Raw genomic sequence first — 69,708 nt, 5'->3', positions numbered from 1 at the left:
GCTCTACTGTCGCGCGCAGCTCGCCCCTGCGCAGGTGAATCGCCCTTGGTGCTGGTCGCGTGTTCCTCGCCCGGCTTGGCCGCGACCTCGCCGTTGTTCCTCAGCTCGGCGTCTGCTGCTCGTTCCTGCTGCGTGTGTCAAGCTCCCTTTAACCGGTCGTCGTCGAGCTCCTCTATTGCGCGCGTGAGGTTCTCTGCTCGCCACGGCGTGTCGAGTTTTCTCGTCGAGTCTCGCCGCGTGTCCTGTTCCTGCTCGCCAGCGTGCTCTCTCGGCTCGCTCGGCTTTAAAATCCTTATCTCGTCGTCGACCTCGCCACGATTTAGTTCGTCCGTCGTGCTGGTCACTATTCCATATTGTGCCTATTAGCTCGGATCCTGTCCCAGCTCGTCGTTGTGTCATTCACAGTCGAGTCGTCAAACCCGTCATCTCCTGCTCAACCCCACTCACCAGCTCGCTCAAGACTACAATCGAAGGTCGTCGTCAATCCGTGCGTGATCAAGCAATCTCAAGAATCGGGTGAAGACGAAGTTCTCATCGCGATATTCCCTAAGCGCTCGACAAATTGCCTGGATCGGAAAATCGCTACCGATCTCACGGATTCGTGTCAGCTGTGGAAACGGTAAGCTGATAAATTATTCAGAATAGTTCGATCGATGAATAAATTAATATGCAAGTGCGAGGCGCATTAAGGTGCTCGATAAATTGCATAAGTCACGAAACTCTCGTCGACTTCACAGTTATTGCGATTATCGAGCCAGGTTCAGTTATAGCGAGTTATTTCGCTATTTCGGTTAATTAGCTGAATTAATGTAACGAGTAGAATATTAGTAGGCCTGTGTGATAAAGAAATGTTTGAGTAATTGTTGACATGAAAAACATGTGAGGAGTAAAATAAAATTAAAATAGTTCTTTGTGAGCGATGTAGAATAATTCATAAAACAAGGGATAAGTTTAGAATTCAATTAATTAACTGATAAGTTGTGGTTAGGCTAATTGTATTAAAGGTGTATAATTTGTTGTTTTGTGATGTTCGCGTTAGGTTCGGTTAATTTAGAGAAGCGTAATTATTGCGCGTAGTCATATATTAATAACTAGTGTTTCCGTACAAAATTGTACAACGCCTCGCCGCTAAGTGTTTAAATTCGTCATCGCGTAGCACTATTTAGGGTTTTTGATATTCCTTTCTATATGCATTCATATGCATAATGCATTTCATTCAGGTGCGATAATTAATCACGTGATGCGGAAGATGACTCAAGTCGACCCCAAGCGCGGACTAATTCGCAAGATGATGCTGGTGGATTAACCTGAAGATGGATAATCGGAACAAGTATCAGAACAAAGGATGATCGCCAAGTGGACAACGTCTAACAACACTAACCTAGTGTTATTGCAGGCAAGCCCCGGTGCATGCAACCCCTTCCTTGTGTTTTTAAATAATTTTTGCAAACTTTAAGTCTAGTGAAATGTGCATTAGGTTTATAGGAGTTGCTTGGAAACCCTTTGATGCATTGCCTTCCTTGAAATCCATACCTTTATAGATACTTCTGGTGAAGTATCAAAATATGATTTACAAAAATGCTTAGCCCTGCTCAGATCTTGTGGATAGAGGTTGTCTTTTGCGTTAAGGCCTTGCTCAGGGGTTATCCTGAGGAAAGATGGCTTCTACCTGCAGGAATATTTTCATTGAGAGCGTGGTGGGATCTTACTGCAAAGTTCCCTGTGATGCTCTTTTCATCCTAAGGAACACAAACAATCCTAAGGGTGGAAATACTTAAATCGGGACTTGGGCTAGGAACAGGTGATGCTCCACCCAAGTTAGTTAAGGATTGGATGCGTATGTAGGCCTGTATGATCAAGTACTATCTTAACTAGCCACATGCCCTGGATATGGGACAGGGTAAGCTTGAACCCGGCTATTCCATACATGAAAAGACAATCGCGCACTGGGAGTGGAGAGATGGCGAGAGTGGCACGTACCCTCCTGGCAAAGGATCGCCTAAAAGGGGTGGTGTGCTCTCGGGTGGCGTGGACCTGTTCATGTAGTGGAGGATCCGTGGGAACGGTTGACATATGCAAGGGTTAAGTGCTACATATGTCGTGTGGTTAGAGATCCTCAGCTGAGTAAATCGATTCGGATCGCCGTTATATCCCCGGAGAGTGGAGACTTGATCGCTGCCCTGCAACCTAAGTCAGGATGTGAACCTCATGAATAAAAATGATGTTGTATTGATGAGATGGTGAAATTAGACCAGATGCAAACAGAGTCTATTAATATTTAATCTGGTGTTAAAAATTGAAAGTAAGGACTCACTTTAGTAAGATATTTCTGCAAAAGTATCTAAGTTGATTCTTGCTAAAGCCTCTCCTTGATTCCCAAATCCAGCATATCCTTGAGAGTCTTTTCTTTAGTCGGGTAAGACTTGCTGAGTAATTCCATACTCAGGGTTTTATTCCCTGTTGTTTTTCAGGTTTTAACTTTGTGCTGTTGTTGATGGTGTTAAGTGTCGGTGGGCTCGGCCTTCTTATAAGTCTAAGTAACCCTTCTATACTTCTTACTGAGGATGGTCACTTAAGCTAGCATATATTTCAAACTTATAAATAATTTATAATATTTCAAAGTTTAATTCTTTGAATCACTTTTGTAACCACTCCGATAAAATAATGTAAAATTTTTGTAACTTGTAAAATTTGGTAATAAGATTTCCGCTGCAAAAATATTGGTGTGTGTGATTGGTGTTACTTAATCCCGCGGTTCTGGTTGTAAGTGGTTTATCTGATGTCCTTGGGGCAATCGAACGGATCCTGTTAAGTTATTTAGTGCACATGCATAGCTGTCTGAGGTCTTTGAGACAAGGACAGGTGCATGTGGGCCCAATAACTTGGGAGGTTCTGCCACAGCTGGTATCGGAGCAGGATTAAGTATATACGATCACATACTTATTTTTAAAACAAAGTTTTGGTTTTAGAAAACCTAATTTCAACTAAACACATTGTTTGGTTTTGAAAAACAGTTTTAAAAAAAATAATGCTAGCGACATCCTCTATTAAGCCCTAAACTAAGGACTATTAGGTGGCTTAGTTCAAAACCACTAACCCACAACCGGGTGGGTATTGCATACATGTGTAATGTTATTTTTGAAAGCCATTCAGTTTTAAATGGATCGACGCTTAAGGTAAGGTGAGATGTGAGAGCATGACCGAACAATCGTCGGTCTAGGGAAGTGCTTAATTGTGGCGCTTGACTATATACATGTTCTACATATGTATATACGAAAGCTGCGATGTGGAGTATTTACTTTTCTGGGAATTCAGTACCCCATGGATGTGTATGGGTATACAAACATGGGAATGCTGAGAAGTGTATTGTACTTGTAACGACGCACCTACGCTTAGGTAAGAAGGTAAGTTACCATAATGGGTTGCCCTATGGTTAAAGTGTGGCAACGGCGCCTATGCGTGGCTCGGCGCTTAATGATGAGCTGGCCTCCATATAGCAATATATGGAGTATAAACTGTGATAAACTGTCATGTGTGAATTGCATCATGGGAAATTGGGTTGTGATGAAATTTTCTGCAGGTACACTAACCCCGAAAACGTATGTGTAGTTGACGACTAGCAAAATATCGTGAGAGTCGTAAGAATGCCACCGATATAGAACGTTATTGCCACATTATGTTGGCAAAATCAGTGAGGACGAATAGGACGAGCATGCATCCTGATTGTTGCATCATGTTTGTCACCTATACACCCAAAATGCTTCTCTCATCTTTATTCCAGTAACCATTGATTGTACATAATGTAGTGTAATGCTGAATTATAAACTTCGAAAGAATAGTTGTCCTCCGTTCTTTAGGTAACCTATTTAGGTGTTATATATGTGTTTGCTCCGGTGCTTGATGTACCGATAGAAGGTTGGTAGTTTGTTTGTTTAAACCGAAAATTAGGCCATGTTCTTATTTAGTGAACCATGACCCAAATTTGTATTTTCCGTTATCACTCCATGACCAAACACATAAAAGTAAATGCCTAGATAATTTCTTTGTTGGACCTAAAGTGTACTCGGACTTGAAACAAGAATCTCGAGTCATGTTTCCTTCTAAAAATCATTCTCTTGTTCGATTTGTGCAAGATAATGTCTCTATTCCAGTTTGCCTGTTCTTAAGGGTCGTCATGTTGCTTTATCAACCTAACCTAGGAAAGGCATGTCCGACCATTTTTCTTTAGTTTGATGCCTTTGATTTCCTCATTTCTATCGAAGGCATACCAACTTAATCTCATGATTATTTTTACTCCGCATCTAGTCAGATACTAATCCTTGACCTTGTAATCTCTATGATGGGCATATAAATATGTTTGGGGCTGAATTAACAGTCTCCCATCATACTCCTTCCATCAAGTTTAGGTTATGGCCATGCCTTGTTTATTTCATTGGGCCATGATCTATTTGACTCTCTACTTGTAACCGTTTTGACAGGTAGAGTCTCTTTGTATATTGTCACCCTTGCTCAACCTATTAGTGTGGCACGAGATTTCTTATTGGTTACGTCTAGTAATGGTGTTATGACTAAAACCGATGGTGCCGTGACGAAACCGAGGGCCTCCTGTGAATGTACACACATTGTCGTGCTGCTCGGCACGCGCTGGTATCACGGTTAGTAGTTGTAATCCATTATGAGACTATATCAATGTGTTATCTTGGCACAATCTAGTTTTACCACGTGAGATTCATTATTGGTGCTAGTTCAGTGGTGGTGTCATGGGTAATGACTTATGGTGCCGCAGCGAAACTGAGAGCCCCTTGTGAATGTACACGCAAGGTTATGTTGCTTGGTGTATGCTGGTATCGAGGTCTCTAGTCATGATCCATTATGGAATTACACTGATGTGTTATCTTCCGTCGACCTTCCCTTGAAATAATTTCTTTGTTGTTTGTCAAGTGATCAAGCAACATCTATCATCTCTGTTCGATCAAAAGGGCATACCACTTTCCATGTGTGGTCTCTTTTCTTTGGATCTTGGTAGTGACTACTTATACAAGTTCCCTTTACATCCTTTGTGTAAAGGTGAAGCCTTGGAGCTTTTTAGTGTCGAGAGACAACTGATTAGCTCTCAAAATGAAGATTGATTTTTCCCTGCTGTTGAGATGCAGGAGTTTGTTCATTCGCTCTCTTATTTAATCCAAGTATTCCCTAACCAAGTGGATAATTCATCTCACATGAAGAAACGGGTGAACAACCTGACCAAATGGACTTCTATTCAAATACATGATCTCTTGTTAACCGGAGTGAACTCTCGACCATTGGACTGCCGATGGTACTGAGAGGACTTGCTCGATGTCAAAAGTAGTTCAACAAGTTGGCTTTACTAACTTGTAACTGCCCAAAGAACAAAGGCTGAGTTTAGAAATCGTTTTGTCGAGCTGTCTAAACTCACTTTTGTACAACCCCTCTTAAGGAAGTATTTTCAAGAATCGAGATTAAGTCGGCCAATAACCACCTAATTATCGCTCTAGTCATGCCTCGATCATCTCACGTGTGCTTTTCAGCATGAGTGATCCGGTCGAGTCATGCTTAGTGCTCGATAAAGGGGATTGATTGTGAAGTCAACATTTGTTGATCATCTTCACTAATGTGTTCCTCTAATTTTCATTATCTTCCTGGAACTTGAATTCCTTAAATGGCCACTTGTTGGTAAACCTCTTTCTGTGTGTTTTACCTAAGAGGTTGCATCTGATTCTGTTTGGGTAAAGTCGCGTATCTGTCGCTCGCTCAACAGACTCAGATAATACAGTGTCATCAGAAAAAGCAAACTGCGCACATGGAACCTTATGTGTTCCTCTGGCAGGCATCGTCTCTAGTGGTGGACAGTTCTAAGTTAGCCTAAGACGATACATGTTATGTCCACTAGAGAAACAACATCCTGAGGCACTCGCCTTTATTTGGAACTGTCTCATGATTATCGCTGATATGGATATGAGTTACATGCTTCTCTACTCTTAGAAGTCTTTCGCTCCGAATCTCGGGACGAGATTCTTTTAAGGGGGGAGGGTTGTAACACCCTTGGTGTTTATATTCTGCTCGACAATGAGTATGGATTTAAGCACGTAAGATCAGTGGATAAAACAGATATTAATTTTTAATTATCTTCGTCTATCGCGATTTTTATATCGCATCTGTTTTGTCTGTCGCAAGTTCGACATCGTTTTTATTTTATCCGGGCTCTTCCTAAATTCTCGTGATGTTCGGAACATCGTCGTTCCGAAAATCGATGCGTCCGGTGATTATTTAAAATTCATCGCTCGCGCGAATACGAATTCGGAAGCCCGACCCACTCGGACGATTTTATCCCGAGCAAATTAGTTTGAACTCGACGACTAAAATGTTTGGGGTAAAATAATCCAAATCGCGCATCGTCCGAGTGAAATCGTGCGCGAGTTTATGATCCAATTTATCCTTCAGCACGCTGTTTTGGCGACGAAGTCAAGTGTACATTAGCAGATGAGATTTATCTGGTTTCAATTAAATCAAACACAGAGAGTATGGATGTAAGTAAGAATTATCGGTGAGGATAATGGTCTCTATGTCCTAATTACCTTCGTCTATCATTAATTTGGATCAACACAAATTTGATTTAATCTGGATTTAAATTTAAGTCTGAATCGATAATTCAAAAATTTTGGTGACGCATACTCAAGTTGAATCAAGCTCTCATTTAGTGACTTAGATAAGAATCATTAGAGGTAATAAACGTTACATTATGGACAATATATATACGTGTATATATAGTTGGTAAAAAACGAAAATGAGGATAAATCCTCCTTTTCCTTATCCTTTAACCCACCGTTCATGAAGCAGGATTATTCTTCACGTCACATTACTCCTCAACGTGTCTTTTCTCTGGCCTAATCCATCCACGCTCGATCTCCAGCAAAAAAAATCTCTTCACGTCGGCATCCAGCCCAGCCATCGTACGCGCCAGACCCTTCCATCGCCAAGCTCGATGCCCAGCGAGCGTCTGATTTTTTCCACCGCCGCGCGCTGGTGTCCATTTCCTGAAGATTTTTTTTCCACCGGATGCCTCTTCTTATCCCCTCTCTTCTGATAATTCACGGTGTCGTCAGATTTTTTTTTTGCCGCTAACCGTACTGGCTTCATCGGCTTCCTAGAAAAATCACGCCGCTCGGAAAAATCTCACCGCTGAACACTGCTATTTTATCCCCAGCCGAACTCCTCTCCGAGCTCATCCGACCTCTGCTCCTTCCGCTTCCTCCATGTGCTGCACGCAGGTTCCCTGTTCAGCGCCCATCTTTTCCAGCACCGGCTGCTCCTCTCTGCCCCAGCCCGCCTCCAACTTCCAGCCGGCCGGAGCTCCTTCTCCCTTAGCCAGCGCCCAGCCCACCCGCTCTCCTTCCTCCTCCAGCTCCGGCGCCGTGAAACTCCCTGGTGTCGCGCTCCCGTTTCTCGACCACAGCTCGGAGCCCCTCCATGGCCGCCGTCGAAGCTGTCTGCCGTGCCCTTGTCAGGCTCCCGCGCAAGCGTTGTTCTTCCCTGGCACGCGCCGGCTCACTGCTCGGCCCTGCGCTTTCCCTTTCTCTGTGCTCGTGCTCGCCGTGCCGTGAGTCACTGGCCAGCAGTCCAGCTCGCCTCCACTTCCTACGTTCCCTGCTCCAGCTCTACTGTCGCGCGCAGCTCGCCCCTGCGCAGGTGAATCGCCCTTGGTGCTGGTCGCGTGTTCCTCGCCCGGCTTGGCCGCGACCTCGCTGTTGTTCCTCAGCTCGGCGTCTGCTGCTCGTTCCTGCTGCGTGTGTCAAGCTCCCTTTAACCGGTCGTCGTCGAGCTCCTCTATTGCGCGCGTGAGGTTCTCTGCTCGCCACGGCGTGTCGAGTTTTCTCGTCGAGTCTCGCCGCGCGTCCTCTGCTCGCCAGCGTGCTCTCTCGGCTCGCTCGGCTTTAAAATCCTTATCTCGTCGTCGACCTCGCCACGATTTAGTTCGTCCGTCGTGCTGGTCACTATTCCATATTGTGCCTATTAGCTCGGATCCTGTCCCAGCTCGTCGTTGTGTCATTCACAGTCGAGTCGTCAAACCCGTCATCTCCTGCTCAACCCCACTCACCAGCTCGCTCAAGACTACAATCGAAGGTCGTCGTCAATCCGTGCGTGATCAAGCAATCTCAAGAATCGGGTGAAGACGAAGTTCTCATCGCGATATTCCCTAAGCGCTCGACAAATTGCCTGGATCGGAAAATCGCTACCGATCTCACGGATTCGTGTCAGCTGTGGAAACGGTAAGCTGATAAATTATTCAGAATAGTTCGATCGATGAATAAATTAATATGCAAGTGCGAGGCGCATTAAGGTGCTCGATAAATTGCATAAGTCACGAAACTCTCGTCGACTTCACAGTTATTGCGATTATCGAGCCAGGTTCAGTTATAGCGAGTTATTTCGCTATTTCGGTTAATTAGCTGAATTAATGTACCGAGTAGAATATTAGTAGGCCTGTGTGATAAAGAAATGTTTGAGTAATTGTTGACATGAAAAACATGTGAGGAGTAAAATAAAATTAAAATAGTTCTTTGTGAGCGATGTAGAATAATTCATAAAACAAGGGATAAGTTTAGAATTCAATTAATTAACTGATAAGTTGTGGTTAGGCTAATTGTATTAAAGGTGTATAATTTGTTGTTTTGTGATGTTCGCGTTAGGTTCGGTTAATTTAGAGAAGCGTAATTATTGCGCGTAGTCATATATTAATAACTAGTGTTTCCGTACAAAATTGTACAACGCCTCGCCGCTAAGTGTTTAAATTCGTCATCTCGTAGCACTATTTAGGGTTTTTGATATTCCTTTCTATATGCATTCATATGCATAATGCATTTCATTCAGGCGCGATAATTAATCACGTGATGCGGAAGATGACTCAAGTCGACCCCAAGCGCGGACTAATTCGCAAGATGATGCTGGTGGATTAACCTGAAGATGGATAATCAGAACAAGTATCAGAACAAAGGATGATCGCCAAGCGGACAACGTCTAACAACACTAACCTAGTGTTATTCCAGGCAAGCCCGGTGCATGCAACCCCTTCCTTGTGTTTTTAAATAATTTTTGCACACTTTAAGTCTAGTGAAATGTGCATTAGGTTTATAGGAGTTGCTTGGAAACCCTTTGATGCATTGCCTTCCTTGAAATCCATACCTTTATAGATACTTCTGGTGAAGTATCAAAATATGATTTACAAAAATGCTTAGCCCTGCTCAGATCTTGTGGATAGAGGTTGTCTTTTGCGTTAAGGCCTTGCTCAGGGGTTACCCTGAGGAAAGATGGCTTCTACCTGCAGGAATATTTTCATTGAGAGCGTGGTGGGATCTTACTACAAAGTTCCCTGTGATGCTCTTTTCATCCTAAGGAACACAAACAATCCTAAGGGTAGAAATACTTAAATCGGGACTTGGGCTAGGAACAGGTGATGCTCCGCCCAAGTTAGTTAAGGATTGGATGCGTATGTAGGCCTGTATGATCAAGGACTATCTTAACTAGCCACATGCCCTGGATATGGGACAGGGTAAGCTTGAACCCGGCTATTCCATACATGAAAAGACAATCGCGCACTGGGAGTGGAGAGATGGCGAGAGTGGCACGTACCCTCCTGGAAAAGGATCGCCTAAAAGGGGTGGTGTGCTCTCGGGTGGCGTGGACCTGTTCATGTAGTGGAGGATCCGTGGGAACGGTTGACATATGCAAGGGTTAAGTGCTACATATGTCGTGTGGTTAGAGATCCTCAGCTGAGTAAATCGATTCGGATCGCCGTTATATCCTCGGAGAGTGGAGACTTGATCGCTGCCCTGCAACCTAAGTCAGGATGTGAACCTCATGAATAAAAATGATGTTGTATTGATGAGATGGTGAAATTAGACCAGATGCAAACAGAGTCTATTAATATTTAATCTGGCGTTAAAAATTGAAAGTAAGGACTCACTTTAGTAAGATATTTCTGCAAAAGTATCTAAGTTGATTCTTGCTAAAGCCTCTCCTTGATTCCCAAATTCAGCATATCCTTGAGAGTCTTTTCTTTAGTCGGGTAAGACTTGCTGTGTAATTCCATAGTCAGGGTTTTATTCCCTGTTGTTTTTCAGGTTTTAACTTTGTGCTGTTGTTGATGGTGTTAAGTGTCGGTGGGCTCGGCCTTCTTATAAGTCTAAGTAACCCTTCTATACTTCTTACTGAGGATGGTCACTTAAGCTAGCATATATTTCAAACTTATAAATAATTTATAATATTTCAAAGTTTAATTCTTTGAATCACTTTTGTAACCACTCCGATAAAATAATGTAAAATTTTTATAACTTGTAAAATTTGGTAATAAGATTTCCGCTGCAAAAATATTGGTGTGTGTGATTGGTGTTACTTAATCTCGCGGTTCTGGTTGTAAGTGGTTTATCCGATGTCCTTGGGGCAATCGGACGGATCCTGTTAAGTTATTTAGTGCACATGCATAGCTGTCTGAGGTCTTTGAGACAAGGACAGGTGCATGTGGGCCCAATAACTTGGGAGGTTCTGCCACACGATAAACCCCAAGAGCATGCCTCGGGGCACCCCGAAGACACACTTCTCGGGATTGAGCTTGACGCCTTTCGCCTTGAGACATCGGAATGTCACTCCAAGGTCGGAAAGGAGGTCGGAAGCTTTCCTCGTCTTGACTATGATGTCATCGACGTAGGCCTCGACCGTGCGGCCAATGTGTTCGCCGAACACATGGTTCATGCATCGCTGGTACGTCGCGCCCGCATTCCTCAAGCCGAACGGCATGGTGACATAGCAGTACATGCCGAAGGGTGTGATGAAAGAAGTCACGAGCTGGTCGGACTCTTTCATCCTGATTTGATGATACCCTGAGTAGGCATCGAGGAAAGACAGGGTTTCGCACCCAGCAATGGAATCCACGATTTGATCGATGCGAGGCAGAGGGTAGGGAACCTTCGGACATGCTTTGTTGAGACCTATGTAGTCTACACACATCTGCCATTTCCCCCCTTTCTTTCTCACAAGCACAGGGTTGGCAAGCCATTCGGGATGGAATACCTCTTTGATGAACCCTGTCGCCATTAGCTTGTGGATCTCCTCGCCTATCGCTCTGCGCTTCTCCTCGTCGAATCGGCGCAGAGGCTGCTTGACGGGTCGGGCTCCGGCTCGAATATCCAGCGAGTGCTCGGCGACATCCCTCGGTATGCCGAGCATGTCCGAGGGACTCCACGCGAAGACGTCGGCGTTCGCACGGAGAAAGTCGACGAGCACTGCTTCCTATTTGGGATCGAGCCCGGAGCCGATCCGGATCTGCTTGGAGGCGTCGCCACTGGGGTCGAGGGGGACGGCCCTAACCGTCTCCACTGGCTCGAAGTTGCCGGCATGACGTTTCACGTCTGGCACCTCCTTAGAGAGGCTTTCCAGGTCGGCGATGAGGGCCTCGGACTCGGCGAGGGCCTCGGCGTACTCCACGCACTCCACGTCGCATTCGAACGCGTGTTTGTACGTGGGGCCGACGGTGATGACCCCGTTGGGGCCCGGCATCTTGAGCTTCAGGTAGGTGTAGTTGGGGACGGCCATGAACTTCGCGTAGCATGGTCTTCCCAGTACCGCGTGGTAGGTTCCTCGGAACCCGACCACCTCGAACGTCAGGGTCTCCCTTCGGAAGTTGGAGGGTGTTCCGAAGCAGACGGGAAGGTCGAGTTGTCCGAGGGGCTGGACGCGCTTCCCGGGAATGATCCCATGGAAGGGTGCAGCGCCTGCTCGGACGGAGGACAGATCGACACGCAGGAGCCCGAGGGTCTTGGCGTAGATGATGTTGAGGCTGCTGCCTCCGTCCATGAGGACCTTGGTGAGCCTGACGTCGCCGATGACGGGGTCGACGACGAGCGGGTATTTCCTCGGGCTCGGCACGTGGTCGGGGTGGTCGGCTTGGTCGAAGGTGATAGGCTTGTCGGACCAGTCTAGGTAGACTGGCGCCGCCACCTTCACCGCGCAGACCTCCCGGCGCTCTTGCTTGCGGTGCCGAGCCGAGGCATTCGCTGCTTGCCCACCGTAGATCATGAAGCAGTCGCGGACCTCGGGGAACTCTCCTGCTTGGTGATCTTCCTTCTTGTCGTCGTCGCGGGCCCTGCCACCCTCCGCGGGTGGCCCGGCCATGTGGAAGTGGCGCCGAAGCATGACGCACTCCTCAAGGTTGTGCTTGACGGGCCCCTGGTGATATGGGCACGGCTCCTTGAGCATCTTGTCGAAGAGGTTGGCACCTCCGGGGGGTTTCCGAGGGTTCTTGTACTCGGCGGCGGCGACAAGGTCCGCGTCGGCGGCATCGCGTTTCGCTTGCGACTTCTTCTTGCCCTTCTTCTTGGCGCCGCGCTGAGTCGACGCCTCGGGAGCATCTTCCGGTGGGTGGCCCTGGGGCTGCTTGTCCTTCCGGAAGATAGCCTCGACCGCTTCCTGGCCGGAGGCGAACTTGGTGGCGATGTCCATCAGCTCGCTCGCCCTGGTGGGGGTCTTGCGACCCAACTTGCTCACCAGGTCGCGGCAGGTGGTGCCGGTGAGGAACGCGCCGATGACATCCGAGTCGGTGATGTTGGGCAGCTCGGTGCGCTGCTTCGAGAACCGCCGGATGTAGTCCCGGAGAGACTCTCCCGGCTGCTGTCGGCAGCTTCGGAGGTCCCAGGAATTCCCGGGGCGTACGTATGTGCCCTGGAAATTGCCGGTGAAAGCTTGGACCAGGTCGTCCCAGTTGGAGATCTGCCCCGGAGGCAGGTGCTCCAACCAGGCGCGAGCGGTGTCGGAGAGGAACAGGGGGAGGTTGCGGATGATGAGGTTGTCATCGTCCGTTCCACCCAGTTGGCAGGCCAGACGGTAGTCCGCGAGCCACAGTTCCGGTCTCGTCTCCCCCGAGTACTTTGTGATAGTAGTCGGGGGTCGGAACCGGGTCGGGAACGGTGCCCGTCGGATGGCCCGGCTGAAGGCCTGCGGACCGGGTGGTTCGGGCGAGGGACTCCGATCCTCCCCGCTGTCGTAGCGTCCCCCACGCCTGGGGTGGTAGCCTCGGCGCACCCTCTCGTCGAGGTCGGCCCGACGGTCACGGCGATGGTGCTCGTTGCCGAGGCGGCCCGGGGCCGCAGGCGCGGTGTTGCGCGTGCGCCCGGTGCAGACCGAGGCTTCCCGCATGAATCGGGATGTCGCGGCATGAGGTTCCGAGGGGTACCCCTGCCTTCGGGAGGCAGAGCTCTCGGCCCGTCGGACCGCGGCGTCTTCCAGGAGATTCTTGAGCTCTCCCTGGATTCGCCGGCCCTCGGTGGTTGATGGCTCCGGCATCGCGCGGAGAAGCATCGCTGCTGCAGCCAGGTTCTAGCCGACCCCACTAGATGCGGGTGGTGGCCTGACCCTGACGTCGTCAGCGACGCGGTGCTGGAAACCCTGGGGCAGATGACGTATTTCTCCGGCTGGGGGTTGGCCCGCCCATGCCTGCCCGACGTCCCGGCGGATCGGCTCAAGCGCCCCTGCTCCCTCGTCGAGCCTGGCCTGCACCCCGCGGATTTGCTCGAGCTGTGGGTCATGCCCCCCCGCCTGAACGGGGACCACAGCTAGCTCCCGTGGGATGTCAACGCGGGGCACCGGCCTAGGGAGATCACCGTCCTCCGGCATGCCGAGATGATTGCCTTCGGAGGGCCCCCTAGATCGACGTGGAAACATTCGCGGCTTGGGCCACAGTCCTCGTCGCCAAGGCTGCGGCTACCGTCGGAACAGTCGAAGAGGCAGTAGTCACATGCGGTCATAAAGTCCCGCATGGCACTGGGGTTGCCAAGTCCAGAGAAATCCCAACAGATGCTGGGCTCGTCGTCTTCCTTGGACCTAGAGGGCCCGTAGGTCGAGACGTCCGTCAGCCGGTCCCAAGGCGACCGCATGCGAAACCCCAGAGGGTCTGGACTCGCCTCTACGAGAGCGCCCGCCAAAGCGAGGTCGCTAGGCGGGTTGAGGCTGAATCCAAATGACGTGGGATGGGAATCGGTCGGTACCTCTTGGTCGACAAGCGGCGATAAAGTCACGTCGGGGACTGACTGCACCGTTGTCTCAAGTACGAGGGTGACGTCCAGCAAGCTTTTCGCGAGCGTTCCGGCGTCGTCCGCTTGCTCGGGATTGGCGTGTCGCGGGGAGTCGGCACTCGTCTTCGTCTCAAGCGCGAAGTCGATACCCGGTGCGCCCCCCGTTGGGGTGCCCGCGCTGTCGACTCGCTCGACAGCCGACGAGGCGCTGCCTCCTGCTTGGCCTTGGTTGCCCTGCCTTCCCCTCCGTCGGTGGGGAAGAGGGCGGGATGAGCTCGAAGGTTGTTCTTCCACCACGCGGGGAAGACGTCGTCGATTCCGCCGCCGGCGGGCGGGCTGTTGGCCGGCGTTGTCGTCGTCGCGCGGCGGTGGAAGGAGTATCATGTCGTAGCTGCCGTCGAGGGACATGAACTCAAGACTCCCGAAACGGAGCACCGTCCCGGGTCGGAGAGGTTGCTGGAGACTACCCATCTGGAGCTTGACGGGAAGCTGTTCGTCAACACGCAGCAGGCCCCTACCTGGCGCGCCAACTGTCAGCGTTTCGAGACCGGGGGATCCCTGGGCCGACGAGTGAATGTCGCCGCGTGCCCCAGCCCAGATGGGTCGAGCGCGAGGGCGAGCGCGAAGGGGGGAGAGCGAGGCGGCCGGAGACCGGCGTGAGAGAGGTGGGAATCCCGCGGCCTTCCTGTTCGTCCCGCGCCCAGGTCGGGTGCGCTTGCAGTAGGGGGTTACAAGCGTCCACGCGGGAGAGGGAGCGAGCGGCCCCAAGCGAGCGCCTGTCTCGTCCTCGTCCCCGCGCGGCCAACCCTCTCTAAGAGGGCCCTGGTCCTTCCTTTTATAGGCGCAAGGAGAGGATCCAGGTGTACAATGGGGGGTGTAGCAGAGTGCTACGTGTCTAGCGGAGGAGAGCTAGCGCCCTAAGTACATGCCGTTGTGGCAGCCGGAGAGATTTTGGCACCCAGCTGGTGTGATGTCGTGGTCGTCGGAGGAGCGATGGAGCCTGGCGGAGGGAGAGCTGTCGGAGCGGTTGAGTCCTTGCTGACGTCCTCTTGCTTCCGTAAGGGGGCTGAGAGCCGCCGCCGTCACAGGGTACGCGGGGCTCCATCATTGCCTATCCGGCGGAGCTAACTAGATGGGACGCCGGTCTCGTTCCCTGTGGCCCGAGTCAGCTCGGGGTAGGGTGATGATGGCGCCTCCTGTTGACGTGGCTGGTCTACGCCCTAGGTTGGGCGATGTGGAAGCTCCTCCGAGGCCGAGGTCGAGTCTGTCTTCCGTGGTCGAGGTCGAGTCCGAGCCCCTGGGTCGGGCGAGGCGGAGTTCGTCGTCTTGTAGGGCTGAGCCCAAGTCCGAGCCCTGGGTCGGGCGGAGCGGAGTTCATCGTCTTCCGGGGCTGAGCCCGAGTCCGAGCCCTGGGTCGGGCGGAGCGGAGTTCGCCGTCTTCCGGGACTTAGCCCGTGTCCGAGCCCTGGGTCGGGCGGAGCGGAGTTCGCCGTCTTCCGGGACTTAGCCCGTGTCCGAGCCCTGGGTCGGGCGGAGCGGAGTTCGCCGTCTTCCGGGACTTAGCCCGAGTCCGAGCCCTGGGTCGGGCGGAGCGGAGCTTCCTATGATGCCTTCAGCAGGGCCTGACTGCCTGTTAGTCTCACTCTGTCAAGTGGCACCGCAGTCGGAGTGGCACAGGCGGCGCTGTCCTCCTGCTAGATCGGTCAGTGGAGCGGCGAAGTGACGGCAGTCACTTCGGCTCTGCCGGCTGGGGGGCGCGCGTCAGGATAAAGGTGTCAGGCCACCTTTGCATTAAATGCTCGATTTGGTCGGTTGGTGCGGCGATTTGGTCAGGGTTGCTTCTTAGCGAAGGCAGGGCCTCGGGCGAGCCGAAAATATGTTCGCCGTTGAGGGGGGCCTCGGGCGAGACGGAAATCCTCCGGGGTCGGCTGCCCTCGTCCGAGGCTAGGCTCGGGTGAGGCGTGATCGAGTCGCTCGAATGGACTGATCCCTGACTTAATCGCTCCCATCAGGCCTTTGCAGCTTTATGCTGATGGGGGTTACCAGCTGAGAATTAGGAGCCTTGAGGGTACCCCTAATTATGGTCCCCGACAATATCCAAAGCTGATTTTCCTATGATGGTGAAGTTGGGCTATCCTAGTGAAGCAAAGAAGGAATTGATTCGTTTTGGTGGAGAGGAAACTATCCCGAAGCCGGGAAAAAATGAAGTGGTGGTTTTCAAAAGTCTTTTTAAAGCTAGTTTAAGATTTCCTCTGAACAATGATTGCTGGTGTATTGAAGAAATATGGGATCTACCTTCATCAGCTGACGCCTAACGCTATCGTTAGGCTGAGTGTTTATATCTGGGCCCTCCGAAGCCAGGGGTGGAACCATTCTCCGAAGGTTTCTGCCGAGTACACGAACTGCACTACCAAACCAAGGCTAGGGCGGATGGTTTGCATGAGAATTTTGGCTGCTACAACTTTGCTTACCGCAAAACTACAAAGTTCCCAGTGATTAGCTACCGAAGCAAATGGCCAGCAGGGTGGAAATCTGAATGGTTTTATGTCAGAGTTGACGAAGATGAAGATAAATTGGTCCAGAGTCCATTAGAACTGACCTTCGGAGAAACAAGACCCCCGTGCAACATGATACGGGGGAGCCCGAGCCAGATTGCTTTGGCTGAATTTCGAGTAATTGCAGATCATATTGGTACTAGAGACTTGGTGCAGGAATTTTGGCCTTCAGAGTATTTCCTACTTTGAAGTAATGGGAAATGTCGAAACTGGAGGGGGAGAAGAAGAAGGGGGAGCTTATTCGGTTGCCTTACCACTACAAGTTCAAAAAACATTTCAAAGTACCCTGCCAAGAATGGCTGGATACAATTGAAGTAATGTGCAACGAGATTCTTGGAAATCTGTACTACATATTAAGAGAGCAAGAGTAGTCTGCCTCCCTCGTTCTGCCGTTCTGCCGTTCTGCCATCCATAGATCTGGACCGTCCATATCGCATCGTGTGTCTGCGCCATCCTTCTCCACCGCACGACCACCCAATCCCTAACCTCCCCCGCACGTTCCTCTCTCTACCACGTTGCCCGCCTCAGCCCCTGCCGCGATAGATGCCTCGCGGCCTCCACCGCCGACGCGACCTCTCTCCGCCTCCCCTCCTCCCTTTGCCTCCATCTCCTCCCCCAACGTCATCGCCACGCCGCGCCACTCGCTCCCGCGGGATCCAGATCCGGTGGACGTAGCTCTGGGGCCTCGACGCAGGCAGCCTGGGATCGAGATGCTCCACCAATGGGGGATCGAGAGGACGACCGCTCCCCACCGGCGCAGCCCAAGCCCAAGCACTGGAGATCCGTCCGCTCCTCTCCTGACCGCGGGATGGGCATTATGAGCTTCGTACCTGAGGAAGCAGGGCGGGCATTGAGGTCGGTGGCTTCCTAGGGTTTGCCCCCAAGCATCGTGCCATGGTGAGTGTCTGTCTTCTCAACCCATGATGATTTTCTGCTAAAATGTAACTGGTGGTAGTGTATAGCTTAAACCAGTTTCCTTGACCTTATGTCTCATCCCATTCGTGTTTGTGCTTGCATGTAGTGAATTCATGCAGGGAGCAGGTCGGTGAATAGCAATTCCTTGGCTTTTCTTCTAACCGGTAATTTTTTCGCATATCTATTACCAATATTGTTGAGCTGGTAAAGATTATTCTTTGTGTTTCTTCTTGGGCAGTTCTTGTTTTATTCAAGGTACTGAACTCACACTAGATGTCTCCCACCGCAAAGAATTGTTCAAAAAATTCGTACGATTATGTTTTGGTACACAAATTATCCGATACAATATTAGTGCACAACAATTACATGAAAACAAACAATATCTCACAATTCAAGTGGAGATATTCTAGGCCCATATGTCGCCATGCACGGGTATTGTATGAAAAATTCTAGGCTCGACCTATTTGGACAAGGCACACTGCCTATTTCAGACCTCAACTTTTCTTGATGGGTTGGCTTATTTCCTTACACAGAATCTCCATGCTAAGGTTAAAGAACAAGAGTAGGACATTGGACAACTGAGAATACTTCTTTCTGACTATTCTGTCAAGGTGACCGTGCACACCAAAAATCTTTTTCCTATTGTTCTTTCTTCAATCTTTATTACTCCCTTCGTTCCTAAATCTCCATCGTATAAGCCATCGACACAGTGACCAAGGAGCAGTTAAACAACATCAATTTGCTTTCAATTACCTCAGTCTTCTTAATGTCCCGACATTCGTTCATTTGCCCCATTAACCACGCATTAATGCTACTAAAAACACCATTAACTGGTTACTGGCTCACAACCGTGCGCTCGCATGAAGACGTGTGAAGAAGCAGCAGCACAAAGTTAGGGAGGAACTAACTTGGTTTTGTTTCTACATTGGTACCTGGACTTGTGAATCCAGCAGAAGCAGTTGGAGAGTTTGGTAAATCTACTGGCAGAGACAAACAGGTAATGTTGCTATGCACCTTCCTCTCAGTCTAATAATAGTGAAATTCATGCTGATTAAGTTGCTGCTGCAGTGATATATAATGGTCACCTATTATGAAGAAATAGTGAATGGGAGAAGGGTTGAGTTTTGGAGCCGGTGCATGCAAATCATATACCAGGTTTATACTATAATGTTTTCCTTATGAAGAATTAAATATTTGTGTGTTTTTATATTGTCTGGGTAGTTCTGCCAATTCAGTGTTAATGTTGTTTGAAATGTGCCACAACAACATTTGACGATTGGTTGCAGCATCATGTTTGATTAAATATCTGACTCCTGTCATGTGGCAACTATCCATTATGACCACCTGATGGATACGGACCAAGCAGTTTGCGTCGCTAACTTGTTTTTGTTATCCTTAACATAAGTGACATGGAGCTTGTATATTTTCAATAGGCACAAGTTAAACCTTATTCAGTTTTGAACCGAAGGCAGATTTCGCTTTGTAGACCTACTTATAGGTATACTGAGACCCATTGCCTATACCAAGATCCTAGCACTCAGATGCCAATTATTGCAATGCACCTGGCTACAACTTGCAATCTCGAAGTGCCTCACCCTCCAATTGGAATCATGATGAGCAGCAGATGGGTGAACACACCTGAACTGCATCAGCCACTCTCATGGTCATGCAATCATGTTGTTGCAGGTAAGACGATATCTCCTAGGACTAGGAGGGACGGTTGGTTGAAGTGCTCTTCCCTCTTGCACTTTCCAGTTACAACGAAAGGTCCATGGCCACTGTGAGACATGGCATGGTGGAGGGTGCATTGGTGCTTCTTCCACTGGCGCCTGGTGTGAACCAGTTCCCTTTTGTTCATTGCTTCTTGGGTCCTATGATGTGAGCATCTCACGCTGGTAGCTGACCTTTGATCCCCATGTTCACACATACCCTTGGACAGCCTAAGTTGATGCCACACTTGCACTCACAGTTTTTGCTCTGTTCTCAGTGCTAGGGGTTGTTCCTATCTTGAGCCACACAGTTTTGCACACATATATTTTTTATCGTTTCTGGTTAACTGGATTTAATGCGGGTTGTTGCTCTCTACCAAGAGTTCCTGGCCATGCATATCTCACGTCTACATTTGATAACTGAGAAATTCTTTTTTGCAAATGAAAGAAGTTGTATATGAGCTGCACTAGCAAAGTAACATACAAGTTGGTACATTGTGTTATCTTTCTTTATTTATTATGTGTTCATGGGCTCATTGATATTTTTTGGTACTTCAGGGATAACAGACTACACAAATTAGTCTTTAATGTTTGCTTGATGGCACAAAAGTAGCCATATTGATTGGCAGGTTGTTAGACTAAAGTTATCTCCTGGTTTTCTTCAATTCACTTTGTGTTTTTTGGTTTATAATTTGCATTGCATGATGTAGAGAAAGGTTCACCGGTATATTAAGGATCATATAATCTGATGTAATCACTGCAACAAGGTGGTCTCACTCTTTCTCTCATTTAATTTGTTTCTTCAGGTTCATCATACCTTTTATAAAATAGTCAATATTTTTTATGCAGAATATTCATGTTAGCCCATCAGAATCTGAAGCTCATGTGGCGGTGAGGGATCAAGGCGCAAACCGTAAGACTTTATGTTCTTATGTTCAAATTATGCCAACTTAGGGATATCATGGTTGACCTTTGATTTGTTGCTGCTAGGTATGATAACATATTCGCGTCAAACAGAGTGTTATTGGTGCACAGTGCCACCTGTCTGAAGCTATCTGCAGATTGACGTGTTTGTGCAAAAATATTGCACCTTTCTTTGTTACACTACATCTCTACTATCCTATAAGGCTCCAAGGAGGGCGTCCACCCTGACTCACCGTGCCCCCGCTCCCATCATCCCCGCCGAGATGCCAGCTAAGTCGCCCCGCGCTGCTCCATTCTCGCCTTCACGCCCTGCCTACGCACCCTGTCCCCAATCCCTCCGTGCACCCCCGCTTCGCTCGCTATGGCAAGACTACCGCGGCCGCCCTCCATTTAAAGGGTCTGATTTGTGGACATCGCAACAATGGAGGTGCTCCATCCTCCCAGGCATCTCCGTCGGTGACGGGTACTGTCCATCCTGCCGCGCCCCACCCGCATCTTACATGCCCCTGCCTCTGTCACCAATGACGCGCCAAACATCCTCCCCACGGCGGCGGCGCCATCGACTGCGCCCTCCTTCCATCCTCGCTCCCACGTCTCGCCCGCGATCCACAGGAGCTGCGCCCGCCATCCGCACTCCGCATATCGTGCCGCCCTTCCATCACTTCCTCCTTGCCTTCCGTGCCTCGCGGACGCTCTTTTCGGCCGTCGTGCAGCTCTCGCTCTCGGCCGCCTCTGGCGTGAAGTTCCTCTGTCTCTTCTCCTCCTCCCGGCGCATCGGGCTTGCCTTCCAGCTTCGCCTCAATCCACTCATCGGTGACTCTGACTGGCTCGTCATCGACGAGGCAGAAACTGAAGCAGAGGCGCCTATGTCGGTGCCGACCTACCACAAGTAGCTCCTTGCCGCCACCTTCTACCTCGACATGCTCAACGATGCCTCCCGCAACCGCCCGTACCACCTCGCCATCGACGCCACGGTCATGGACCCCACCTTCCGCGTCATCGACATTGGGTGAGCCGTGAGCCTTCGTTCTGCTTCAGTTTCAGCGCCCCAAAGGTTGGATTGGATTTGGCTCCAGCTCCTAAGGATGATAATGCTCAGGTACGATTAATCCAGATCTAGGACGAGGTTCTAGAGGATTTTTTGTTCACCTTTGGGTTGCTTAAATGTTCATCAATTTCACTGTGTTTTTCTGTTCTAAATTCATGAACTGAAACATGCATGTTTAGAGAGGCATGCATTCCATCAGTTTCACTGTGTTTTTCTGTTCTAGAATTTCATGAACTTGAAACCTGTTTAGAGAGGCCCTCAATCAGTTTGACTGAGATTTATTTCTACTCTAGAAATTTCGTCGCACATTTAGCGATTCTTTGAGTACTGTATACTATTTATTATTGTGTTATCGTATTCAGTAACACTTGACTGACTATTATGTTGTCTATTAACACTTGACTGACTATTAATCCTTACCACTTTACCAGCCCAGCAAGGATGAGTAATTGAGGATCCTGCTAGAAGGATAGGATGAAAACACACATGATGCAGGCCGTCGTGACTAAGTGTGAAGGTCGCGCGCAAAGCCTTTGCTGTTGTTTTGTTTCCGATGTTGGCCGTGAGCAGACAAGAGCGTAGACGAGGATTCAAGTCTTTTTCTGATCACAAACTACCATATATGCTTTCTACTGTACTTTGTATTCTGTGTTGTTGATGGGTTATCAACTACTGGATCTACTTGTGGTCTCAGACCTTTTATTGTTGATGGTGGGTGAAAGAAATTTCCAGCCCAAACATGAAGAATCCACCGGTGGTTTTGCTGAGTGGCCTCATCTTCTTTCTCCTCTTTTATTTTATTTTATTTTATTTTATTTCCATGACATAGATTCAAGCTGGATCTTGCCCTGGCAATTGAACATCAATCAAACATGCAGCAGGATTAACTACGTGATTTCCTGGAGGTGCTACATCTTCAGCCTAATCACAGCATTCTGCCTGCAATTCAGAAAAGCCCCCAATATAAAAGCTCCAGCTAGAACTTCTAAGGATGATATTATGTGTTTTGTCATTTTGTTCACCTTATTTCTGAACTCCTTAGGATGCAAGTAAAACTTAGCCTGCCAAGAGAGCTGCTTCAAAAATGGAAGATGAACCAAGTGATGACTCAGTAACGGTTGATGATGAAGAACCTCCTCAAAAGAAGCAGAAGGTGTTGCAAATACTCTAACTTGTTTATTTTTCTTTGCACATTTTCATTATTTTTCTCAGAATGTTCCATTGTTCACATTGTATTTCTTCTGTTAATAGGAAGCACTTTCAGCTGCAAAAAAAGAAAGCAGCAGTGAGGATGAAGATGACAGTAGTGAGGAAAGTTCGGATGATGAGCCAACAAAAGTTGAAGAAAAAAAGGTACATACAAATTCTTGGATGTAGGCAATGTATTATTAATATTAACCACTATTAACTAGATGCTTTATCAGGCTCCAAAAGTATCAGAAAACATTGGATCTGAGGATGAATCTTCTGAAGACGAGAGTGATAAAGACAGTGAAGAGCCTCAGGCATGCCATCATTTTTGTTTCACAACTCAAAAGTAAAGGAAAACACTAAAAGTATGCAGGCAGTATGAGGGACACATTTCTTGGTCAGTTTTTTCATAAACATGATAGTTTTTTTTCAGAAATACTTGTTGAGTGCCCGTGAGTTGCTACGGAAATCATATAAAGTTATGGCATCTAATAATGTCTCAGTGATTGTTTTCTTCGGACATTTATTTACGTGATAAAATATCGACGTCTATGAGTGGTAGTTTTACTAATTTGAGATTGACATTCATAGAGTTTAGGTACAATAGCGGACCCACTTAAGGTGTCGAGCATATTAACCTACTTGGACTATTTATAGTTTGACCTGTCTACCCATGGCAGTGAGTGCCAGTGACTGAGAATCTAGATGAGTGAACGCTGGTGCTGTATCATTTGTTGTTCTTCTGCAAACTGATGGGGTTGCAATTTGATATAGTTTTTTGGGCATGTTCTTCTCAAGTCTGTTTGTCTGGACAAGTTATGGCATGACTATAATAGCTAGAAAATTATTTCTTCTGAAAATGCAGGTTGATGTCCACTGCGAAATGAGGACCTAAGAATCGATAGTTCGATACCTACAGATCAGGTGGCTTTGCATGTCAGTTTGTCAATACAACCGATAGTGATGTTAGGATAACTCAGATTCCAACCAGAATCGTTGTTTCAATCCAAGATAACTTCCTTATTTCATACACATTTGGATTCATACGCGCCTGGAAGAGCTTGGAATCAGTTCGAACAATTTTTCAGAGGACAATGTGAGTTAGTAATTTAGTATGAAACATCAGCGTTTTGCAATATGGGCAAACATAACTTCCTGGTGGCGATCTATTTGACCTTGAAATATTGTTTGCAGGAGATTTGGCATTCTAGAGTAATTCAGTACTGGAAGCACTTGAAGTTCGAGATACAAAAGGATTCCTTTCGAAACGTTATGGATATGAGTGCTAACCTTGGTGGATTTGCAGCATCTCTGAAGAAAAAGAATGTCTGGGTAATGAATGTAGTTCCTTTCACGGAATCTGGAAAGCTGAAAATTATATATGATCGTGGTTTAATGGGGACTACCCATGACTGGTAAGGTTTTTTTTACATACTTCCCATCTATTTTTTTACTGTTTCAAGGTGGAATTTGCATCCCTAGAAATTAGAACTACTACATTTGTTTTGTCTTGTGCTATACAGATAAGAGTTTCATTGTGACTATAGTCTGCAATTAATTATCCATAAATAAATTCACAAATTGTTTTCTCATGGTTGTCCATATAAAATTCTTAACTCGTGTGGAAGGGGGTGATATTATTTTGTTTGATTTCTAAGATGCAACCGCGTGTAAACATGGTTTTCAGAAATTGATGTAGTTTGGCTGTCATATTTTGGAATATGGATGTAGTGTTTGAGCCTTGAGGCCAATACTTCTGCCCATTATAAGATTACCTGTGTTGTTATTGTTATTATAATTAAACAAAACCGAGAAACATGGGTCCTCACAAAAAAAATGAGGCCTGTCAACATATCTGATATAGGTGCCCCCATTCTGTTGCTTCTTTCCAGTTTTTAAGACCATTCTTTTCATTTCTAACCTCTTCACTACTGAAGAAATTTCTTGTGCATTGTCCTGTGTGTCTGTGTCTACCTTACTTCCCGTTACACAGGGCTGGCTGATGCTAATTTTCCTTATTTATGATCTGTTTAACTGAAGGTGTGAATCATTCTCGACATACCCGCGCACCTACGACCTCCTTCACGCCTGGCTCCTGTTTTCTGAGATAGAGAAGCAGGGATGTAGCCTGGAGGATCTTCTGATCGAGATGGACCGCATCCTAAGGCCTTATGGTTACGCCATCATCAGAGACAAAGTTGATGTCGTTACCTACATCAAGAAACTTTTACCAGCGCTAAGGTGGGACGATTGGACGTTTGAGATGAGGCCTAAGAAAGATGCGCTCACGAAAATATACATCATCTGAGACAGTGCTTGATGATCTAGACATGTCGAAAATATACATCATCGGTGGCCTGGTGGATCGAAACAGATGGAAGGGCATAACACTGAAGAAGTCAGCTGAGCAGGGAATTCAATCTGCAAAGCTTCCTATTGGAAACTACCTAAAAATGTCAAGTTCTCAGGTGACTGTATAACTGTTTGGACCTTTCATATGAAAATAAAATGTTAACTCACCTTTCAATAACCTTGTGTCTGAAGGCATCATCCTCTGTTTCAAATTTGTTTCTGTACCCACTATATTCCTTTGAAATGTTCCAATATGCCCATATATTGTGGTGGCGTCTTGCTGTGCGTTTTGCTGCTTTTCTGAATATTCAGACTTCAATGCACACTGGACAAGTGAGCGCAATGTATTTATATCTATGCTTGTTATAAGGTACTGCCACAAGTTGTCAGATTATGTCCATTGAACTGTCTGAATATCTTGCTATCTCATTTGTTACTTGTATTCATGAAAAAAGTCGTTTGGCTTTAGAATATCTGATTCTCTGGAGTAGTCTGTACTAAGAGTACTGATCTTGTGTGTATCGATAACCATGCAGATTCTTACAGTTAACCAAGTGTTTGAGATAATGTTGAAGTTTGTGGAAACAAGGGACTGGAAGACGGCATTCTTCCATGTGATTCCACAAAGGAAGCGAGGAGAAGCTGAGACCGGAGATTAATGGTGAAAGCATTCCTTTAAAGACTTCTCAAATCCTAATGTGCAATTTCACTGATGAACATGTGCACAGTTTTGCCTCCTCGCCTTTCTTGTCAACCTACTAATATTAGGAGCTATGCAAAAATGTTCTTCATGCTCTGAATGACTAAACCCTGCATTTCTATGCAACACCATGCTCAGTTTTAGATGAGATCCACTTCTCCGTTTTAGATGAGATCCACTTCTCTGTGTTTTCGGCTCCGTTTAGCCATTGATGGTTACCATCTGCCTTCTTTTATTGAGTAATTTGTGTGCCGTTGCAACACACGAGCATACGTTGACTCAAATAGAATTTTGCGTATCATAGAGATGTTTGTAGTTTTGTATCTATGTTTTGTACTAATTTTTAACCCCCGTAGCAACGCACGGGCACTCACCTAGTTACTCTAAAAAAGAAGATCAGTTGATGACAGCGGCCTTCGGCACCCGTCCAAAACGAAGGCTAAACAGGGTGATGGATGCTATAGGATTTGAATATCCTGATTATGAGCGACTGGACAAAGGTGCCGAAGGGCAAAAAAGAAAAAGAGTGGCCAGCGCTTTGAATAAAGACGACGAAGATCAATCAAAGAAGAAGAAACAAAAATCTGAGGCGAAATTACTTGCTTCGAAGAAAAGAAAAGACTCGTCCCCAAAGCAAAAATCAATTGATAAGGAAGAAAAGACTTCTGCGACATCTTCTGATGCTGAAATAGAGGAAATCCTAAAGGTAATGGCTGAAATTTTGCCTGTCAAACTAAGTCCATTGGGGCTTCATCTGACGAAGCTTTTTCATAAGGAAAAGGAGCCCACAGAAACAAAGGCACCTAGGCCAAAGAGGCAAAGGATTGTTACTGTGACAAAAGTGATTGAAGCAACACCCCCAAAGGCTTCAGCTCCGAAAGCGCCTGTTATTGAAAGCGTAACAGCCACCGAAGCTGCACCTTTGGAGGCCGCAGAAGAAGCTGCTGGAGCCACCGAAGATATCAATTTGGAAAGTGTGGCTCTTGATATAGATAAAATTCTGCTAGACATGGCCGCAAAGGAAGCTGCTGGAGCCACCGAAGAGGCTTCGGCCCCAGAGGCCGAGAAAAAGAAAGAAATTGCCGAAGAAACACCAGAAGATGAAATTTTCAATTTTCAAAACTTGGTTGGTCAAGAATTAACAAAAGCCGAAAAAGAAGAATTAAAAGAATATGCCATTTCCTGCGGCTACCGACCAGGGGCACTTCTCTTCGTAGGTGTTGATGATGAGAAGCTAGGCTGCATCCGAGATCAGACCGGAGCAAAGGTTATCGGTACTCTATCAAAGAGTATCGGTTTCCCGAAGCTCGAAGCCGATATTAGCCGCTACCGGCGACAACACATCGTCGGTAGTCTGTTTTATTCCAATTTCATGGTAAACAATCTCCCTCTAATTTTTTATTTTCATAAAACATGCTTTGTAATGAAGGTTATTCATGTACAGAGCATGCTATTAAGCAAAGCTTTGAGGATGCAACAAGATTTAGAAGACAAAAAGCACGAGGTTATAATTGAAAACCTGGAAAACAAAATAAAAGATCAAACAACTGCTTTTGAGAAAACAGAGTTCAAACTCCAAACAACTGAAGGTTTACTATCGGAAGCCGAAGCTAAAATAACAAAACTGAATACGAAGCTTCTCGGTTCCGAAAAAGAAAAGCTGAAGCTTACTGAAAAACTTGAGGCTGAAATCCAGAATGGTTTAACTTTGAAAAAATCATTGATAGACCTTCAAAACAAATGCTTGAAATTCAGCAATCGATGTGTTCAACGACTGAAGAAGGTGTTTTATTCAGTTGGGGCCAGTAGTGAAGAATTTATTCCTTCGGTTGAAGATCTGCCAGGAGCCTTTGAACACATCGAAGGTGAGATTGATGATGTTATTGTTGGACACGGCGACTTTTGTGCCCTGGTAGCTTCTCGGGGCACCTCTGCTGCGTTCCTAAAATCTGGCTGTGAGCATGGAAAAATTATCAACAGACCCAATTTCAGCCTATCACCAGCAATTTTAGATGATATTCCTAACCTCGCCCGAAGCATTGCGAATAAATTTAAAAGGTGATATGGACGAAGGGTGGGCGAGAGAAAGCTGGTGACGAAGCTCGAGATCACCTTAAGCTGGTAACAATACTATACCCTATGATTACCTTTTCCTTTGAATTTTGAATTCAGCTAATAATACTTACATACAGGTTGACCAAGCCAAAGCTGAAGCTGCAAAATAGAAGGAAGAAGCTCCAGAGATGCTGTCGAAGCTCGAGTAGTCTGTAGAAATAGCTCAAAAAACTCCAGTGATAACTTGTATAAAGTATGATGTAATTGAATTTCACTTTGTAATATAATCTTCATTTTCCATAGAGAGCCAGGTTTTAGAATTAAACCCAAGTTATTAGCCAAAGTACTCCCTCTAAACGGAAAGAATACCAGAAACCAGAATCATAATCGTAACCATCAAAATCATAATTAACCTCATCATCATTTGTAACCATAGTATCTTTAATCAGTGTGTCTCTAATCAATGGAGCTCCCAAGGCCGCTCATAACAGTGAGCACGACTGATATATCAGTTTTATAACACTCTGTAGAGGTTGCACACTTTACCCACGAGCCGTGATTCCCTCTCTATCCCAGGCTTGCAAGACTCTTGTTCACTCCCGAGGTGAATGGCTAGGGATTCACTACGAAGCCTTTACAAAGATTCCCTGAGATGTAGCCACCTGTTAGGTTTCTAAAAGTTCCCTATGCCCGGGACAGGATCTAGATGTCGCCTAGAGGGGGGTGAATAGGCGAATAATAATTATCACTTTAAAACTGGAAATTCTTACTCTACTCGAAGACTGGATCAGAGTGGAATGAAAGACCCTTCGAGTAGGTTGCAGCGGAATTGAAGTTCATGTCTTAAAATACCCTGCACTTCGAAGACAGCTTGTACCACATATAAGTATTGAAGTGCAAGTATAAACAGCAAATAAGATAGAGAAACAGCACACAACACGGAGCAGAGCACACAGACACAGGGATTTATCTTGAGGTTCGGCCAAGCCTGAAATGCTTGCCTTGTCCTCGTTGGAGTTAGCCACACCTTGGCTTGGAGTCTATTTCAACTCTTTCCTCTGTTTGCTCAGATCTGTCAGTGCAACAGATAGAGCCTTCCACTATGTTGATATCTGTCGGGGACCATAATTAGGGGTACCCCCAAGACTCCTAATCTCAGCTGGTAACCCCCATCAGCACAAAGCTGCAAAGGCCTGATGGGCGCGATTCAGGTCAAGGCTCCATCCATTCAAGGGACACAATCTCGCCTCGCCCGAGCCCAGCCTCGGGCAAAGGCAGCCGACCCAGGAGGATTCACGTCTCGCTCGAGGGTCCTCTCAAGCAACGGACGCTCCTTCGACTCGCCCAAGGCCCAGCTCGAGCAGGCTTCGCGGAGAAGCAACCTTGGCCAGATCGCCACGCCAACCGACCGTATCGCAGGAGCATTTAATGCAAGGATCGACTGACACCTTATCCTGACGCGCACTCCTCAGTCGACATGGCCGAAGTGACCGTAGTCACTTCGCCGCTCCACTGACCGATCTGACAGGAAAACAGCGTCGCCTGCCCTGCTCCGACTGCTGTGCCACTCGACAGAGTGAGGCTGGCAGCAGCTAAGTCCAGCCTCGGGCGCCATAGAAAGCTTCGCCTTGCCCAACCCCAGAGCTCGGGCTCAACCTCGACGCCGGACGACGGACTCCGCCTCGCCCGACCCAGGGCTCGGACTCAACCTCGACGCTGGACGACGGACTCCGCCTCGCCCGACCCCAGGGCTCGGACTCAGCCTCGACCTCGGAAGACGGACTCCGCCTCGCCCGACCCTAGGGCTCGGACTCAGCCTCGGCCTCGGAAGACAGACTCCGCCTCGCCCGACCCCAGGGCTCGGACTCAACCTCGACCTCGGAAGACGGACTCTGCCTCGCCCGACCCATGGGGCTCGGACTCAACCTCGACCTCGGACGACGGTCTCCGCCTCGCCCGACCCCCGGGCCCGGACTCAGCCTCGACCTCGGAGGAGCCTCCGCCTCGCCCGACCTCGGGCTCGAACCGACCACGTCACAGGGGGGGGCCATCATTACCCTACCCCTAGCTAGCTCAGGCTACGGGGAACAAGACAGGTGTCCCATCTGGCTCGCCCCGGTAAACAAGTAATGATGGCACCCCGCGTGCTCCATGACGATGGCGGCTCTCGGCCCCTTACGGAAACAAGGAGACGTCAGCAAGGATCCGATAGCCCCGACAGCTGTACTTCCACAGGGCTTAAACGCTCCTCCGACGGCCACGACATCATATGAACAGGGCGCCAAAACCTCTCCGACAGCCACGACGGCATGTCATAGGGCTCTGGCTCCCCTTTGCTAGACACGTTAGCACATTGCTACACCCCCATTGTACACCTGGGCCCTCTCCTTACATCTATAAAAAGGAAGGTCCAGGGCTCTCATACGAGAAGGTGGCCGCGCGGGAGAACGGGCCGACGCACAAGGCTCTCTCTCTCTCTCTCCCACGCGAACGCTTGTAACCCCCTACTGCAAGCGCATCTGCCCTGGGTGCAGGACAACACGAGGCCGCGGTTTCCCCTTGCTGTTTTACCCCCCTTGTGTTCCGTCTCGCGTCGACCCATCTGGGCTGGGACACGCAGCGATAATTTACTCGTCGGTCCAGGGACCCCCTGGGGTCGAAACGCCGATAGTTGGCGCGCCAGGTAGGGGCCTGCTGCGTGTTGACAAACAGCTTCCCGTCAAGCTCCAGATGGGTAGTCTCCAGCATTCTCTCCAACCCGGGACGGTGCTCCGTTTCGGGAGTCTTGAGTTCATGTCCCTCGACGGCAGCTACGACATGATACTCCTTCCTCCGTCGCGCGACAACGACAATGGCGGTCGTCAGCCCACCCGCCAGCGGCAGAATCGACGATGTCTTCCCTACGTGACGGAAGAGCAACATCCGGGTCTGTCCCGTCACCTTCCTCGCCGACGGAGGAGGAGCCGGGGCAGGCATGGCCAAGCAGGAGGCGGCACCTCGTCGGCTGTCGAGCGAGTCGACAGCACCGACGCCCCAGCAGGGGACACGTCGGGCGTTGACCTCGCGTTTGAGACGAAGGCGAGCGTCGTTTCCCCGCAACACGCCAACCCCAAGCAGACGGACGACGCCAGCACGCTCGCGAAGGACTTGCTGGGCGTTAGCCTCGTACCTCAGACAACGGTGCTGTCCGTCCCCGACATGACTTTGTCACCACCCGTTGATCAAGAGGTACCATCCGTTACCCATCCTATGCCTTTTAGATTCAGCTGCGACCCACCAAGCGACCCCGCTTCGGTGGACGCTTTCATAAAGGCATGTCCAAACCCTCCGGGGTATCATATGCGGTCAACCTGGGACCGACTGACGGCCGTCTCGACCTACGGACCCCTGGGTTCCGAGGAAGATGACGAGCCCGACTCTGGTTGGGATTTCTCCGGGCTCAATAACCCCAGTGCCATGCGGGACTTCATGACCGCATGTGACTACTGCCTCTCCGATTGCTCTGATAAGTAGCCACAGCCTCGGCGACGAGGACTGTGGCCCAAGTCGCGAATGCTTCCACGTCGATCTAGGGGGTCCCGACGAAGGCAACCATCTTGGTATGCCGGAGGACGGTGATCCCTCTAGGCCTGCGCCTCGCGTTGACATCCTTCGGGAGCTAGCTGTGGTCCCAGTCCCTGCGGGGGGTCAGGACGCACAGCTCGAGCAAATCCGCGAGATGCAGGCCAGGCTCGACGAGGAAGCAGGACAACTTGTGCAGCTTCGGCAAAATATCGGGCAGGAGTGGGCAGGCCGAGCACCGGCCGGAGAAGCGCGTCATCTGGCCCAGGACGTCCAGCACCGCATTACCGACGATGCCAGGGCGAGGCTGCCCCCAGCTTCCAGTGGGGTCGGCCAGAACCTGGCTGCAGCAGCGATACTACTTCGAGTGATGCCGGAACCATCCACCACCGAGGGGCGGCGAATCCAGGGAGAGCTCAAGAATCTCCTGGAAGATGTCACGGTCCGACGGGCTGAAAGCTCTGCCTCCCGAAGGCAGGGGTACCCCCCGAAGCATCGCGCCGCGACTTCCCGATTCATGCGGGAAGCCTCGGTCCACACCGGGCGAACGCGAAACACAGCGCCTGCGGCCCCGGGTCGCCTCGACAACGAGCACCACCGCCGCGACCGTCGAGCCCACCTCGACGAGAAGATGCGCCGAGGCTACCACCCCAAGCGTGGGGGACGCTACGACAGCGGGGAGGATCGGAGCCCCTCGCCCGAACCACCCGGTCTGCAAGCTTTCAGCCGGGCCATAAGACGGGCGCCGTTCCCGACCCGGTTCCGAACCCCGACTACCATCACCAAGTACTCGGGGGAGTCAAAGCCGGAACTGTGGCTCGCGGACTACCGGCTGGCCTGCCAACTGGGTGGGACGGACGATGACAACCTCATCATCCGCAACCTTCCCTTGTTCCTCTCCGACGCCGCCCGAACCTGGCTAGAGCATCTGCCCCCTGCGCAGATCTCCAACTGGGACGACCTAGTCAAAGCCTTCGCCGGCAACTTCCAGGGCACATACGTGCGCCCTGGGAACTCCTGGGATCTCCGAAGCTGCCGCCAGCAGCCGGGAGAATCCCTCCGGGACTACATCCGGCGATTTTTGAAGCAGCGCACCGAGCTGCCCAACGTCACCGACTCGGATGTCATCGACGCGTTCCTTGCCGGCACCACTTGCCGCGACCTGGTGAGCAAGCTGGGTCGCAAGACTACCACCAGGGCGAGCGAGCTGATGGACATCGCCACCAAGTTCGCCTCTGGTCAGGAGGCAGTCGAAGCCATCTTCCGAAAGGACAAGCAGCCTCAGGGGCGCCAGCTGGAAGACGTCCCCGAGGCGTCCGCTCAGCACGGCGCGAGGAAGAAGGGCAAGAAGAAGTCACAAGCGAAACGTGACGCCGCCGACGCAGAACTTGTCGCCACCGCCGAGCACAGGAACCCTCAGAAGCCTCCCGGAGGCGCCAACCTGTTCGACAAGATGCTCAAGGAGTCGTGCCCCTATCATCAGGGTCCCGTCAAGCACACCCTTGAGGAGTGCGTCATGCTTCGGCGCTACTTCCACAAGGCCGGGCCACCGGCGGAAGGTGGCAGAGCCCACAACAACGACAAGAAGGAGGATCACAAGGCAGAGGAGTTCCCCGAGGTCCACGACTGCTTCATGATCTATGGTGGGCAAGTGGCGAACGCCTCAGCTCGGCACCGCAAGCAAGAGCGTCGGGAGGTCTGCTCGGTAAAGGTGGCGGCGCCAGTCTACCTAGACTGGTCCGACAAGCCCATCACCTTCGACCAGGGCGACCACCCCGACCGCGTCCCGAGCCCAGGAAAGTACCCGCTAGTTGTCGATCCCGTCATCGGCAACATCAGGCTTACCAAGGTCCTCATGGACGGAGGCAGCAGCCTCAACATCATCTACGCTGAGACCCTCGGGCTCCTGCAGATCGATCTGTCCTCGATCCAGGCCGGCGTGGCGCCCTTTCACGGGATCATCCTCGGGAAACGTGTCCAACCCCTTGGGCAACTCGATCTGCCTGTCTGCTTCGGGACTTCCTCCAACTTCCGAAAGGAAACCCTCACGTTCGAGGTGGTCGGGTTCCGGGGAACCTACCACACAGTGCTGGGGAGACCATGCTACGCTAAGTTCATGGCCGTCCCCAACTACACCTACCTCAAGCTCAAGATGCCGGGCCCCAACGGGGTCATCACTGTCGGCTCCACGTACCGACACGCGTACGAATGCGACGTGGAGTGCGTGGAGTACGCCGAGGCCCTCGCTGAATCCGAGGCCCTCATCGCCGACCTGGAGAGCCTCTCCAAGGAGGCGCTAGATGCGAAGCGCCACGCCGGCAACTTCAAGCCAGCTGAGACGGTTAAGTCTGTCCCTCTCGACCCCAGCAACGACGCCTCCAAGCAGATCCAGATCGGCTCCGAGCTCGACCCCAAATAGGAAGCAGTGCTCGTCGACTTTCTCCATGCAAATGCCGAGGTTTTTGCGTGGAGTCCCTCGGACATGCCTGGCATACCAAGGGATGTCGCCGAGCACTCGCTGGATATCTGAGCTGGAGCCCGACCCGTGAAGCAGCCTTTGCGCTGATTCGACGAAGAAAAGCGCAGAGCCATAGGCGAGGAGATCCACAAGTTGATGGTTGTAGGGTTCATGAAAGAGGTATTCCATCCCGAATGGCTTGCCAACCCTATGCTTGTGAGAAAGAAAGGAGGGAAGTGGCGGATGTGTGTAGACTACACTGGTCTAAACAAAGCATGTCCGAAAGTTCCCTACCCTCTGCCTCGCATCGATCAAATCGTGGATTCCACTGCTGGGTGCGAAACCCTGTCTTTCCTCGATGCCTACTCAGGGTATCACCAAATCAGGATGAAAGAGTCCGACCAGCTCGCGACTTTTTTCATCACACCCTTTGGCATGTACTGCTACGTTACTATGCCATTCGGTTTGAGGAATGCGGGTGCGACATACCAAAGGTGCATGAACCACGTGTTCGGAGAGCACATTGGTCGAACGGTCGAGGCTTACATCGATGACATCGTAGTCAAGACGAGGAAAGCCTCCAACCTCCTCTCCGACCTTGAAACGACATTCAAGTGTCTCAAGGCGAAAGGCGTAAAACTCAATCCCGAGAAGTGTGTCTTCGGGGTCCCCCGAGGCATGCTCCTGGGGTTCATCGTCTCCGAGCGGGGCATCGAGGCCAACCCAGAGAAAATCGCGGCCATCACCAACATGGGGCCCATCAAGGACTTGAAAGGAGTACAGAGGGTCATGGGATGCCTTGCGGCTCTGAGCCGTTTCATCTCGCGCCTCGGCGAAAGAGGCCTACCTCTGTACCGCCTCTTAAGGAAGACCGAGCGCTTCACTTGGACCCCCGAGGCTGAGGAAGCCCTCGGGAACGTAAAGGCGCTCCTTACAAGTGCGCCCATCTTGGTGCCCCCCGCTACCGGAGAAGCCCTCTTGATCTACATCGCCGCTACCACTCAGGTGGTCAGCGCCGCGATCGTGGTCGAGAGACGAGAAGAGGGGCACACATTGCCCGTCCAGAGGCCGATCTACTTCATCAGTGAGGTACTGTCCGAAACCAAAATCCGCTACCTGTAAATTCAGAAGCTATTGTACGCGGTAATTCTGACGCGACGAAAGTTGCGACACTACTTCGAGTCTCATCCGGTGACTGTGGTGTCATCCTTCCCCCTGGGAGAGATCATCCAGTGCCGAGAGGCCTCGGGTAGCATTGCAAAGTGGGCGGTGGAGATCATGGGCGAGACAATCTCGTTCGCTCCTCGGAAGGCCATCAAGTCCCAAGTCCTGGCAGACTTTGTAGCTGAATGGGTCGACACCCAGCTCCCAGCAGCTCTGATCCAACCGGAACTCTGGACCATGTTTTTCGACGGGTCGTTGATGAAAACAGGAGCGGGCGTGAGCCTGCTCTTCATCTCGCCCCTCGGGAAGCACCTCCGCTACGTGCTGCACCTCCATTTCCCGGCGTCAAACAACGTGGCCGAGTACGAGGCTCTGGTTAACGGGTTGCGCATCGCCATCGAGCTAGGGGTCCGACGCCTCGACGCTCGTGGCGACTCGCAGCTTGTCATCGACCAAGTCATGAAGAACTCCCATTGCCGCGACACGAAGATGGAAGCCTACTGCGATGAGGTTCGGTGTCTGGAGGACAAGTTCTACGGGCTCGAGCTCAACCACATCGCCCGACGATGCAACGAGACTGTGGACGAGCTGGCTAAGATAGCCTCGGGGCGGACAACGGTCCCTCTGGATGTCTTCTCCCGAGACCTACATCAACCCTCAATCAAGACCGACGACATGCCCGAGCCCGAGAAGGTCTCGGCTCTGCCCGAGGCGCCCTCGGCTCAGCCTGAGGCACCCTCGGCCCCCGAGGATGAGGCACTGCGCGTCGAGGAAGAGCGGAATGGGGTCCCATCTAATCGAAACTGGCAGACCCCGTACCTGCAATATCTCCATCGAGGAGAGATACCCCTCGATAGAGCCGAAGCTCGGCGACTGGCGCGGCGCGCCAAGTCGTTCGTCTTGCTGGGTGACGGAAAGGAGCTCTACCACCGCAGCCCCTCAGGCATCCTCCAGCGATGCATATCCATCACCGAAGGTCAGGAACTATTGCAAGAAATACACTCAGGGGCTTGCGGTCATCACGCAGCACCTCTGGCCCTTGTTGGAAATGCCTTCCGACATGGTTTCTACTAGCCAACCGCGGTGTCCGACGCCACTAGGATTGTACGCACCTGCCAAGGGTGTCAATTCTAGGCAAGGCAGACGCACCTACCCGCTCAGGCCCTGCAAACGATACCCATCACCTGGTCGTTTGCTGTGTGGGGTCTGGACCTCGTCGGTCCCTTGCAGAAGGCACCCAGAGGCTACACGCACCTGCTGGTCGCTATCGACAAATTCTCCAAGTGGATTGAGGTCCGACCCCTAAACAGCATCAGGTCCGAACAAGCGGTGGCGTTCTTCACCAACATCATCCATCGCTTCGGGGTCCCGAACTCCATCATCACCGACAACGGCACCCAGTTCACTGGCAGAAAGTTCCTGGACTTCTGTGAGGACCACCACATCCGGGTGGACTGGGCCGCCGTAGCTCACCCCATGACGAATGGGCAGGTAGAGCGTGCCAACGGCATGATTCTACAAGGACTCAAGCCACGGATCTACAACGACCTCAACAAGTCCGGCAGGCGATGGATGAATGAACTCCCCTCGGTGGTCTGGAGTCTGAGAACGACGCCGAGCCGAGCCACGGGCTTCACGCCGTTCTTTCTAGTCTATGGGGCCGAAGCTATCTTGCCCACAGACTTAGAATACAGATCCCCGAGGACGAGGGCGTACGACGACCGAAGCAACCGGACCAACCGAGAAGACTCGCTGGACCAGCTAGAAGAGGCTCGGGACATGGCCTTACTACACTCGGCGCGGTATCAACAGTCCCTGCGACGCTACCACGCCCGAGGGGTTCGGTCCCGAGACCTCCAGGTGGGCGACTTGGTGCTTCGGCTACGGCAAGACGCCCGAGGGCGCCACAAGCTCACGCCTCCCTGGGAAGGGCCATTCATCATCGCCAAGATTTTGAAGCCCGGAACATACAAGCTGGCCAACAGTCAAGGCGAGGTCTATAACAACGCTTGGAACATCCGATAGCTACGTCGCTTCTACCCTTAAGATGTTTTCAAGTCATTCATATACCTCGTTTACATACGCAAACAAAGTCTAACCATCAAGGAAGGGTCAGCCTTGCCTCGGCAAAGCCCGACCCTCCCTCGGGGGCTAGAAGGGGGGAACCCCCTCTGCGTCAAAATTTTCCTCGGAAAAAATCTTTCTGCCAGAACATCTTTCGTGCTTTTCGACTACTTCGATAGTGGGATCCTGAAAATGACGGAGTACACGTAAGCAGGCAAGGTCGACCGAGCCGAGGGACTCCTACGCCTCCGGGATACAGATACATCACTCATCACCTTCTGCGATGAGTAACTCACGCTCGGATAAGCGATTCCGTTGGCCGAACAAGTCTTAACGCTTGAAAGCTTTTCTGCTGAAACGATTTTTCGTGCCTTCTCGACTATATCGATAACAGAATCCAACGGACGAGTAAGAGTACACGTAAGCGGCAAGGCCGACCGAGCCGAGGGACTCCTACGCCTCTGGGATACGGATACCTCACTCATCACCTTCCGTGAAAAGTAACTCTCGCTCGGACAAACAATTCTGTTACCGACAAATAAGTCCTGATACTCGAAACAAGGGGAAAAGAAACGCAGCTTTACAACACGATGACGGTATGTTTGGGCCTCGGCGGCCGCAAAAAACATACGCACACTACAGATAAACTGTTCCTGCAGGATCAGACATCAGCAGGGGGAGCAGCAGCACCCTCGGCGTCGACTCCACCTTCGGCGGAATCCGACCCGGCCTCGGGCGACGACACGGTCGGAGGATCTCCGCCTCGAAGGAAGCTGTCGGCACCACGCCTGAGCCATCACCGCCAGGGCCTCCTCCAGGAACCCGGCCCAAGCAGATGGCTGAACCGACCGCTCCGTAGCCTCAGTCGGTCGTCCCCCCGGGACACTGGCCTGGCTCAAGGCCTCGGCAACTCGACTCCGGCGTTGGTCCTGCCAGTGGACGACCCGGCCAGGCTCCGACCGCTGATGCTACGCCTCCCCGGCCTGGGAAGTCCCCAGCTCCTGGGCCGACGAAGTCTTCTTTTCGAGCCAACTCTGCCTTTGTCCATGCCGACACCGCTGCCTCCGGCTCCGGCTCATCGCAGAGCGGCCGAGGGTTTCTTTAACTAAGCAAGAGAAGCCTCGGGCGGCAAGGCCGACCAAGCCGAGGGACTCCTACGCCTCCGGGATACGGATACCTCACTCGTCACCTTCCGCACGAGGCAACTCACACTTGGTTAAGCGGTCCAGCTAGCCGACAGGCGAGTCCTAGTGCTCGAAATGAGGAAAAAACATGGTATTACACCCAAAATACCTAGATGTTCAGGCCCCGACAGCCGCAATGAACAGACACCGGCACTCAAGGTGCCATTACAATTGGAACTCTGGTTCCACTCCCGCGGGTATGAACAACCTCCACATCGGAGAGCCTGCGGGACAGCAATCTCCGGACGACTCGCCAGCGACCTCTACAGCAGCAACGATGGTCCCAGAACGAACGCTGCCGCCGGAAGGCTCTCGTTCGCGTCCCCACTTAAGGGACGAGAACCAGATATTAAAGCCAAAGAGCCGGAGGTCGGTCCGCAGGTGGCGCTGATGGTCTCGACGGCGGAGAAGCTTTCTCCAGCTGCCACCACCTCAGCACCAACGGCAGCGTCCACCTGACCACCAACACCGCACCAGCGAGCGCCGGCCGCCCCAAAGCGCACCGGCAGGTCCTCACTCCCGTCCTCGCCACGAAAACAAGGACAGAGGATGGAATGTTGCACCCTGGCTGGGCAGCAACAGTTCGCCTTCCCCGGCATGGCTGGAGGGCGCCTCCTCCGCAGAGCTGGAGGATGGTTTCCACCCCCAGAAGCTAGAAGAAGAGGTCGCCCGCCGACCCGTGCGGGAGGTAGAGCTCCGGCTCGCCTCGCCCTCCTCCCCAGCAAGGATGATGAAGATCCTTGAAGCTGAGGGCGGGGCAGAGGTCGCAGCCCGGCTTGCTTCTCCCCACCATCAAACTGGTGATCACCGTCTTGGGTGACCATCAGCGAGGGGATGCAGCCGGGCTGCCTGATGAAAATCCTTGAAGCCGAGCGATGGCTGAAAGGTACCAACTTCCACGAAGTTGAGTTCCTCCAACGACGGCAAGACGAAAGCAACGCGGGCGCTCCCCATCCGGGGGCTCGGAAGGTGGAAGGACGCGACGCATGAGGGGAATGCGAAGGCATGGCTGCCATCCAAGGGGGTCACCCTCTTTTTAAAGGCGACTCTCCCCACTTGCGTCCTCAGCCGTCACGGACTGAGTCTTCACCAACACGCTCCAAGGTCTTCCCTCTACGACACGGGGGCTGGGTCCCACGCGTCATGCAAGCTGGCCCAGGACAGAAGAAGCCAAACCGCCGCGCGCAGAGCGCGTAACTGCCCAGCGGTTACAAGCACTCCTCCACTTTCGCCCAAACCAACGGGTGAAAGGGCGGACCGCCATGCAGGCGGCATGCAACTGCACCAAGGGGGGCGCACCCTTTCGACTTCAACGCGTCCAGCACGGGGCCCAGGCCCACACGTCATGTAACCGGCGCGCCGGTTACTACGTGCGAGAAACTGCACCGCCACTTGCGCCAGTACCGCGCCTTCTCGACTGTGGAACCGGTGCCGCGACTCGAGGCAACCCTGCGCATGGCCCAACAGTGCCAACCGAGCACATTGGTCACGGGTCGGTCCGCCGCGGGAGAAGACGCGACGGTCGATATGGCCAAAAGTGGGCCGACAGTAATGGCGGCGGCAGGCGAACGGAAGCAGCGATCAAATCGTCTGCAGGCTCACGCCCCCTCCTGGGACAGCGAGAGAGCCCTCTCCCACGGCGTGAAGACGACGCGCCCGTGTTCCGTTCCTCGAACGGCTCACGCACGCACAACGGCTGCCCCGCGAACCACTCGTCCAGTCGCATTAACTCTGCGGCAGGGCAGGCGGCACCTTTGGCAGGCGAAGCAGGTGACGCTTCACCTCCTCCATGATGACCGCGTCAAAAAGGTATGCCACGTCGTTCAATTTCATATCCTTTTTTCTCTTCCCCTTTCTCTCTCTTGCTATAGGGACCGGGAAAGGGGATACTCCGAAAGGGATCCTTCTCCGCGAAGGAAGCGGGCCCCGAGCCCTCCTACTGATCAGGGGTTCGAAGGCTGGCCCCTCGGAAGGGTTCGACAGCTGCCTCAGAGCACTCGGGCTCCACGCCCACTACTGGTCAGATGTTCAAAGGCTGGCCCCTCGGAAGGGTTCAACAGCCGCCTCAGGCCACTCGGGCTCCGCGCCCACTACTGATCAGGGGTTCGTAGGCTGGCCCCCGAAGGGTTCGACAACCGCCTCAGAGCACGCAGAGCGAGGGATGACTCTGGGTACGTCCGATACATGGCCGAGGCTCGGGCTACGCTCCCGAGGTACCCTAGGACATTTCCGAGACCGGCAGGAGCGATTCTGTAATGGAATCCCATCAGAGGGAGGCATCGAGCCCTCGGACCCTATCAAACGGGACCGGGTCCGGCAAATCACCTGCAGGTACTTTTGGAGCGCGCCTCTGGGCCACTAGCCGACCCTTATCGAACGGGGCACGGGCGTCCACTCGGATCACCCGTTAGCAACTCACTGGAGACACCATGTTCGGCGCCCTCCAAGGGCAACATGGCGCTTTCCCCCCTCCTCCTTGCAGAAAGGCGACGCAGGGGCGTATGAAAAAAGCCGAGTCAGTCCTTGACCGTCCTCTCGCTCTGTGCGGAGGCTCGGGGGCTGCTCTCGCAAACCCGGCTCCGGCCAAACCGTTGACAGCGTCAACATACCAGCCCGAGAACTTGGAACCTGACTATGCACCCGGGCTACGGCCAGTTCGCATGAGGGAACAACCAGACCGGCCGAAGCATCACGAAAGGCATTAAGACCTCGAAGGAGTCAAACACTCCTTCGAGGCCTCGGGGGCTACACCCGGCGGGTGCGCTCGCACGCACCCACCGGAACGAAACGCAACCGAGAAAGGCCGGTCCCCTTGCAACAAGTGTGACAGAGCCTCCAAGCGAGTACCAACACTCCCTTCGAGGCTCGGGGGCTACTGTCGGGGACCATAATTAGGGGTACCCCCAAGACTCCTAATCTCAGCTGGTAACCCCCATCAGCACAAAGCTGCAAAGGCCTGATGTGCGCGATTCAGGTCAAGGCTCCATCCATTCAAGGGACACGATCTCGCCTCGCCCGAGCCCAGCCTCGGGAAAAGGCAGCCGACCCAGGAGGATTTACGTCTCGCCCGAGGGTCCGCTCAAGCAACGGACGCACCTTCGACTCGCCCGAGGCCCAGCTCGAGCAGGCTTCGCGGAGAAGCAACCTTGGCCAGATCGCCACGCCAACTGACCGTATCGTAGGAGCATTTAATGCAAGGATCGACTGACACCTTATCCTGACACGCACTCCTCAGTCGACAGGGCCGAAGTGACCGCAGTCACTTCGCCGCTCCACTGACCGACCTGACAGGAAAACAGCGCCGCCTGCCCTGCTCCGACTGCTGTGCCACTCGACAGAGTGAGGCTGACAGCAGCTAAGTCCAGCCTCGGGCGCCATAGGAAGCTCCACCTCGCCCGACCCCAGAGCTCGGGCTCAACCTCAACGCCGGACGACGGACTCCGCCTCGCCCGACCCCAGGGCTCGGACTCAACCTCGACGCCGGACGACAGACTCCGCCTCGCCCGACCCCAGGGCTCGGACTCAGCCTCGACCTCAGAAGACGGACTCCGCCTCGCCCGACCCCAGGGCTCGGACTCAGCCTCGACCTCGGAAGACGGACTCCGCCTCGCCCGACCCCTGGGGCTCGGACTCAACCTTGACCTCGGACGACGGTCTCCGCCTCGCCCGACCCCCGGGCCCGGACTCAGCCTCAACCTCGGAGGAGCCTCCGCCTCGCCCGACCTCGGGCTCGGACCGACCACGTCATAGGGGGGCCATCATTACCCTACCCCTAGCTAGCTCAGGCTACGGGGAACAAGACTGGCGTCCCATCTGGCTCGCCCCGGTAAACAAGTAATGATGGCACCCCGCGTGCTCCATGACGACGGCGGCTCTCAGCCCCTTACGGAAGCAAGGAGACGTCAGCAAGGATCCGACAGCCCCGACAGCTGTACTTCCACAGGGCTCAAATGCTCCTCCGACGGCCACGACATCACATGAACAGGGCGCCAAAACCTCTCCGACAGCCACGACGGCATGTACATAGGGCTCTGGCTCCCCTTTGCTAGACACGTTAGCACATTGCTACACCCCCCATTGTACACCTGGGCCCTCTCCTTACATCTATAAAAGGAAGGTCCAGGGCTCTCGTACGAGAAGGTGGCCGCGCGGGAGAACGGGCTGACGCACAAGGCTCTCTCTCTCTCTCCCACGCGAACGCTTGTAACCCCCTACTGCAAGCGCATCCGCCTTGGGCGCAGGACAACACGAGGCCGCAGTTTCCCCTTGCTGTTTTACCCCCCTTGTGTTCCGTCTCGCGCCGACCCATCTGGGCTGGGACACGCAGCGACAATTTACTCGTCGGTCCAGGGACCCCCCGGGGTCGAAACGCCGACAATATCAGTTACAATGATGTCGTGGATGCTTCACTCCGACAGAGTAACAATGCACCCAAGATTTTGCTATAGCTCTCAGCAACATTTCCCCTCTCTCTAAAGGCTTATAACTTCGCCTCTACACAAACTAGAGAGATACATAAGAGAGGGAGAGAAAGAATTGATCTAAATGATGTATGGACTTGTTGGCTGCTCTTGTACTCTTGTTGGAGGCGCCTAGGGGTCCCTTTTATAGTCCCAAAGAGCCTAGGAGCCGTTGGAGCTTCATTTCGAAGCTCCCAGCCTTCCCTGTTTGTGGGTGCACTAGACTGTCCAGTAACAGATCTGATTGATAGTTTCCTTCTCTGGAAGAGCTAGCCATTGGTGCACGAGATAGGTTACTATTCATTGTCCTTTGCACCGGACATGTTACTATTCACTGACCTGTGCACCGGATAGGTAACTATTCATTGTCATGTGCATCGAACACGTAACTATTCATTGTCATATGCACCGAATACGTTACTATTCACTGTCATGTGCATCGGACATGTTACTATTCACTGTCATGTGCACCGGACAGTTACTATTCACTGTCCTGTGCACCAGCCAACAGCACACTAAGTGCTTTTTCCTCCATTCTTTCTCCGTTTGACTTCAACTTTTGGGAGGATTTTCCTGAGACTTAAACAAACACATTTAGAGTATAATCCAATTGACTTAGTTCTAGAAACTTACCTCTTTCTTGTTCTTCTCCTAGCTTTTCTGTTTCTCCTCAAGTAGAGCTTAGAATGGCACTTTGTCTACAGAAAGAGTTAGAGAGCAAACCAAAGCACCAAGCTTATAGTAAGAGGTGTATGCAACATGGTTGAACACTCAAACCTTACATACTTAACCTTTTTCATTGTTTTACCCAATTTGACATGTTTGAGGTCGATGTTGGACTCTAAACCATCAAGACAACTTGACTTGATCTAGATTGACATATCTGAGCTCCAACCCCCTTGTTCACTTCTCGAGCTTGATCTTGAGTCTTATGACTTACACCATATAACTATAGATGTTACCTCATTGGTTGTAAGTCATGTCCTTATGTAGTGATCCTTGATGCACCATAACTCTTCTTAACTCGATCAACCTTGACTTTGCAAGTCTTCTTCTTCACCCCTGGCTTTGGGTTCCTGGTCTCCTTGACCTTATCCCGTGTACTCGGTACCTTGAAGCTCTTCTTGCTCCATCCTTGGCTTGATCGGTTGTCTCTAAGTTACGCACACCGAGTCTCACTTAAGTAATGTCCATCTTACTTGTGATGTCCATTATCTATAGATAATCCAGTCTTTGGACCATCACACTTGTTCACTTGTATTGAACCCTGATAGCTTTGCATTAAACATCTATTCAACACTTAGCACACTTGTTAGTCCTATAATTGGGTTGTCATCCAAACCACCAAAACCCACAAGAGAGCTTTCAGTTTCCTAAATGTACCGCACTCCTCCCCAAGGGGCAAACCACCCTCGGCAAAGCGAGCCGCATACACTAAGCCCCATTGACGGCACGACAGTGAAGCAAACTACACCCTAGTTCCTCTAATTAATTAGTTAAGGGTGTCCTATTCCACCCTCATGAATGTACTGTTTTCCCGGGTGGTCATCCAATGAACCAGTCCTTACGGAGAGGCACTCGAGAAACCGCTCGAGCCCCCATGAATGTCACAATACCATCATCATAATTAAAAGTTAACCATCGTATCATAAATAATCTCATTATGTTCATTGATTAGAGTAAAGCTCTAGCATAGAGCTAATCCAAAAATGATCCAACCCAAATGAACAAGGATAGGGTAAACGAAGCTAGTCAATCCTTAGTTATAAATTATGTAAGTGCAGGGAGTGAATTATAAAATGAGTATGACATAAATAGGTCAGAGGACACTTGCCTTCACCAACCAATTTCTGCTCAGGGTCTTCGCCTGCAACTCCTTCGGACTCCACCAACGGACCGTTATCTATACGGGTTCAAATATACATTCTATAATCTCAACATAGAAAGAAACAATACACCATACAATACAATATAACAAATAAACAGACGTGTGGCGCAGGGCTCGCATCTATGACTATGCGAGAAAGAAATTACAACGGTTGAAAGGTAATTACGTTAAGCAGCTATGGATTAGAATACTTGTCTAAACATAATTATATTAATTCAATAATCGTGTTATGCATAAAATAAAATTACACTACGCAACTTAATTATTATACACAACTTTAGGTAAATTTAAAAGATTGTCGCGCGACAAAGCGCGCGACAACACACGCGATCTAAACTGAAATTAAAACAAGTTGCCGCGCGATGAAGCGCGCGCAGCATGTACGAATTAAACTGAAATTAAAAAGAATCGTCGCGCGACGAAGCGCGCCACGCAACACATGAATTAAACTGAATTTGAAACAAATCGTCGCGCGACGCAGCGCGCGACGCAACATATGCATTAAATCTGAATTTAAAATGAATCGTCGCACGACACTGCACTTGAACTAAACTGAAATTAAAACGACGTTACACGTGAATTAAATCAGAATTTAAAACGAATCGTCGTGCGACGAAGCGTGTGACGCAGCACATGAATTAAACTGAATTTAAAACTAAATTCAAATTGAGAGCCGGATGGCCGCGCCGGGCAGGGGCTCGCCGGGGAGCTGCACGCGCACACGGGGGAGGGGATCGACTAGGGGAGGGAGATAGAGGGGAGCTCACCCCGGGCTCGACGGACGGCAGCAACCGCTCACCGGGATCCAACCTAGGGCAAGGGGAGAGGTGGAGAGAGGTGGAAGAGAGGGAGAGGGAGGTTGCTGTGCGGGAAAGAGAGAATGAGGGGGAGGGGGCACACATAGGGGGAGGTGGGGCCTGGGCACGCACCTAGGGCTGGGTCGGGCCGGGCTGGCCCGCAGGTCAGGCCGACTACCCCCTACTCGCTCTCGCCTGCTTCTAATCGAGATTAATCCACGAATCAAAACCCAAAACTAGACAAACGCATGACTAGGCACAACATCAGACAAAATAAATATGCTTCGGCATGATGCAACAACAATATCAACTTAGGTTTTGGTTACACGTGATACGGACACTATTCTCTATATTGTTTTGAAAATGGGAGGAAGGAGTGAAACAGGAAGAGAAAAGAAAGTAACACCTGAATTTGGTGAATATTGGAGAAGAAAATTTATACCCCCAAATTCAGGGTGTTACAGCTGATACAACAAGTCCCTCATTGTCGGAGTCGGATGGAGAACAGTCTGAGTCCCGCTCCTTGCCGATGTGAGCCTCGCCCTTCGCCTTCCTATAGTTTTTCCCTTTCTTTTCTTGTGTCTGGTCATTATCATTATCGAGACATTATGCAATAAAATGACCAGGCTTACCGCATTTGAAGCACAAACACTTTCCCTTTGATTTATTTTTATTTGGATACTCCTTGCGTCCCTTCAAAGCGGTCTTGAAGCGCTTGATCACAAGTAAACCACAAGAGTAAGGGAGTGAATAGAAACACACACAAGAACTAGAGTCGTAGCAACAACACACACACAAGTCAAGAACCGAGCACACGAAACAACGCAACGGAGTTGCAGCTCAAAGAAGTGCTCAAATCTCTATCACAATGAAACGAATGCGTGCTTGCGAAGTCTAGACGTTGTAGGATGTTCGATGGATGCTTGGTGTGGAGCTCTATGCGCCAAGGGGTCCCTTTTATAGCCTCAAGGAAGCAAGGAGCCGTTGGAGCTCCATTTGGAAGGCCCTGGTTGCCTTTTGTCCGTGAGCGCACCGGGCAATGAACAATGCACAATTTCCTTCCTTATTCGGTGAAGACGACCGTTGCCAGCCATTGGTCCCATGGCACACTGGACAGTCTGGTATTGCCTGCTGACCATTGGTTGAGCCACATATCGCCCGCTGATCGCGTGGTCGACCATTGCCTAGGCGCGCGGCTGGCACACCGGACAGTCCGGCGAATTATAGCCGCGGCGCCCAGTGTTTTTCCTGAGAGCGGCCAGTTCGCTGAGTGCGCCAGCCTAGGCACCAGACACTATCTGGTGCGCTGCAGGCTAGTGCAAGTTTGGCTGAACTTAGACAAACTTCTTCCTTTGAATCTCTCTTAATTTGAGAAGTTTTCTGGCATTTAGTAGAACATAGTTAGTACCAAAAACAATTTACTAAGTGCTAGAATCATACCTTTATTTCTTGTAGAGTTTACACTTTGTTCTTACAATTCTCAATTTGCTTCACTTTAACTCTAAGCTCATACTCACAATTAGTATGTTATATCAAAGTGACGTGTTAGGCACTTAATCACCAAAACACTAAGAAATGGCCCAAGGGCACATTTCCCTTTCAATCTCTCCATTTTTGTGATTTATGCCAACCCATCAAAAGCAACTTAAAATGTACTAACATACTCAATTGAGAGAAAAAAGGTGCAAATTGATGTCAAATTCAAAACCAAATGAATTTTCACATGATTTGGCATATTTGGATCATTTTGCCACCACTTGGTTTGTTTTTGCAAAACAAATTCATTTTTTCACCTTTAAGTAAAAACATTTTGTTTTGGCAAATCAAAATATCTTTCAAGGCTAAGCCAAAAAACTCCCCCTTTTGCGGGTCGCACGGGGGGAAGAGGGGAGAGGGGGCTGCGCATGGAGAAGAAAACGAAGAAACTTCCATGAACAACAATGGAAAAACTCAACGGAGAAGAAGACCCTCGCCAAAGCAGAGGAGAAATCTGTCGATTGACGGTGAACTAGAGGTCGGATTGATGAATCGAAAGTTTCGAGACGAAGCTCTCGATGAGACGAATGCAGTGGTACTCTTGGATTTTGCCAACGACATACGGATTGAATGTAATTACTCGCCGAAGTTGGAACCGCCTCGAACTTCGGCGAGCAATTCCGGGAATTATGGATCGAATCTAGGAAAACGATTTCAAGATTTAGAAAGGGCTCGACAAGAGGGTTCCAGCCATAGATATATTGCTAGGGTTTGAAGATATTTTATTTTTCGTAATAAACCCATTTTTAAAATTAAAATAATTCCATAAAAATGTTGAAATCGTTTTTAATGTCCGAAAAATATCTCGAATGCTCAAAAACTCTAGAAAAATTCCTAGACATGATTTGTCACTCAATGAACTCAAAACACATATTTAGAACTTTTGAAAATGTTTTTAAGTGTCTCAAATAAATAGATTTTGGTTATCAAAAAATAGAAAAATATTCAGAGAAATATGAAAATTTACCGGAAACTTCTACAAGATATATTAACATGTTTCAAACAATTCTTCGACTTAGAAACACTATGCAATATCATGCATGCAACAACAAAGCACTTTTAGGGCTCACGTCAACATAGAACAAAATAACTCTCAATTAATTTAGTAAAGAGAAAATAAAAACAAAGAAAGGAAAGAGTAACATCTGAATTTTGAGTATAGGTCAAAGAAATTTTTATACCCTAAAATTTAGGGTGTTACACTTTCTCACTTAGCCACTCAAAATTTCAAACATGTCCCGTTTTTTGTTTCTTTAGGCAAAGCAAGGCAAGATTTTAAAAAGGAACAGTGACGTTGTTTGGTGTGGCCGGGGGTCGTGTTGCATTTTACATAGTGTTATTAACTTGCTGGACCCACATCGCAATATCCAAGGGCCCTGATAAGACCACGTCATCTACTTGATGTCCAAGTCAGACGAGGAAAGCGAAACAAAACGCCAGATGGAACTTAACTATTCCTGTCCGAGTTCGACGACAGTCAGTAATTTCTCCTTATATAGCCGAGAGTCGGGCCGTGCTGTGCTCGAGGACGCACGTAATCCCCAATCGCCCACCACTTCGATCTACTCGAGCGAGCCCTAGCCCCGAATCTCCCCGGTGCATCAACAGGCTCCGTCTGCTTCTGCTGATTCCCGGATCGTCTCCCCCGACGCGGCTGCGCTCACGGCTTCCGCCACAGCCATGGAGCCGCGCATCGGCAACAGGTTCCGCGTCGGCCGCAAGCTGGGGAGCGGCTCCTTTGGGGAGATCTACCTCGGTTCGTTCGTAATTACCCCAAAACGTCTTGATTTTTCGTTCCTAAGTTCCCGTCTTGCGGAGTCGCTGATAAGTTTTTGGGCCTGTGTGGTTGTGCAGGCACGAACGTGCAGACAAACGAGGAGGTCGCAATTAAACTGGTGAGTTCCTCGCCCTAATTTCTCGATTTAAGTAGGAGTATCGCCAGACTGCAGGGATCTAGGCTGCTTAGGTCCGATTGTACGTTAGTGTAGGAATTGTTTCTCTTGTTTGTTAAAATAATCGATTGCTTTAATCTTTTATCCAGGAAAACGTTAAGACGAAGCATCCTCAATTGCTTTACGAGTCGAAGTTATATAGAATACTTCAAGGAGGAAGTAATGCACACAATTTTTTTATTTTCCTTATCGCTTCATTCCCGCTCTTTGTTTTACAATGTGTTGACTCTCGTTTTTCTCTCCATCTGCAGCTGGGATTCCAAATGTTAAGTGGTTTGGTGTTGAGGGTGATTACAATGTTTTGGTTATGGACTTACTGGGGCCAAGCCTTGAAGATCTTTTTAGCTGTTGTAACAGGAAGCTGTCTCTCAAAACTGTTTTGATGATTGCTGATCAAATGGTATGCTGCATCATTGAAGCATGACTAGTTCACTACTCTGTTTGCGTACCTTTATATTTCTGCTCAACCCATCTGCTTTCATTTAAGCAAAATCATATGGCGCCCAGGGGTCTGGCGTACAACGTTGCAAAAATCATATATGCAGCACACCTAAATTTAACTGTAACCACAACAATTTAGATTGAGATTCATCTTTGCCGCTGAGGTAAAAAATAACAGAAATGTTACTGTCAGCACATGATGAACAGTGCCACGTTGATTGCTTGTCTATTTTGTTTCTTGGCATCTAGGATGAATTTCAAACTGGATTGTTGCGGCTATACTTAATTTTATGTGTACTACATACATGGTTTTTGCGATGATTTTTGAAACATTGCAGCATTGCATTTTAGATAACGAGGGCGCCAACCCCCTTGGCCACCAAATTTGCACTCTTCATTTAATTGTGTATGATTATGATGTTAATGTCCTCTATTTTCCTAGATCAATCGAGTTGAATTTGTTCATTCCAAGTCATTCTTGCATAGAGATATCAAGCCGGACAATTTTCTCATGGGTCTCGGGAAAAGGGCAAACCAGGTGATTTGTTATATTCCCTCGATCTACCTATGGGTTTAATAGCAGGTGCACACGTTAATAATTGCTTTTACTCTCATATAGGTTTACATTATCGATTTTGGACTTGCAAAGAAGTACAGAGATACATCAACACACCAGCACATTCCATACAGGTAAGCAAACTGCTGTGCAAGTGCAACTTCTTATTTATTTCTGCTTTTACCGTAAAAATAATTGTACTTGCTCCATAGTATCACCAATAATATTTTTACTGATATAGCTTCTGATGCTGCCACAGTAGGTCCATAATTATTTATGCTTATGTTTGACATTGTTCCACGTACCACTAGTGTTGACACGCAAAAATGTACCAACATGGAATTTAGGCTACACCATCAAGTTCTTAATATTGAGAGCACGCAAGAAAATATTTGGTGCACAAAGAAAATACCGAAAAGGAATTGTTGTCTGCCCCAGCCAAACCAACCTGGTCGGTTTCATTGTCCCCAAACCGGCCAGGCAGGTTTTGCTGATTGACCTGGCTCAGCCTTAATGCTGAGCCCCGAGGAAACCGGCCAGGCTGGTTTGGAAACCGTTGTTGTATCTGAACCGATTTGGTTTTCAAATTGGTTTTGGATCTATTTTCGATGTGGAAACTTGAAGAATGTGTTTTGGACTTGTTTGTTACTGGGACACGACCATCCCCCTCTATATAAATGAGAGGATCACAGCCGATTGAGGAATCCAACTTCTAATCGTCAAAAACACAAACATACACTCTTTTGCCCTACTTTCTCTCTAGTCTCTACCTTGCTGCACGTCACGTCTCCTGGCTAGATTTGGTAGCGTTTTAGGTGGCCTTACGGTCCCTAGGATAATATCCACGTAGTCCTCCACGATGGGTCTTCCGGGAAGGTGTTTAGGATTCTACCACGCGAAGAACGGGCTCAACATCGGCCTAGCCGATCCCTTGGTCGGTTTCGTCGATCCGCTGCATTCTCACCGTGATCAAGGTTGTTCGGAATCTTGAGAATGCTAGCCCTTGCTAGCGTGTGGCCCAATTTGGCGTCAACAACTAGAAATTCAAGTAACTGGAATAATACACCTCAATTTAAAAGATCTGAACCTTCAGTCTTGTCCATGTGATTGCAGAGAGAACAAGAACTTGACTGGAACGGCAAGATATGCAAGCGTAAATACCCACCTTGGAATTGGTAGGTTTAATTCAATTGGTGACAGCTAGTTTCCAGGCGTCCTTAAAAACTTCTCTTACCTTTCCGTGACATTTCATTTTGATACTACGATTGATGCTTCTCTCAGAACAAAGCCGAAGGGATGACATGGAATCTCTTGGATATGTACTGATGTACTTCTTGAGAGGAAGGTTGTTTACTGTAACCTGATTCACTGTTTCACCTCTGATTTTCTGATATGTCTGGGTTAACATGTGGTTTGCCTACAGCCTTCCATGGCAGGGCCTGAAAGCTGGGAACAAGAAACAGAAGTATGAAAAGATCAGCGAAAGGAAAGTTGCTACTTCAATTGAGGTCATACATTGTTCTATACTAACTGTGTTTCCTTCCTTCTTCGGTGTATCTGTTCTTATTGTGTTTCCCCAATTGTAGGCTCTCTGCCGTGGATATCCTACCGAATTTGCTTCTTACTTCCATTACTGTCGCTCACTACGCTTTGAAGATCCACCAGACTATCAATACCTGAAGAGATTGTTCAGAGACCTTTTTATTCGGGAAGGTTGGTTTAGTATTGCCAAAATGCCAATACTTCATTTAATGACTAAACCATGTTTGCAACTAAGTGTAGCAAAGTGCTAACTCGGAAATATGTTACCCATTGGTCAGGTTTTCAGTTTGATTATGTTTTTGACTGGACAATTCTAAAGTACCAACATGCACAGATGACCACGGCTCCGCCACGTGCAATTGTCAGTACAAGGAATAAACTTACGCTCCTACCGTTCTTCAATCGCGCACACATGGATATTTTTTTTTGTCTGACTACACTCATGCATTCTTATTTAGGCTCCAGCAGTAGGACAAAGCTCTGGGATGGCTCCTGTGGCAAACAACAATAGACATTCAGGTCCGACGCTCAAGAATTCTTATTTAGCAGCTTATGTATATGCATTGTGCTGTATGGCCATCTCTGAACGATATCTTGCTGTTTCTTTTTTCCCCCTTTTTGAGAAGATAAATGCCAGGCAATGTTCCATTGATTTGTCAGGCCATGTTTGGTTTCAATTAGTCCTAGGACTAAACTTTAGTCATAGGACTAAACTTTAGTCCCTACATGTTTGGTTTTAGGGACTAAACAGATTCTAAAGTTATTAAATACAATGTCTAAAGACTCAAATGCCCTTAGAATATACTCATAATATTAGTTATCCATACAAAAAAGGTAAGGGCAACATGATAATTATGGGCTTTTAGTCTCTTTTAGCACCTATGTGAAGGACTAAAGACTAAATCATTTTAGTCCATATTTTAGTCCTAGTGTTTGGCAAAAAAGGGACTAAAAACTAGAGACTAATGTTTAGTCCCTCTAACCAAACACCCTCTCAGTTAAGCAATTAATTGGTAATGGAACAGATTTTGTTGCTGGCCAGTGCCTATTCTATTATGAATTTATGGAACTGTTTTATTTTACATAGTTGAAGTGCCGCTGATGTGTGAGTTGGTCAGATTATTTAGTTGCCTTACCGCCTGCTACATTCATGCATATTAGGCACTGAAGAGGGAAGGAGAAGCGGGTGGTCAGGTGTGGACCCAACGCGACGCCAGGCTCCACCACCAGTTATAAATGCAGGCAGCCTAGCCAAGCAGAAATCCCCTGTTCGGCCTGAGGCATCGACATCCAGAGATGCTGTGGTGAGCTGTTTGATATACTCACGTTTGTTTGGTGCTGCTTTGCGACGGGGGGGGGGGGGGGGGGGGGGGGGCGTTCTGGGGTGTTTATGTATATGCTAGTTGTCATGTATTATCTGACCCTTAAATGACATGTAGTTCTCCAGTTCGACTCTTTTGGGACGCTCAAGCGGATCGTCAAGGCGGCCTGCTGTCTCTAGTAGCCGAGAGCCAAGCATTGAGGCGGAGCAAACACGTAGCCGTACGACTGACGCAAGCCCAGGTGCAACATTCCAGAGGTCTGGAGCTCCGCGGTGGAGCCTGCAGATGCCTGACTCCTCGGACGGCAGGCGCTCGTCTTCCGGCAGGCGCCACTCATCTAACCCGAAGAACTACGAGTCTACCATAAGGGGAATGCAGGGCCTAAACTTTGACGGCGATGACAGGGTTCACTATTAGCATCTCATCTCTTTGGGACCTTGGCAGGGAGGGTGCATTGCGTCAAGGCCCCTCGCCGACATGGCCTATGTACCACGGGCGGCTAGACAATAAAGATGTCTGGGTGAGTGAGCCTGAGCATAGACAATGGCTATGCTGCTTTAGCCTCCCTTCCCTTGTACAGGTTTGCCATTTGTTTGGTTGCGCGGCGTCCTGTGTATTTTGAGTTGAGATTCACATTTGCTGCGATGTGCGTATGCTGCTTTGGTTGATTCAACGATTGGGCTTTTTTTTTTACTCTCTCTCTCTCTCTCTCTCTCTCTCTCTCTCTCTCTGATAATGTTATGTTGCCCGTGACAGATCTGAGAATGTTATGTCATGTGTAACTCCGGAATGCTCAACTGTTATGTTTTGGCTGTGCCTCTGAGAATGTTTGTAGTGTTGTGCGACGTGGTCGCAGGCTAGAACAGCTGCTGGTGACCAACCAGTTCCATTCCATCTGAATGCTGCTGCGTGAAGACGCGTGCATGTTTCTGTTTTTGACGGGACACGGTCGTCAGTGATTTGAGGTTTCTTTCTGTCAAAGTTGAGCTCAGCTCACACAAGGAACAAAAACCCAGTCTTTGCTGTGCAGTTGTTTGAGGTCAGGTTACAGAGCAAATGGAGGAATCGGAGTGGCTATCTACTGCCATCTGAATGTGACGCCTGGCGGCCTTGTTGCTGCTTGAGCGGCGGCGCGCCCGTGTGCTGCACCCGCGGCGACAGGTTGACCTGCTCCAGCGCCCGGCTCTGCAGTTCCGCCGGGTAGTCCCGGACGCAGCCGATGCGCGCGCCGGCGCCGCTCGTCCACTTGGCCACCACGGCGCCTGCTGCTGGCTTCGACAACGGGCATTCGTCGTCGTCCACCGAGCACCTCTTGACGTCGGTGAGGTCGACGTTGTTGTCCCGCAGGAAGGCGATGAACTCGTTGAAGTTCTCCTCGGTGGGGAGGTAGTGGCCGCTGTAGGGCCAGATGGCCTTGAGGACGCCGTCCTTGGCGACTAGCCTGCCCGCGGCTGACGTGGCTCCGCCGGCGAGGAAGCTTGAGTGCTGGAACTGGCCCTTGCGCTTCTGCCCGACGTAGAGGGACCTGGTGGTGCTGAGCACGAAGATCCATTTGGAGTCGTCGGTGGTGTGGACGGGCAGCCCGGTGTGCAGGTACGTGAGCCTCCCGTCCGCCACCACCACCTGGTACGCCGCCCGCTCGGCCATTCCCAGGTACATGACGAGCTGCGCGTTGAGCTTGCTCCTGGGGCAGCTGGGGTGATGGATCTCCCTCCCGCCTCCGATGTCTAGCCAGTAGAAGAAGGGCTCCGTGCTGGAGCTCTGGAACCACATGTCGTAGTACAGGTGCAGGTTGTGGCCGTACCGATGCCGCGGGTCGATCTGCAATTATTATTTATTTACTAGTATTAATTTGTTTGTTTGTTTACTACTATTTAATGTATATACTCTAATGCATGCATTGTATACCGCTTCCAGCCAATGGCGTAGCGCGAGCTTCTGCGCCTTTTCGTCCTTGGAGAGTCCCTTGCCGACCTTGGCGATGCGCTTGCCGGCCCTGACCCATCGCGACGCCGCCGTCTCCTGCTTGCCCCCGCCGGCGGTGGCGGCGAAGAAGGAGATGGAGGTGCGGTCGAGCGAGGCGGAGTCGCAGAGCTTCCACCACAGCTCCTCGATGACGATGGCGCAGTCGGCCAGGGTGCGGCGCGTGCGGTGGCCCTTGAACATCTTCTGCACCCGGGTGGCGGCGGCGTCGTGGAGCGGGGAACGCAGGACGGCGGTGTCGTCGGCACCATCGTCCCTTTCCGTCGCCGGTGTCGGGCTGCTGAGGGCCAGCCGTCCAGGCCGGGCGCCGTGGATGCGGCGCACCACGGGCGACGGCGGAACGGCGGGGGGCTTGGTGGCCTCCCAGGACTTGAAGCTGAGCAGCGCCCGCTCCAGGTTGCTGGCCGCCGCCACCTTCTTGGACGAGTTGGTCCTGAGCAGCTTGGGCGAGCGCACGGGCATGGGCATGTCGTCGTCGACCGCACTTGCAGCACCAGGGCTCGTCGGCAGAGTCATCATCGAAGAGAGAGATGGATGGAACGGAACGGATGTTGCATTGGTTCTAGTGCTGCTGTGCGTATACTAAGTATTATAGGGGAAGCAGCAAGCAAGCCGCTAGCTGCTATGGCCGCGCGGGAGGAGCTGCATTCCACGCAGACGCTGCAGAGGGCCTGGAGGCAGTCAGGGTCGCGAGCCGCGGACCGAGTCCGACGTCGACCGCCAACGCCATCGGCACCGGGAGCGGGAGGGCTTGGGCTTGTACGTCGCTGGTAAAACCGCGTCTGCTAGTGCTGCCTGCTGCCGTGGTCCGATCCGTCCCGTCCGTCGCTTTCTCCCAGTCTCCTCGTCTCCTCTACCTAAGCCAATCCATTCATGCCATGCCATAGCCGCCTCGTCATTCGTCAGCAGGTGCAATAAGTCCGGTTTGTCAAAGCATGCAGCAGCTGCTGCTTGAAGAGCACGCATGCGTTCACTCCGTCCGGCCGCTGGGTCGACGGCTGCATTGCAGCAGCACAGCACGCATGCGCATTTGGCAACAAAGGAAAGGAGCGGCCGGAGCAACAGCGACTTGACTTCTTCCGTCTCCTCCACCTCCTCCTCTGTGTCGTCGTAAAGAAAACAGCTCGAGTCGAGTGACCACACCAGACCGACCCACCGATCAAAAGGTACTCGGATGTGACTGCAAACTCTTACAAGTACAAGCACGATACACGCAAGAAGCTAAACACTACGCTTAAACCTAGATGGAACAAAGCGCATACGCGATGGTCTAACTAATTTACCTATTTTACAAAACACCTACGCTAATTGTACAGTGATTTTTTAACCACTTTGGTGTCTCTATAGCTAATAGAGGAAAGCCTTAACTTCCCTAATATGTTCCTCGGCTCCCACACCTGAAATAACCAGCACCCGATCTAGATGAAGTTGTTGGGTTGCATTGCATCTTTTCGTGTAGGCAACGGATATGGCTTGTGCACTCATTAGCCACGTATTGCTCTTACGTGGCAGCTAACCGTTGCCAATCACTAGACACAGTAATCCGGTGCTACGTCTGATGCCTCAAATTCTTCTTTGCTAGCTCTCTGGTAGAATAGCTCCCATCCGATGCGGGGTTCGATGCTATCTTCCAAAGTACTTCCTATGCACGTTGTGCCATCCAGTGTACCACATGTACAACACCGAAGGCGTGTAATGTCTCGTCGGGCTACGTTGGATGGCGTGAAGGCCGGACTCCATGTTGGACCGAGAGTAAGTGCCCTCAAAGTGAGGCAAAGACTATCCATAGAGCTCCTCTGAAGACAAAATGAGGGCCTTAGGTAGGTTCATGAGCTAAGACCCGGTAGAACCGGTCAAGACGCATGAAAGTAGTAGTTTCACCTTCGCCTCTTTGTGAAATTATTTTGGAAGATAGCGGGAACCGACACATGAGGGTAGCAATGGCATAAACTCTTACAAGTCGAGGCACCGTCGTGCCCATTGTGATGTCCACTATTGAAGATTATGATGTATGTCAAACTCTTACAAGTACGAGCATGGAGCACGCGAGAAGCTAAGATTAAAATGTATGCAAAACTCATTAAACACTAGGCTTAAACCTAGAACAAGTGTATAAGCGAAGGTCTAACTAATCTAAGCATTTTACGTTAATTATAGAGTGATTTTAACCGCTTTGGTGTCTAGAGATAATAGAGAAGAACCTTAACTTCCCTGATATATGTTCCTCGGCTCCTGCGCCTCCAAATAACTAGCCAAGGGGGTATATATGGCACCCAATCTAAATGTAGCTGTTGTGTTGCATAACAGCTTCCAACGCATGCACTAGATATGGCCCGTGCATCCATCAATCACGTCATGTGCTACCGTGTCAATTAGCCATTATTTCTAGCCGTTGTCAACCATTGGACACAATAGTCTTGTATTATGTCTAGCCCTCCAATCTTCTTTGCAAGCTCTCTTGTAGAATAGCTCACATCCAACATGGATCCTGAAAGTCGCCTAGAGGGGGGTAAATAGGCGAAACCTGAATTTTAAAACTCTAAACCAAGACTTGATCCCTTGATTAGTGGTTAGAACAAGATGCACAATTTTCGGAGTGTAAAAGTAAGTCCTTTGCTTGCAAAGAGTGTTGATTTCAAAGAATGCGGAATTGACAAATCAATACAACTAATAAGTTTATGGAGAATGAAGCAAGAGGACTTAGATAAGAAGAGCAATAACACAAGTTCTTTCTTGCAAGGCGTTGCTTCTCTAAATGAGAATTTAACTTGAAGCAACACAAAATAATATTAGCAAGGAATAGTGCAAGAGAACTTTAGAGAGGAAGAAAACAAACAAATCACAAGCAATAAGCACAAGAGACACGGGTGATTTGTTTTACCGAGGTTCGGTTCACCAAGAACCTAATCCCCGTTGAGGAGTCCACTAAGGACGAGTCTTTTTCAACCATTTCTCTCTCTCCACCGATCACCAAGACCGGCGAGCGCTTCTTTATCTCAAGGATCACTAAGACCCCGCAAGGATCACCACACACTTAAGTGTCTCTTGCTAGCTTTACAAGCCTCCAGAAATTTGGAGGAAGATGAATGGGAGTCAAAACTCCACGCTCAAATGATCACAAGATGTAGCACACACTTTCTCACAATGATTCTCACAATGCACTATCGCTAAACATACACGAGTAGCTCTTTTTGCTAGATCTCTCTTTTGTGGCACTTGTGTTGATTGTGGTGGTCTAAATCTTGTGTATAAGATGGATCAATGAATGGAGGTGATTGGGAGGGCTTGGATATGTCAACTATATGACTTGGAATGTTGCTTGGGCTCCCCCTTTTTGAAATGGCTGGTTGGGTTGGTATTTATACCCACCAACCTATTTGTAGCCGTTGGGAAGGTTGCTGGCGATGGACGCACTGGACAGTCTGGTGCGCCACCGGACACTGTCCGGTGTGCCGCCACGTCAGCCAACCGTTAGGGTTAGGAGCTGGTCGACCGTTGGAGGCTTTGTCCTCATGTGGCACCGGACAGTCTGGTGCCGCACCGGACAGGTACTGTTCACTGTCCGGTACGCCTCTGACTCTGCCGCGCACTGTTCCTCGTTTCAGGTACTTTTGCAGTCGATCGTTGCGCGAAATAGTCGTTGCTCCGCTGGCACACCGGACAGTCCGGTGATTTTTAGCGGAGTGCGCCTGCTAAAACCCGAGAGTGGCTAGTTGGACTCTGTACGGTCCTGGTGCACCGGACAGTCCAGTGCACCGTTCCTTAGCACACTCAAGTTTCTTTTGCTCCTTTGTATTTGATCCCTAACTTGAATATTTATTGGTTTGTGTTAAACCTTTATGCACCTGTAGAACATGTATTCTAGAGCAAACTAGTTAGTCCAATATTTGTGTTGGGCATTCAACCACCAAAATTAATACTGGGAAAAGGTTAACCCTATTTCCCTTTCAATCTCCCCTTTTTGGTGATTGATGCCAACACAAACCAAAGTAAATATATAAGTGTAGAATTGAACTAGTTTGCATAAGGTAAGTGCATAAGTTACTTGGAATTAAACCAATTTCTAATTTCACTAGATATGAATGGATTGATTTCTTTTATTTAACATTTTGGACCGCGCTTACACCACTTGTTTTGTTTTTGCAAATTCTTTTGGAAAATATTTTCAAAGTCTTTTGCTAATAGTCAAAGGTATATGAATAAGATTGCAAGAAGCATTTTCAAGATTTGAAATTTTCTCCCCCTGTTTCAAATGTTTTTCCTTTGACTAAACAAAACTCCCCCTAAATGAAATTCTCCTCTTAGTTTTCAAGAGTGTTTTAATAGATACAAAATTTTTGAAAGACTACATTGAAGAATAAACATACCAATTTGAAAAATACCAATTTTAAGAAAGTTTGAAACACAATTTAAAAATTAGGTGGTGGTGCGGTCCTTTTGCTTTGGGCTTAATACTCCCCCCTGGCATTAATCGCCAAAAACGGAGATTTTGATAGCCCCTTAGGGGCCTAACATTACCTCCCAAATGGTGAAATACTGGCAAGAGGTATACCAATGGAGTTGAGTGAAAGCGTTGTCTTTGCCGAATACTCCATTTCCCTTTCAATCTAAGACTTAATAGAAGAAATACTTAGGGAAATACATTAGTCTTAGCCTTGGCACAAGAAGAATAAGAAATATGTATATGTACCAAATGAAAGAGATATGATTAAAACATATGTCAATTAAGCTTTGTCATAGTTCTATATAATATAGATTGCTCCCCCTAAATATGTGCCTTGAGAGGAATACATATTTTGGCCTTAAATGTCAAATGCACATAATGAGGTTAATGAGAACATATCTATATCATAGACATTGTGAAGCGCATTGTGTCATAATATAAGTGTGATGCTCACGACAAACTATGCACTTATAAAAGCATGTTATAGATATTTGATGCATTTACCCTTGAGGTTTCAAAGAGACTTAAGGAACTTCCACCTTTGAGACAAAGGTAGCTTATCCTCGTTACAAGGTTAAGCTTTAAGCTCTTTGACAAGAAAATCATTTCATCCAGTTTTAACAAAAATGCATCAATGCAGGAATGAAATTTCTGAGGGGTTAAACTAGGTATGAAGCAGGGATATGCATAAACATGCTTTCTCTTCCTTCTATAAAATATATGCAAAGAATGTATATAAGAGGAAGATTTAGGTACATGTGTAAATGAGAGGAAGTAGTTTACCCTTTTGTACCTTTCCATAGAGACGCTCTCTTCATTGTGCTTTGTATTTAGTCTTGGTTACTTAAGACCTATATTCAAGACAATGTATGGAAATATTTTGCACAAGAGAGAGTTCTTACAACTAGTGATCCTTTTGTAAGTCATTGTTATCATATATCAAGTGGATCACAAATTGCATAAAATGTATCCTGAATTCTCCTTTTAACTTAGTGCATATCAAGAGAGATATTGATTGGTAGTATATGAGGCACTAAGCAACATAGGTGTCAATTTGAAGTTATTCAATGATCAAACGAATAACAGATGTGATCAAAAGAACAACATACGCATTAGATTATCAAATAAGCTTAAAATAGGAGAATCCAGTAAATATGCTTCTTTAATAATGAAAGCTACAATCCTTGATAGAAGTGATATTACTTTACCAATCTGATTGATTTGTAGTAGCATTCTTCATGAGAAACTTATTCTCATGCATGAGACTATATGAGATCACCAAGAAAATGTTAGTCTCACAGGAAACTTACTTCTTCATATTGAATCATATCTTAGAAGCATATTAATATGAGAACATATATAGCAAAGGCATGAATTAGATTCTAATGGACTAGTGCATTTATGAAAACAAGATTGAGTGCACTTCTAGCTGATTTAAGTCCAATAAGGAATCTATTCTTCTCATAGGTAGAAAATGCCAATTGAGGGGAACTATTGTTGAGTAAGAAGATGAGTTCTCATACCTTTGTTTTTACCTTTCTTCTTTTAGGTGAAGAGCAACCCTTGAGGCTTGTGTCTTTTAATAAATTGAACATGCACTTACTTTCTTGTAGATTTTCATAAGCTCAAGAGATATGGCATTAGTAACACAAGCACTAGTTTCCCTTTTTGTAATCATTTAAGGAATGAAAAGTAGATTACTAAAGCATGGAAGCTTCATAACATGAACTAGATTATCCCATAGATGATGTTATGCTCAGTTTCAACTCATAAAACAAGCGTAGTCAATTTCTTAAGATAATGGGAACAAATCTAATTCATAACATGGAGAGCGATGAATATAGAAGAATCATATCCAATTTAAGCAAGAAGAAATACATCATAAATCATTGGATTGATTTTTTTATGTTAGATTACGCATTTCCATAGAGAAACTTATTCTCCATATGTGAGACTACTTAGGTCACTTAGACAAAAAAACATTAATCTCACGATTCTAGTCATAAAGAGATATTCCCTTTATAAGTTTCCTAAGGATTTGAATTCCTTTTATGACACCTCATTCTTTTAAGAACTTGGAATATGTCTCTAAGTCTAGTCTATGGCAATAATGGGATGGTTAGTGTAAAACATGCCATGAGGTACTTACAATAATTTAAAGCATGTAGATTGACATAACATAGAAATGATGAATATGCAATCTACCATATGAGAGGAGTTTCTTCAAAGAATGATGACATAATTTAAAAATATTTTAAGTGCTTCAATTTTTAATGTGACTACACAAGACACAAAAGAAATGATGATTGAAGATACTTGCACTTAAAGACATAAGTGTTACCATCCTTTGGCTTTCCTCCATGTTGTAGGCTTTGATTTTCCACACAGGATTATCCTTTAATTCCTACAACTTCAATATCCTGCTCGAGATGATATGAGTTGTAGATATAATAACTCAAAATAACTTTGGGTTAATCTTAGAGATATATATCATTGTAAGCTTGAGTTAATATGAATTGAATTGATTCTCTCAAGCACTTCCAAAGCTTCATATCATCTCCTTCCCCTGCAAAAGCTTGTCAAGCATATTTTGGTCCCCATCTCTTGATGGGTCCATAAAGGTTAGTCGACAAAGATCTAGCAACCCAAATGTCCTTTGTGCTAGCACTTGGTAAACTCATTATCTTTCTAGCATAAGTTACAGTTTTGGGTTGCCTAGTTACATATGAATTAATTGACAAGCTAGGAGCGGGATAGTTACCAATAGGACAATCCTTACATTGATGTCCTTTCTTTCGGCATATGTAGCAAAGGCGATCTTCATGTCTTGAAGATTTCTTCTTTCCTTGTTTCTTGCTCGCTACATGGTTAGTAAATATTTTCTTTTCTGAAACTATGCCTTTTTGTTTCACATGGGGACAAGACTTAACTAAATGTCCCTTCTTAGAGCATTTAAAACAAAGTTTATCATCCTTGTTAATAATCAAGCCATTTTCTCTAATATAGGGACATGACCTCATCAAGTGCCCCTTTTCAAATCATTCACTACACTTCTTATTTTTCTTAGTGTGAAGTGTGGCTTGATCATTACCTTGGATGTTACCTTGCATGGAGGCATGGTCGAGGCTTTTGGCAGAGGTATTGACTTTCTTCTTTTGTTCCTTCCTCTTGACAATCCTCAAGTCCTTGACATTTTCTTCAAGGGATTTTGTGCATGCCACGGTTATTCCCGTCTTAAGCTTCTTCATCATGTAATCACGGTTATCTTGAAAAGGTTGAGCAGTGCACTTCCCTTTAAGTTGTGTCAAGCTCGTTCTTAGCCTCTTATTTTCTTCCTTGAGCTTTTGACATGTATCATCTTTTGTTCCTGGAGATTCTAGCTCAAAGGAGGATTTGCTTGTTGACGAGCAACAAGCATTAGCACATGGTAATACAGTTTCAATTTGAATACATGTGCATGAGTGAGGTTGTTGGGATTTTAAGTTTTCTATGACAACCTCATGAGCAATGTTTAACATGATATGATCATCCATAAGATTTTCATGAGAACATAAAAGCATATCATATTTTCTTGAAAGGCTAGTTTTTCAATTTTTAGCCTTTCTACTTGGTCCTTAAGCAAGGCATTCCTATTTACTAATTGAGCGACACAAAATAAGGAGTTATCTTGCTCAATTGAAATAGATTCATACCTTTGGACCAAATCAACATGAGAGCACTTTAGCTCCTCATGTTCTTTAGTCAACTCTTCAAAGCTTTGTATTTTTATGGTGAGAATATCTTCTAGCATGTGAAGAGCTTCGCTTTGCTCTCTCGCTCTTTTTAGAAGTTTGAGCACGACCGCCTTATCTATTTGGCTTAGATGAGCGTAGAGTTGCATGAAGCTTCTTTCATCCTCCTCATCCTCATTTGTGCTTCCACTATCATTTTCATTAGCCACACAACATATGTGGGAATCGAAATGGGAAGACAAACCTTTTGGAGAGATGGATTCATCGTTTGGTCTCCAACGTTCATTTTCTTCTTCTTCCTTCAAAGGGTTAGTTTCACAAGGACTAAAGGATGTAGAAGCATCATATGAACTAATATGTTTGGACTCATTAAATTTACTTTTAATTCTAGTCCAAATATCATGCGCATCAGAAATATGTTCATTATAATTCATTATGAAGGCACGATAATCTTTTTTGCTAAGAGATTTACTTAAGATGTCATAAGCTAGATAGTTTAAGTGTATACATCTTTGATCTTTCTCGGAAGTGTTTTTCCCATTATAACTAGAGGGTATAATACTCTTGTCTAAAATTTGTTCTAATCGTGAGTCTATGGTTCTAAAAGCATTTACTACACTAGTAGACCATGAAGCATAATTAGAACAATCGGAAAGTAATATTTCAAGAGTTACCTCCTTGTTTTCCTTCGGAGTTGTTTTCTTGTTCTTTTGGGATCTTCTTCGAGCCATCACTTCGAGTGGTTAGACTCAATATGAAGTGTCTAGCTTTGATACCAATTGAATGTCGCCTAGAGGGGGTGAATAGGAGAAACCTGAATTTTAAAACTCTAAACCAAGACTTGATCCCTTGATTAGTGCTTAGAACAAGATGCACAATTTTCGGAGTGTAAAAGTAAGTCCTTTGCTTGCAAAGAGTGTTGCTTTCAAAGAATGCGGAATTGACAAATCAACACAACTAATAAGTTTATGGAGAATGAAGCAAGAGGACTTAGATAAGAAGAGCAATAACACAAGTTCTTTCTTGCAAGGCGTTGCTTCTCTAAATGAGAATTTAACTTGAAGCAACACAAAATAATATTAGCAAGGAATAGTGCAAGAGAACTTTAGAGAGGAAGAAAACAAACAAATCACAAGCAATAAGCACAAGAGACACGGGTGATTTGTTTTACCGAGGTTCGGTTCACCAAGAACCTAATCCCCGTTGAGGAGTCCACTAAGGACGAGTCTTTTTCAACCATTTATCTCTCTCCACCGATCACCAAGACCGGCGAGCGCTTCTTCTTTATCTCAAGGATCACTAAGACCCCGCAAGGATCACCACACACTTAAGTGTCTCTTGCTAGCTTTACAAGCCTCCAGAAATTTGGAGGAAGATGAATGGGAGTCAAAACTCCACGCTCAAATGATCACAAGATGTAGCACACACTTTCTCACAATGATTCTCACAAGGCACTATCGCTAAACTTACACGAGTAGCTCTTTTTGCTATATCTCTCTTTTGTGGCACTTGTGTTGATTGTGGTGGTCTAAATCTTGTGTATAAGATGGATCAATGAATGGAGGTGATTGGGAGGGCTTGGATATGTCAACTATATGACTTGGAATGTTGCTTGGGCTCCCCCTTTTTGAAATGGCCGGTTGGGGTGGTATTTATACCCACCAACCAATTTGTAGCCGTTGGGAAGGCTGCTGGCGATGGGCGCACCGGACAGTCCGGTGCGCCACCGGACACTGTCCGGTGTGCCACCACGTCAGCCAACCGTTAGGGTTAAGAGCTGGTCGACCGTTCGAGGCTTTGTCCTCATGTGGCACCGGACAGTCCGGTGTCGCACCGGACATGTATTGTTCACTGTCCGGTGCGCCTCTGACTCTGCGCTCTGACTCTGCCGCGCACTGTTCCTCGCGTCAGGTACTTTTGTAGTCGACCGTTGCGCGAAGTAGCCGTTGCTCCGCTGGAACACCGGACAGTCCGGTGATTTTTAGCGGAGTGCGTCTGCTAAAACCCGAGAGTGGCTAGTTGGACTCTGTACGGTCCTAGAGCACCGGACACTGTCCGGTGGTGCACCGGACAGTTTGGTGCGCCGTTCCTCAGCACACTCAAGTTTCTTTTGCTCCTTTGTATTTGATCCCTAACTATGTTGAACCTTTATGCACCTGTAGAACATGTATTCTAGAGCAAACTAGTTAGTCCAATATTTATGTTGGGCATTCAACCACCAAAATTAATACTGGAAAAGGTTAACCTTATTTCCCTTTCAGATCCAATGTGCCACTAGATGTGTTCACTGTTATCTTCCAAAGTACTTCATGTGCACATTGTGGCATCTGATGCACCATAGGTGTCGGCGTTTCGAGACCGGGGGGGTCCCTCGGGCCGACGAGTGAGTGTCGCCGCGTGCCCCAGCCCAGATGGGTCGAGCGCGTGGGCGAGCGCGAAGGGGGGAAAGGAGCGAGGCAGCCGGAGACCAGCGTGAGAGAGGTGGGAATCCCGCGGCCTTCGTGTTCGTCCCACGCCCAGGGCGGGTGCGCTTGCAGTAGGGGGTTACAAGCGTCCACGCGGGAGAGGGAAGCGAGCGGCCCCAAGAGAGCGCCTGTCCCGTCCTCGTCCCCGCGCGGCCAACCCTCTCTAAGAGGGCCCTGGTCCTTCCTTTTATAGGTGTAAGGAGAGGATCCAGGTGTACAATGGGGGTGTAGCAGAGTGCTACGTGTCTAGCGGGGGAGAGCTAGCGCCCTAAGTAAATGCCGATGTGGCAGCCGGAGAGATTTTGGCACCCAGCTGGTGTGATGTCGTGGCCGTCGGAGGAGCGACAGAGCCTGATGGAGGGACAGCTGTTGGAGCGGTTGAGTCCTTGCTGACGTCCTCCTGCTTCCGTAAGAGAGCTGAGAGCCGCCGTCGTCACAGAGCATGCGGGGCGCCATCATTGCCTATCTGGCGGAGCTAGCCAGATGGGACACCGGTCTTGTTCTCTGCGGCCCGAGTCAGCTCGGGGTAGGGTGATGATGGCGCTTCCTGTTGACGTGGCTGGCCTGCGCCCTAGGTTGGGCGACGTGGAGGCTCCTCCGAAGCCGAGGTCGAGTCTGTCTTCCATGGCCGAGGCCGAGTCCGAGCCCCTGGGTCGGGCGAGGCGGAGGTCGTTCGGCAGAGGCCAGGGCGGAGTCTGAGCCCTGGGGTTGGACGAAGCGGAGTTCGTCGTCTTCTGGGCTGAGCCCGAGTCCGAGCCCTGGGTCGGGCGGAGCGGAGTTCGCCGTCTTCCGGGACTTAGCCCGAGTCCGAGCCCTGGGTCGGGCGGAGCGGAGTTCGCCGTCTTCCGGGACTTAGCCCGAGTCCGAGCCCTGGGTCGGGCGGAGCGGAGTTCGCCGTCTTCCGGGGCTTAGCCCGAGTCCGAGCCCTGGGTCGGGCGGAGCGGAGTTCGCCGTCTTCCGGGACCTAGCCCGAGTCCGAGCCCTGGGTCGGGCGGAGCGGAGTTCGCCGTCTTCCGGGACCTAGCCCGAGTCCGAGCCCTGGGTCGGGCGGAGCTTCCTATGGTGCCTTTGGCAGGGCCTGACTGCCTGTCAGTCTCACTCTGTCAAGTGGCACTGCAGTCGGAGTGGTGCAGGCGGCGCTGTCCTTCTGTCAGGCCGGTCAGTGGAGCGGTGATGTGACGGCGGTCACTTCGGCTCTGCCGGAGGGCGCGCGTCAGGATAAAGGTGTCAGGTCACCTTTGCATTAAATGCTCCTGCGACTTGGGCGGTCGGCGCGGCGATTTAGTCAAGGTTGCTTCTTAGCGAAGGCAGGGCCTCGGGCGAGCCGGAAATATGTTCGCCGTTGGAGGGGGGCCTCGGGCGAGACGGAAATCCTCCGGGGTCGGCTGCCCTTGTCCGAGGCTAAGCTCGGGCGAGGCGTGATCGAGTCGCTCGAATGGACTGATCCCTGACTTAATCGCACCCATCAGGCCTTAGCAGCTTTATGCTTGAGAGCACCTAGAGGGGGGGGTGAATAGGTGATCCTGTAAAACTTCAAAACTTAAGCCACAAAAACTTGTTAAGTGTTAGCACAATTATGGCCAAGTGGCTAGAGAGGAGTCAAAACATAATAACCACAAGAAATTAATCACAGAGATGACACGGTGGTTATCCCGTGGTTCGGCCAAGTACAAAACTTGCCTACTCCACGTTGTGGCGTCCCAACGGACGAGAGTTGCACTCAACTCCTCTCAAGTGATCCAATGATCAACTTGAATACCACGGTGTTCTTGCTTTTCTTTTCTCAATCCCGTGTGCGAGGAATCTCCACAACTTGGAGCCTCTCGCCCTTACAAAAGATGTTCACAGAGAATCACAGAGCAAGGGAGGGATTAGCAACTCACACACGACACAAAGATCACAGCGAATACGCACACACAAGACCCAGACTTGAGCTCAAAAGACTAGCACACTAGAACGGAGCTCAAATCACTAGAATGTCGAACAAGTGCGCGAGATTGATGTGTGAGTGATCAAGAGTGCTCAAGGAATGCTTGGTTGTATCCTCCATGCGCCTAGGGGTCCCTTTTATAGCCCCAAGGCAGCTAGGAGCCGTTGAGAGCACATCTGGAAGGCTATTCTTGCCTTCTGTCGTCGGGCGCACCGGACAGTCCGGTGTACACCGGACAGTGTCCGGTGCCCGATTCCTTTCCTTAATTGGCGAAGCCGACCGTTGCCGACCGTTGCAGATCTGGCGCACCGGACAGTCCGGTGCACACCGGACAATCCGGTGCTTCCTTCCGACCGTTGGCTCGGCCACGTGTCGCGCGCCGATCACGCGGCCGACCGTTGGCCCGGCCGACCGTTGGCTCACCGGACAGTCCGGTGCACACCGGACAGTCCGGTGAATTTTAGCCGAAGTCGCCGGAGAAAAAACCCGAGAGCGGCCTGTTCGGCCGAGGCAGCCTGGTGCACCGGACACTGTCCGGTGCACCACCGGACAGTCCGGCGCCCCAGACCGAAACAGTCCCTTGGCTGTACACAGCCAAGTCTTCTCTTATCTTCTTTTATCTGTTTCTAACACTTAGACAAATATATTAGTACACAAAACCAATGTACTAAGGCTTAGAAACGTACCTTAACTTGTGATTTGCACTTTGTTCATCCATGGGCATATTTTCACATTTAAGCACTTGTGTTTGCACTCAATCACCAAAATACTTAGAAATGGCCCAAAGGCACATTTCCCTTTCAATCTCCCCCTTTTTGGTGATTTATGCCAACACAACATAAAGCAACTTGAACAAGTGCAAAATCACTTCAAATAAAAACTGACTTTGAGTTTTATTCAATTTTGGCATATATGGATCATCTTTTGCCACCACTTGGTTTGTTTTTGCAAATCAAACTCAAATCTCTATCTCTAAGTCAAACACACATGTTGAAGCATAAAGAGAGTCATTCCAAAAGAGATTGATCAAGGATTTCAAAAACTCCCCCTATTTCCCATAATCACCACTTCTCCCCACAAGACAATAAAAGCTTTTGACAAAACAAAAACTCACAAAAACTCTATTCTACTATTTTCAAAGTCTCTCAAGTGGTAGCTGATCCATTTATTACTTTGGCCTTTATTTTCTCCCCCTTTGGCATCAAGCACCAAAACGGGATCAATCTTGGCCCTTTAACCCCATTGCCTCACCAAAGTCTTCAATTAAGAGCAAATGGCAATAAGATTTCATGAGATGAACTTGGAATTAGTTACCCTCTCATCGGAGTGCAGTGGAAGTCTTTCATGGTCCAAGTCCACCTTTTCCCTTTCAATCCTCCTTCGAGACTAAATTATCAAACTCAAGCACAAGGTTAGTCTCAAAGGGTCAAGTTGTAGCACATCTCCCCCTAAACATGTGCATTACTTTGCAACGGACTTGTGAGGTCCAGGGAGTGTTTGTACAACTTGAGCACCATAATAAGCAACAAAATGCAAAAAGGAACATGATCAAAAGCATAAGTACATGTATGCTACAATTCAATCCAGGTTCTGCGAATCTAAGACATTTAGCTCACTACGCAACCTGCAAAAGGTCTTCTCATCTAGAGGCTTAGTAAAGATATCGGCTAGCTGGTTCTTGGTGCTAACATGAAACACTTCGATATCTCCCTTTTGCTGGTGGTCTCTCAAAAAGTGATGCCGGATGTCTATGTGCTTAGTGCGGCTGTGCTCAACAGGATTCTCCGCCATGCGGATGGCACTCTCATTGTCACATAGGAGTGGGACTTTGCTCAGATTGTAGCCAAAGTCCCGGAGGGTTTGCCTCATCCAAAGTAGTTGCGCGCAACACTGACCTGCGGCAACGTACTCGGCCTCAGCGGTGGATAGGGCAACGGATGTTTGTTTCTTAGAGTTCCATGACACCAGGGACCTTCCTAAGAATTGGCACGTCCCCGATGTACTCTTCCTATCGATCTTACATCCAGCATAGTCGGAGTCTGAGTATCCAACTAAGTCAAAGGTAGACCCCTTTGGATACCAGAGCCCGAAGCAAGGCGTAGCAACTAAATATCTAAGAATTCGCTTCACTGCCACTAAGTGACATTCCTTAGGATCGGATTGAAATCTAGCACACATGCACACGCTAAGCATAATATCCGGTCTACTAGCACATAAGTAAAGCAAAGAACCTATCATTGACCGGTATGCCTTTTGATCAACGGACTTACCTCCTTTGTTGAGGTCTGTGTGTCCGTCGGTTCCCATCGGCGTCTTAGCGGGCTTGGCGTCCTTCATCCCAAACCTCTTTAGCAAGTCTTGCGTGTACTTCGTTTGGGAGATGAAGGTGCCATCCTTGAGTTGCTTCACTTGGAACCCAAGGAAGTAGTTCAACTCGCCCATCATCGACATCTCGAATTTCTGCGTCATCACCCTGCTAAACTCTTCACAAGACTTTTGGTTAGTAGAACCAAATATTATGTCATCGACATAAATTTGGCACACAAACAAATCACCATTACAAGTCTTAGTAAAAAGAGTTGGATCGGCTTGTCCAACCTTGAAAGCATTAGCAATTAAGAAATCTCTAAGGCATTCATACCATGCTCTTGGGGCTTGCTTAAGTCCATAGAGCGCCTTAGAGAGCTTACACACATGGTC

The 69,708-nt window shown here is 49.0% G+C and overlaps 5 protein-coding genes and 1 long non-coding RNA gene across 7 annotated transcripts in view; 5 read left to right on the top strand and 1 right to left on the bottom strand.

Annotated features, from left to right (window-relative positions):
* LOC118473206 (uncharacterized) overlaps positions 1-878 on the top strand; it is a 1,063-nt gene extending 185 nt beyond the window's left edge. Inside the window, exons 1-2 of the mRNA XM_035961974.1 lie at positions 1-34; positions 324-878. The exon at positions 1-34 is cut by the window's left edge and continues 185 nt beyond it. Of these exons, the coding sequence (XP_035817867.1) occupies positions 1-34; positions 324-623 (334 nt within the window). The 3' untranslated portion in view covers positions 624-878. The remainder of the gene's footprint in view (positions 35-323) is intronic.
* Positions 879-7,488: 6,610 nt separating this feature from the next.
* On the top strand, positions 7,489-8,393 carry LOC118473205 (uncharacterized). Its single transcript, XM_035961973.1, has 2 exons — positions 7,489-7,707; positions 7,993-8,393. The coding sequence occupies exons 1-2, from the start codon at positions 7,489-7,491 to the stop codon at positions 8,290-8,292; spliced, it is 519 nt and encodes a 172-aa protein (XP_035817866.1). The 3' UTR covers positions 8,293-8,393.
* A 13,948-nt stretch (positions 8,394-22,341) lies between these two features.
* On the top strand, positions 22,342-22,584 carry LOC103635436 (uncharacterized). Its single transcript, XR_557373.2, has 2 exons — positions 22,342-22,385; positions 22,484-22,584. It is a non-coding gene; the product is annotated as an uncharacterized lncRNA (long non-coding RNA).
* Positions 22,585-23,465: 881 nt separating this feature from the next.
* Positions 23,466-24,731, top strand: LOC103635435 (probable methyltransferase PMT9). Its single transcript, XM_020543026.1, has 3 exons — positions 23,466-23,519; positions 23,618-23,838; positions 24,464-24,731. The coding sequence occupies exons 2-3, from the start codon at positions 23,696-23,698 to the stop codon at positions 24,729-24,731; spliced, it is 411 nt and encodes a 136-aa protein (XP_020398615.1). The 5' UTR covers positions 23,466-23,519; positions 23,618-23,695.
* Positions 24,732-48,054: 23,323 nt separating this feature from the next.
* LOC103635432 (casein kinase 1-like protein 2) lies at positions 48,055-53,273 on the top strand. 2 transcript variants are annotated; one of them, XM_008657892.3, is made up of 14 exons: positions 48,055-48,398; positions 48,497-48,537; positions 48,684-48,753; positions 48,846-48,994; positions 49,478-49,573; positions 49,655-49,725; positions 50,705-50,766; positions 50,873-50,936; positions 51,015-51,099; positions 51,178-51,304; positions 51,412-51,494; positions 51,592-51,652; positions 52,295-52,437; positions 52,581-53,273. In XM_008657892.3, exons 1-14 carry the CDS (start codon positions 48,323-48,325, stop codon positions 52,632-52,634), a joined length of 1,182 nt encoding a protein of 393 aa, XP_008656114.1. In that variant the 5' UTR covers positions 48,055-48,322; the 3' UTR covers positions 52,635-53,273. The 2 variants fall into 2 exon arrangements, with proteins under 2 accessions (XP_008656114.1, XP_008656113.1); XM_008657891.4 differs by having other exon boundaries at positions 52,573-53,273.
* A 49-nt stretch (positions 53,274-53,322) lies between these two features.
* On the bottom strand, positions 53,323-55,119 carry LOC103635434 (Putative calmodulin-binding family protein). Its single transcript, XM_008657893.4, has 2 exons — positions 54,364-55,119; positions 53,323-54,276 (listed from the first exon to the last, which is right to left on the bottom strand). Exons 1-2 carry the CDS (start codon positions 54,955-54,957, stop codon positions 53,530-53,532), a joined length of 1,341 nt encoding a protein of 446 aa, XP_008656115.3. The 5' UTR covers positions 54,958-55,119; the 3' UTR covers positions 53,323-53,529.
* Between the last annotated feature and the right edge of the window lie 14,589 nt (positions 55,120-69,708).

The sequence above is a fragment of the Zea mays genome, chromosome 8 (assembly GCF_902167145.1).
Source record: "Zea mays cultivar B73 chromosome 8, Zm-B73-REFERENCE-NAM-5.0, whole genome shotgun sequence".
In the NCBI taxonomy this organism is placed as follows: Eukaryota; Viridiplantae; Streptophyta; class Magnoliopsida; order Poales; family Poaceae; genus Zea; species Zea mays.
The sequence above is the reverse complement of the archived record's forward strand: the minus strand, read 5'-3'. Positions and strand labels throughout refer to the sequence as shown.

What these genes read in the sequence shown, in the direction of transcription:
- LOC118473205 (XM_035961973.1), top strand. Translation starts at nt 7,489, where the DNA reads ATGGCCGCCGTCGAAGCTGTCTGCCGTGCCCTTGTCAGGCTCCCGCGC. An exon ending in CGCAGCTCGCCCCTGCGCAG is followed by an intron (nt 7,708 to 7,992) that starts GTGAATCGCCCT and finishes GCCACGATTTAG; the next exon opens with TTCGTCCGTCGTGCTGGTCA.
- LOC103635432 (XM_008657891.4), top strand. Translation starts at nt 48,323, where the DNA reads ATGGAGCCGCGCATCGGCAACAGGTTCCGCGTCGGCCGCAAGCTGGGG. An exon ending in CTTTGGGGAGATCTACCTCG is followed by an intron (nt 48,399 to 48,496) that starts GTTCGTTCGTAA and finishes GTGGTTGTGCAG; the next exon opens with GCACGAACGTGCAGACAAAC. An exon ending in AAGTTGCTACTTCAATTGAG is followed by an intron (nt 51,100 to 51,177) that starts GTCATACATTGT and finishes CCCCAATTGTAG; the next exon opens with GCTCTCTGCCGTGGATATCC.
- LOC103635434 (XM_008657893.4), bottom strand. Translation starts at nt 54,957, where the DNA reads ATGATGACTCTGCCGACGAGCCCTGGTGCTGCAAGTGCGGTCGACGAC. An exon ending in TACGCCATTGGCTGGAAGCG is followed by an intron (nt 54,277 to 54,363) that starts GTATACAATGCA and finishes TAATAATTGCAG; the next exon opens with ATCGACCCGCGGCATCGGTA.
- LOC103635435 (XM_020543026.1), top strand. Translation starts at nt 23,696, where the DNA reads ATGGATATGAGTGCTAACCTTGGTGGATTTGCAGCATCTCTGAAGAAA. An exon ending in ATGGGGACTACCCATGACTG is followed by an intron (nt 23,839 to 24,463) that starts GTAAGGTTTTTT and finishes GTTTAACTGAAG; the next exon opens with GTGTGAATCATTCTCGACAT.